Source organism: Mus caroli, chromosome 13, assembly GCF_900094665.2.
Source record: "Mus caroli chromosome 13, CAROLI_EIJ_v1.1, whole genome shotgun sequence".
NCBI lineage: Eukaryota > Metazoa > Chordata > Mammalia > Rodentia > Muridae > Mus > Mus caroli.
The window spans coordinates 107,823,786-107,895,874 of NC_034582.1; positions in this window are offsets into that span (position 1 = coordinate 107,823,786).

Here is a 72,089-nt window from a genome sequence, read left to right on the forward strand (position 1 = left end):
TACTGGTAATTTCTAGGTAATTAATTTTTTTTAAGTTTATGTTGTTTAGAATTTGTATATGAGCATTATATTTATATCATTTTTTGCCCTCTCCCTTTTCCAACTTCTCCCATAACCCTCATATGACCCCATAAATTCCTTTCAAACTTGTGACTCTCTTTTCCATTAATTACTATTGTTATATATGCATATTCACATATATGTATACATAAATACAACATGCTGAGTTCATTTAGCATTGCTTGTATGTATATATGTTTAGAGATGATCACTTGGGATTAGATAACCTATCAGGGGGCTTTTTCCTGGAGAAGAGTGAATCTCCCTCTCTTGGGAGCCATAGCTCTTCATCTAGGGAAGAGGCCTTCTGAGATTTCTCCCATCCATGTTGGCATACAAACTGATATTTTCATTGTGCTGGCCTTGTTTAGGTGACCATATTGTTGAGACCGTATTCTATGGCTGAATATTCTCTATCATGTATAGAAGATATTATCTCACTGCAGGCATCCTGGTCCTTTGGCTCTCAGTCCTTATGCCTCTTCTTCAATGTCTCATGAGCCTCAGATTGTATTGTACTGGGGAGAGGGCTGAGCCCATGGACAGTTCTTTTCTGCATTTTGACCAGTTGTAGGCTTCTGTACTTATCATTGTGTTCTGCGAAAAGAAACTTCTTTGATGCTGAGAGTTACATTTACCTGTGGTAATAAGGATAAACATTTAGAATGCAGTTAGAAGTTATATTGGTTTAGAAAAAGGGCAGTAATAGGTTCCCGTTTAGGCTTCATGGTCTCACTAGCCATGGATAGTTGTTGTCTAGGTTTACAATACCAGGCACACATTCCTTCCTATCGAATGGGCTGTTTGTAACTATCAAGGTCCATGTCATATTTGTACCCATGGGATATCTTGACATCCTGTTTATTGCTGTCGTTTATAGGGTTCACATCTGTGTAGGACTATTGATTGTCACGGTGCCTTTCAGAGACTGCGAAAGATAGGCTCAAGGAAGAGGCTTCTAGGTCATTGGCAGCTTTCTCTCCCCAAGTCCTGTGTCTGCAGTATGTGGTGTCTTCAGCAGTAGAGTCTTACTTGCCACCTTCAGATGTCATAACAGTTTTGCATGGTGGTTACCCTTGGAGTTACTCTGGGCATTAATGACCTTGCTAGTGACAGCTCTGCTGGAGTCAGGAGCAAACAGCATTGTATGCTTCACTTCCTTTGAATGCTGAGAATGGTTTTGTCTCTTCAGTGAAAATGTCTAAGGAAAGAGGAAGAACAGTATAACGATAACAGTTGTGTAGCACTGCAGAGCTGATGATAACAACAAAAGAATCAATTTCTGTTCATCATATCATCCAAGAGATGGTTTACCATGGTTCTAAATGGTAAATTCTACCAGATTAAGTAAATCAGTCTGCCAGTGCCCCTTAGGAAAGAAGAGAAGAAAGGAAGACTACGGAACATGTGAAAAATGGTGCTTCTGAATATAACTATCCTCCATGTGTCCTTTCAATGCCAAATCTCTTCCTTGCTTTCCAACTAGGGCAGCCCTCCCTAGACGGCAAATACAGCCGAGATTACAGCTTACAATCTTTCAGTGATCGTGTGATTGTGTGTCTTAGGGTTTCTGCTGCTGTGAAGAGATACTATGACCGTGGGAAATTTGGGAAGACTTACTGCCAGGCAGCCAGGAGGAGAGTTGAATTGCTTAACCTCACAGGGACACTCTTCCTCCAATGAAACCACACATATTCCAACAAGGGCACCCTTCCTAATAGTGCCATTCCCTGGGCCATGCATATTCCAACCACCGCATTCCACTCCCTGGTCCCACTCAAACACATGAGTCTAAGGGGACTATACCTAGGCTTAGAATAATGAAAAATACATTTAGTCCAACTTCTAAAGTCCCATAGTCTATAACAGTCTCAACAATGCTTAAAATTCAATCCAATCAATTAACTGTAATCCCATATGAAATTAAAATAAAAAAAAGCAGATCACATAACTCCAACAACATAGAATATACATTACCATTCCAAAACGTCATAGTAAGAAAATACTGGACAAGACAAAAAACAAGCAGGGCAAACTCCAAATTCTGCATCTCTATGTCTGATGTCAAAGCTATTTTTAGCTTTTTAACTGCTTTCATCTTTGTTGACTGCTGTTGGCAGATCTGGCATTCAGCAGCAACAAACTTTGCTCTCTTCAGCTGGCTCCACTCCCAGGTATCTCATGGCTGTGATCTCTCTAACATCTTGGGGTAACCAAGGCAATGCCACACATGATATTCTGGGCTCTTCAAAAGGATTGGGTCAATTCTCTAGTTTTGCCCTCTGTAGCACTTCAAGGTCTGGTTGACTCTACTCCACTCCACTGCTGCTGCTGTTCCTGGTGGTCATCTCACTCTACTGGCATCTCTAGCATGCTGGGGTTTCTCTCTGCAACTAGGCTTCACCAATTGCTTGTCATAGGCTCCCTTTATGGTGTCAAGCCAAAACTTTGCATGACCCTTTCGCTCCTGGGTCATCAACTGCAACTGAGGTTGCACCTTCACCAATGAGCTTTTCTGAACTCTCACAGTACCAAGTGTTCTCCATGACCCCTTTATGCCTTCAAAACCAGTACCATCTTGGTGATTCTTACATTACCAAGACTAGTTAGAAGTGGCTATATCAGGAATATAGCTTCTTTATGCTCTTGGAAAACACTTCCCAGAAGATTTCCCCTCAGTGATGCTGGTCTCTTCTTAATCACTGATAGTTTCTTAGCTCCAGTTAACCAGCATCAGTTGTCCCAGGAGTCCCTTCTATTTTCCCTAAAACCATAGCCACATGGTCGAAGCTGCTGAGTCCTGCTGCTTACAGGAGCTGGAATATGACCCCCCCCTTTTGTATTACATTATCACCAGTTTTCTGTCTCCAACTCTTTCACTGCCTAAATTTGGCTGTCCTGGAACTTGCTATGTACACTGACCTTGAACTCAGAGATCTGAATGTCTCTGTCTCCTGAGTTCTGGGATTAAAGGTGTTTACCACCCCACCTGTACCTAAGCTTTTCTCTACTTGGAACTTGATCTGTACCAGTGTCTTAGTTAGGGTTTTACTGCTGTGAACAGATACCATGACCAAGGCAACTCTTATAAAGAACAACATTTCCTTGGGCCTGGCTTACAGGTTCAGAGGTTTAGATCATTATCATCATGGTGGGAACATGGCAGCATCTGGGCTGGCATGATGCAGGAGGAGCTGAGAGTTCTACTTCTTCATCTGAAGACTGCTACCAGAATACTCACTTCCAGGCAGCTAGGATGAGAGTCTTAAAGACCACACCCACAGGGAAACACCTACTCCAACAAGGCCACACCTTCTAACAGTTCCCCTCCCTGAGCCAAGCATATACAAACCATGACTTGAACTCAGTCATATGCTTGTCTGTCTCCTGGGATTAAAGGTGTATACTATCATGCCTGGGCCTAAGCTTTTCAGTGCCTCTATTCCTCAAGATCCAGATCAAAAGCCCGTGTCTTCAAGCCCCAAGATCTGGATCATAGCTGTGCTCTCAGTTTCTGTATTGTAGTTCATTTCAGAGTAAAAGTCCAAATGAAAACAATGATCAAGTTTCATGTTCAACTGCAAAAGCATGAACAATAAGTTTAGCAGGGTGAGACCTTGCTTCTCTTAATTCGTTTATCTCCTTGAACGAAGGATTCAGTTCCATTTTACTTCCTGGTGCCCTTTTATCCTTTGAATCATACATTTTGTATTTTTCCTTTCTAAGCTTGCTACTCTTCATCAAAATGATCTTCATGAGAGCAAACCAGAGCACAGAGTCTATGTTGGGCTTTTCTGAGACTTCCTTTGTCAGTGTTATTAACTGAAATCTCTTTACCTTAGTCTCATGTGGAATCTTCAGACAAGGGCAAAAAGCAGCCATATTCTTCACCCAAATTATAAGAGCAGACTCTAGGCCACACACTAAAATTCTTCTCCTCTGAAACCTCTTGAGCTTACACAGTTCAAATCACCCTCAGCACCAATATCTTCCATATTCCTACTAGGGTGGCCCATTAAGCCCTACTTAAAGTATCCACTGCTTTCCAAAGTCCCAACATTGACATTACTTCAAAAAAGCATGGTCAGGCTTATCATAGCAATATTTTAGTCCCTGATACTAATCTCTGTCTTTGTTAGGATTTCATTGCTGCGAAGAGACACCAGGACCAAGGTAAAATTACTCTTATAAAGAACAGTATTTTATTAGAGCTGGCTAACAGGTTCAGAGGTTCATTCCATTATCATCATGGTACGAATCATAGCGGCATTCAGGCAGGCATGGTGCTGGAGGAGCTGAGAGTGCTACATTTTGTTCAGAAGGTAAACAGGAGAAGACTGACTTCAGGCAGCTAAGAGGAGGGTCTCATTGCTCACCCTCACAGTGACACACTTCCTCCAACATTGCCACACCTCTGAATAGTGACATTCCCTGGGCCAAGCATATAACCAGCATGGGGATCCTTAGGATAGAAATATATATAAGGGCTATTCAGTTCTATTCCTAACTTATTCTCTTATAATTAGTTCATTTTTTTTTTTTAGATTGAAGAGATAAACACATTTCAGAAGATGCCAGTGTTCAGTGTTTGATAATTCATTTCCTGGATGATAAAGTCGGTTAAGAAGGACCTGGGCTTGTCATCTATATAGCTTGCCTAAATGATGAGAAATATACCACAAAAAACATTTGCCCAGTGGAGCCTGGATACATAGCTATCTAACCAAAGTTATTAATCACCATGGAAAATAAAAATGAAAGACTACTGTTTTGCACAATTCTTGACAAACCATTGAAAAACACAATATGAAATGCTTATTAAACACCTTACTGACACATATTAACACTCTCACTAATATTAATGTTGGCTCCACAAACTCATACCACAAAGAAATATGACATCTGTGGAGCATTTAAGCTCAGTAAGTAGGTCACAAAAGTACTAAACAGAGACCCAAACTCACTTGGAAATGTTTACTTTTATTTAAAAACAGAATTCCCAAGTGCCTCTCTGCTTTCTGAATTCATTCAGGACAAGAACGAAAATACTGAATCATGGCATGACTTCTACCAGAATGAAAGCCAAAAAAAAAAAAAAAATCCAAAACCAAAACCAAACCAAACCAAACCAAAGCAAACCAAAGCAAACCAAAAACACCCAAACAAACCACTGAAAACAGCGTTCAGATTTCTCCTGATTTTCCAGGTCAAAGACTTCCATCGGTGATTCCTAACCCCTGTAACTGCATGGGTACCTGGACATCCATCATTGTTCCTTGTCTCAGTTAGGGTTTTTATTGCTGTGAAGACACAGCACGACCATCACAACTCTTATAAAGAAAAATGTTTAACTGGGGCTGGCTTACAGCTCAAAATTAATGGTTAGTCCATTATCATCATGGTGAGAAGCAGGGCTGCAAGCAGGCATCTGAATCCACTAGCAGGAGGAACAGAGAGTGAGACATTAGGCCCCCTTGATATTCTGAAACCTCAAAGCCTACCCTCCAGCGACACACTTCCTCCAACAAAGCCGTGTCTACTCCAACAAGATTATACCTTTTAATAGTGCCACTCCTTATGGACCTATGGGGACCTTTTCATTCAAACCACCACAATTGTTATCAGCTCCACTGTATACACACTTGGACAAGTAACTCCCCTGCTGATGGTTTATTTGGCACCCTGTCTTGGCTCTGGTGTCACTCTGCTCCCCTTAGTAGGGTGCTGGGAAAAATACTTAATTTTTTTTTTTAAAGAAAAACACAATGACTCCCAAACATTCTCCCCCCCCAAAAAAAAAACCTGAGGAATTTTTCTTCTATATTTTCATATTAGTTTGTTCTCAGAGCACTTATCATTTGTACTTTGAGCTACTGGCTGGGCAAAAAAAAATATGAAAGAAACATTTAGCTACCTTTTCTCCCTAAAGAACAACATTATATTGCTATTAATATAGTCTTTGTTTTGCTTCTCTTTGACACATGGCTTCTGTAAATTTTTTAGTCAGTTTTTTTTCCTTTGGGATTAAGTACTCAATTCCAAGGAATAATGATGGTGATGACGGTGATGGTGGTGATGATGATGATGATGGCGATGATGATGGTGATGATGATGATACACTGAAAGTGTGATTTAAAAGCATTATGTGCTTAGTTGCTTGAGATTATCTCTCATTATTTATGTCATAAGAAGATGCTGTCAATTTTGCCAAATTTTGATGAAATTCATTAGTATTGCTATCTAGTACTATCACAATCACGCTTCCTTTCCTTTTACCCCTTATCTCTTTTTTTTAAGATCAAATATGGCACATGGGGGCTGATAGTCTCATATCAGCTTGACATATCTGATCTTATTAAATATGACAAATAAAGAGCTTAAAAGGGAAACAGATGATCAAATTTGTCAGGGAACAATACTTTGTTCTGTCTAAATTTTGTTTTGAAGCAGAATAAATTAGATCTAAGTTATTATTTATTTATTTCCAGAATTTGGATCTGGTTTTGTTCTGGTTATATCACCACCTTAATTAGCACATCTGGGAGTGTCTTCCATAGTAACTATTGTTTGTTTTGGTCATTCTTCTGTCACCTGTAAACTATCCTTTATCTGAGGCTTACTGCCTCTGCTAACCTAGACCTAGTCCAGTAAGCTTCTAGCTTCTGTACAATTTAATATACAGCCTCTGAGACTTGCTTTTGAATAAGCTCACCCTATCTCGTTCATTCTGATTTCTGGCTGGTTCAACTGAGCTGTTCTGGCTCAAACTCCTCTCCAAGCTAATTATATCTGGTTTTCCTCTTTCTGCCTGTCTTGAATTGCCCTGCTTGGCCTCAAACTGTCAATCTGTTCTAATTTTCTGGTTTCTTCTTATTCCCTGGCTCACTCTGTCTTTACCTGTGTCTAGCTTGTTCTCCCTCTGCAACCTGTCTCCCTAGCACTGTCCTGGTAAAACTGCCTCCTCCCTTCTCTCTTTCTTTGCACTGTTCTTGAAGCAAGTAGCCTCCCTTTTCCCTCTTTTCTTGACAAAGTTGAGTGATCCTATTCTACCAAATCTTTCTCTGATTCGTCACTTTGTCTGCCACTCAATTAGACATAATTTTCAAACACGGTACTTCCATCTACAAGATAACTTTGCCTTCATTGTCTGGGATTAAAAGGTGGGTATGTTCTGGCCAGAGGGATAAAAGGTATGTGCCAAGGCTGAGACAACACCACAACTAGAAATATGTTTTTCCAGTAAACAATACAATCTCGGGGGTCACAGTATGAGCATGTATCCTGCAATAGTCACCTATATTAGGTTCAATCCTACACTTCACCCATTGTCTACTAGGTGAAAACATAGCAAAACAATAGTGAAATCTGGTGACTATCTATGAGAAAGGTAGGATGAAACCAAGAACATCCTGGGGCTTGAGGGGCTATGGGCTCAGCAGAGAGGATGTCTCTATAGCCAATTTGCTAGCAAGTGAACTTAGATTCAGACCATTAATTCTGATATCTGCTTCCTACACTAATGGCATCTGTCAGATGTGCCATTCAGATGGAAGCTCCTGTATGTGTGTCCTTTCATGTTCGACTATGACCTGTATTCCTGATATTTGGTACCCTGCCTACACAGCCTTGTACTGTAGCATAGGAGATGTCAGTGTCTACGATGATTAGGAGTGAGAATCTCAGGAGAAAATGGCTCATCTTGATAGCTGGATCTCAACCACTCGGGGGATTACTCTGATTTGTCTTCTATGCACAGTGTTTGTTCTCCTTGCAGATACTCGACGATTATACTTTTATATATGCAAATCGTTCCCTCTCTGTCAGAAGGGAAGGAGAATGGTACCAAAGAATGCCTTTTTATCTCTTGAGTTGTCAGTTGATTTCATCTAGATGGCCTGGAAGAATCTTCCAGACTGCTTGCTATTTGTTAGTGTGCTGGCTTTTTATGTTCGGGTACAATCTGTTTTAAAGAGATGAAGTCAGCTTACAACACACTGACACTGTATAACCTTGCCTTTTATTTCTGTGTCCTGTGCCTGATGGTTAACTAGGTACATTATACAGTGTGTGGCATGGTGATGGTATCGTTTTGCTTGGCTCCTCACTTCTCTGTGCTCAGAATCCTGCTTTCCTCTTATCACTACAGCAGTCCTGCTTTCCCCCTCTGGCATCTTTTGAAACCAGCTGAGCACAGATGGGTAGGTCCTTTAAGAAAATATTGCCAAGGTCACATTGTTTTTAGCTGTGCCCCCCTTTCAGCCTGGCCCCTGCTCCTTAGCCTCTGTAGTTCTTGAGGTAAGTCTGCCATCCTTACTCTCCCCAGAGCCTTTATGGCTGGACCACCTGTTCTGGTTCCTTTTAGTCTCTGTCACCAGATACTCCCACCCTGTCCTCAGATCCTGAGACCCAAAAGCTTGACAGTTTATTCTTCTGGCTCAGACATCTTGGTCCTCTCTTTCCTCCCAGCTCTGTTTTGTAAGAGCCTGACTGCTTTATGGATTGTAACACTACATCTTTCATGTCTTGTGGGTTCTGTTTGGGTTCAGTAATGGTGAAGATTAAGCAGTAATTAACAACAATATATATTGGACAAAACCACTGAACCACACAGTCCAAATTAAGTAGATATTATAGGAATTATCTAGCAAATTATTACTAATATATAACCAACCAATCCATCCATCCATCCGTCAATCAATTAATAGGCATGAGGTAAGAGTGTGCAGGTAATTTCTTCTCTCTGTTTCTTATTTTGGTTATTTTGTTTTACCTAAGTAGCCCTCCGATTTTAAAAACGTCTCTACTATTTCTTTGTTTATTCATGTATGTGTGTGTTTGTAGGTTGGGGGTACATGTGTACTGGAGTTCATATGTGAAAGTCAGGGAACAACTTGTGGGATTTTCCTTTCTCCTCCTACAGTATGGGTCTTGATTGACCAGAGTCAGGTGGTTAGGTTTGGCAGCAGCTGCTTCTCCTTGTTCAGTGGTCTCTCCAGCCTTAGGTAGACCTTCTCTTAATGTTCTCGTTTTCATTGTTAACAAGAGCCTCTCCTTGGGTTTTAGAGCTGAGTTTGCTTTATATCAATGTGATAAAACACTGACCAAAAGCAACCTGGGGGGAGAAAGGGATTACACGGTTTACATGTCCTGTTACAGTCCATTGTCTGTTGAAGTTAGGACAGGAACTCAAGGCAGGAACCTGGAGACAGGAACTGAAGCCAGGGCCATGCATTCCTGACTCACTTTCCACAGCTATAGCTGTTAAGGCTTCATCACAGGAAAGCTTGTTTTAGTTGGATGGGAAGTTGAAGGTACAACCGAACCATTTCCAGCAATGTTACAGAATTGAGGCAGGGTGAGTATGTATGAGAGTGTGCTTGTACGTTGGTGTGCGTGTGCACACACATGTATGTGTTGGGAATTAAATATAGTGAGCCTAGGGCTTTGTGCATGAGAAGCAGAAATCTGAGCACTGAGCTCATCCCAATTTGGGGCTCTGTACTTTTTACACTGACCAGGAAGAAGTGTTCATCACATCTGCCTGGCCAAGAGGAATGACAAATGATTTGGCGTTTTTCTGTAGGAGCTGCAAAGTCTATGGTGACGACAGAAGTGGAGACCCGTCGAGCGCCTGGTCATCCTGATGTGCATTCACTTTTTAAGGAGTGATCAGGCAATGATATCAAATTCGAACCAGTTCAGACCAGTATGTTGGCCATTGAAGCATTGCCTCAGCTGGTTGAGCTACAGCCTAACACATCTCTGTACCCTTAAATCTTTTCAGATTACAAGAAATTTGGGGTATCATGACTATAAGCAGACACTGATATGTATTGGACAAAACCACTGAACCACACAGCCAAAATGAAGTAGATACTATAGGAATTACCTAGCAAGTTATTTTGTGCCAACAGTCTAATGGGATTATTTTGGACTTGATTTTTTTTCTCTTTTGGATTATGCAGTCAGTCTGAATTGCCTAGGAAATGTGCAAGTTAGGGGAAGATTGTGGGCTTTGACACAATGACTAACATTAGCAGAATAAAATAGAGCCATGTCCATGGAAATAGTGAAATCCCTTGTGTTTCATCTGGGCTTTGAAAGGAATGGGAACAAGGAATATAAATGTAACTTATTTTTGGCACCAAGAGGTTAAAAGGGAGATAAAATCCAGCATTCCAAACTGAAGTTTCTTAGTGTGACATGTGAGGTTCTAGAGAAAAACTAACAAGGAATCGTCACCTCTGACTGATGGCAGTTGGAATGGCTGACAGCCTAGGCCCAACTTCCCAGATTTCTGCTCTGTTTTGGGCAAAGGAAGTTTCAGGCAGATCCTGTCTTTCCCTGAATTGGATCCACAGCCTCTGTGTTTCTTCAGTTAAGAGCCGCACAACCCACACTCGTGGTGAACAGAGCTATTATTTGATGGAATCTTTCCACTGTGAAAAAGTTATTTTAATTGGCCTAAAATAATACTAAATGTGAAGAGCCAAGTACATGGCCTCTGGCCTGACTGGTGTTTCAGATATCATAACCCTCATAGTTTCTGGTGAGAGTCTCAGGCCCGCCTCTGAAGAGCATCCAGATGGAAATCAATTCATAGTGTTTAGATCAGGGCTTTGCCAATGTATATTATAGCTCATATAAGCCCTGACTCTATAACTTCCTTCCTTGGGTTTTACAGAGTTCTTGTTTGTTGACATTCGGGGTGTGTCGAGAAAGTGTATTTTTGATTTATGCTACTCACCTAGGCAGAGTGCCCTGGACCTTAGAGGATCAGGTTTATACTCCGTGGGTTTTTTTTTTTTGTGGTTGTGTGTTTCTTATGTTTTGCTCATATGCCTTAAAACTTCTTAGGAAAAGCTTGATAGCTCATTTTTATAAATCAATAAATAAGTAAGTAATACATCATGGATCAAAGACCACGGAACAGCACCACAGAGAGAATTATATTGTCTTGGGCACTTATGGACTTATAATGATGATATCCTTGGACTTGAGGCCGAAGACATTTTTCATTAGAACTATTAGATTCCATATAAGATCAACAGTTACAAACACTCTAGTCAGTATGATTAAAATTTAACAGGCTTCTTTTACAAGCTTCATAGTTTAGTACTCTTATGTCCTCTTCCTTGGCCTGGCTTCTTCCTGTAGCTCAGAATCCTCTTGTTTGACTTCCAAAAGCTACTCTGTTGATACCTCTTAAACCCAGAGGCAGAATTGAAGAAGAATAAAACTTGGAATTCCTGAGTCTTTAATGAGCCTCCAAGGAGCCAGGTCTAGTTTAGGAATTCTATCCAGCCGCAAGGCCGCCTGAAAGTCTCCATGTAGCAGGTCAGACTTCAGAACACAGAGGGGCTTCTTCAGAATTATCACCCAGCATGTACACTGTGCATCCGTGTTGGCCACTCTCTCCCATCCCCCAACATGTCCCTGGCACAGAAGCTTTGAACATCATTTGCCAGATTCACAAACGACCATGTTTAAATTTTAAAAGCAGACAGAAGAACAAAACAAAACAAGATTTGAATGGATGGTGTCTGATTTCTAATATCTCCTTATCACCTACATTTCAAAGGAAAAACAAAGAGGATTTTATGAATAGAGGAAGATACAATGCAGAGAAAAGGAGGGATGCGATGCAAAGAAGACAAGAGATTATATTTGTTCTAACAGCTTGACTCTTTTCCTGATAATACGCTTGGGTTTTTTTTTTTTTAATCTATTACAGTCATTTTCTTCTTGCTCTGTAATGGAGGCAGAGGGCATGTCCAAGGAAAATTATAGTCGTTGAAATTTGTTCTAAAATCATCAGCACAGCCTTCTCTTTAATTATTTTATTACCTAATAGTAAGATCAACAGCAGTAAAGTAGCTCCTATGTTTTGAAGCCTTGTTCTTTGCCAGGTATGAGCTAAGGGTGCTAAATGCGTAAGTACATAGAATCCCATGTCAGCCTTGTAAAGCAGACACCTTGATCTCCTTCATTCTGCAGATGAGATCCGGAGGGTTACTGAAGATAAATTCTTGCTCAGGATCACAGTGTTTTTTCGTGGCAGATTTGAACTCAGGCTGTCTTGTCTCACACCTCCCCTAGGGTGCCTGGTGTCCTCCCAGAATCTTCTTGGAGCCAGTAACCCCAACTTCAACCCTCTTTCAGGCTCTGAAGCCTTACGAGTTTTGCATTCTATCCAGACATGTGTTGTATACTGCAGAATTGTGTGTGTGCCGTAGACTTGTATGATGATACTTTATTATCAATATTAACGGTATTCTGAGGTGGGACTCGGGAGGCGATTGGGTTATGAGGTATAGCTCCCATACGTGATGAATCAGAGAGCTTTTTGAGCCTTCTACTGTATGGGGACACAGAGAAAGACTACGGACAAGAGGCAGGCCCTTGCCAAACATTGAATGCAACGGCACAAGCATCTTGGCTCTTGAAGCCATCAAAATTGGGAGAAATAAGTTTCTGATGTTTATAAGCCACTCTCTGCACTGTACAGTTCCAGCAGCCCAAATGGACAAAGTTAATGGGCTTTTCTAACCTCACACCCTTCCAAACTTGTTTATGTCCTTGAGGGTCTTGCTCTGAAGCACCAATCCTTGACATTAGGTTAAGAGCTGATAATGAATGAAATTGTGACCGTTCCAAGGGAGTTCGTTTATATATTTAACAGAAGCTCTCTGAAGACTGTGTTTTGCCCAAGGGAGGGATTGCACTATTGTGAAGTTCAAACCATTGGCAGATATTTGAAAAGGGGGCCCTAATTTGGTCCAGGCTGACTTCTCAGAGCCTTTTGCAGCCCACTGAAGGAGCAGATGCCTTTTTGGCTCGAGTTCTGGGAAGATGTGGTAGGGGAGAGAGTAGTGTGTATTCTTTTATTATTGAGAACTCATCCTAGTCAACCTCATTTGTATGTATAGTCTCATTTCCCCCTATGGCTATGATAGCACCTAGGAAAGTGTTGGCCTATATCCCTTGGGCAGGGGTGTGGGGGACTGGGGAGTGGTGTTCTTGGGAAAGAGGATGGTATGGAGCAAGAAGAGACTGCCTGATCTTTTTCATTGGCATTCGAAAGCAAACGTGCTTTTCTGTGGGGTGGCTGTGTTCTGAATCAATGTCAGAATTTTTCCTGTAGTGTTGTAGTTTGTGGCCCATGTGTGTGGATGGAGAAGGAAGAAGGTATGTATTGGGGTATGAGGAGGGTTTAATGGAAGGAGGAGAGGGAGAAGAAGAGGGAGAGAGAAAGAATTAAAACACATCAGATTAATTGATTGGGAAGTGAGTTTTCACATCTATACTTTTAAGTGAGACAGTAAACATTAAAAAAAAATTGATCTTGTATTAACTGATTTCAACTCTAACTGTATATTTAGGCTAATAACCATGATTCAAAGCTCAGAAAGAAGCATTAGTGGTGGGAAGAACAGCGCTGCTGATCCAAGCCAGAAGGCTTTGATGATCCATTCACCTTTTGGGGTGGTGGCTGTGTAATCCTCAACTCCGTACCTCACCTCTGAGGCTACGAGATCCTCTCTTCAAGGATATCCCATTACTCAACGATAACGACTCAAATATTTGTCCTTTTATTTCAAGGATTCTGCCAGCTGTCTTAGGTTGTCCAGTTGTGGTCCTCCCCCAGAAGCAAGTGTTTTTGTAAAGGACATGCAATGGGGAAGAGGTCGAGCAAATGGGAAACGAAGCAAAAGCTTGGAAGTCAAGCGAACTGTGTTTCAGGGAAGTCCTGGCAAGCCTAGCACCAGCCTTACTCACTTGGAGGTCTGGAACGGAATTTTCATGCCTTCGGGCAAGGGAGCTGGGATCCAACCTCCGCACTCACTTGCTAGACACGACTTTGTCTACGCCGCTTTTCCCTCATTTCCCCTCGGGGTTGATTTTTCCGGCAGCGTGTTTACAGAGGGGTCCAAGGGCTCTTCTCCGCAGAAGACTAGCTGCTGGCTATTGGAAGTGCAAGCCATGCCAAGGAGAACGACACACAACGTGAAGGAGATATTTGAGGAGGCCCAGGTGGGGTACCATTCTGTTCCATTCCACCACACGCTGGGAGAAGACTCTCTTGCGTTGTTAAGCTGCCAAGCCACAGTCAACGTGGAATATACACGGACAGACAGATGGTAAACAGCCACTTGAGGCTAAATATCATTGTGAGATGAAACTAATTCTTACCCTTTGGTCCGACTGCTTTGAAAGTTCCAGGACACATGGAGACAAGGTCTGCTCTGATTCCCTTGAAGAACATTGTAACAGGTTTTCACATCATTTAACGGCAGAGACAGTATTAGGGTGACAGTTGTCTGTTCTTTTGGGTGGCGTTCAGACTCTTATAAAGGAAACTCATCTAAAAGGCAATCATCAGAACGATAAAAACAAACAAAAGGGTAGCTGGAGAGAGGGACCCTTGCATATTCAAATATTCCGAACAGGCAATGCATTTACACTCAGTTTTCAGGCAAGCATCTTATTCCCTCTGCAGATACTCTTATTTTTTTAAATGAGCCACTTTATTTTCTTTGAAAACACCTACATATTTAAACTGTTTTCCTTATGAATCAATTTTTTTTTATTTGACAGAAGTTAAGATACTTGTGCCCATAAAAAAGAAAAAAGCCATGTGTTTTTCAAGTGTTAGAAAAAACAGGTCTCTGGCACTAAACAAAGCTAAGGCAGGAACACAGGGGAGAGGCTGCAGGGTGAGAGAAAAAATGGAAGATAATGAGGCATGTGAGAGAATGTATAATTTAATGTGGGGCCTCGAAGCAAGTGGGAGGAAGAGGGCCGTAAATGAGAAAACAGTTAAAAATAGCGACTAAATTGACTTTAAATCCAATAACACAGAAGATGAATCAATTAGTGCTTAAATGTTGGAGGAGGCATGGTGTTGTGAAAGAATCTGGAAAAGGCGGACAGATTTCTAGTCTATGAATTTAAATTCATAGGACCAACAATCTCTCTGCCTCGAGAAATTTATACGCTGGTGTTCCTCCTCGCAGTAGCTGACAAAATGACTTCCTTCCCACTTTCTGAGACGTGGCCCAATCTGTTAGAAAAGCCTCAGTTTGCAGTTTTCTGAAAACATTGCCCAAGATGTATGGCAAAAATGTGTTCACGTTTTAGAAAATTCTCGTAATTCTCCTAAACTGTGGCTCTCTCTGCATATGGATATTAGAGGGGATTCTCAAGGGGTGAGCTGGGTTGGCTATTTGTGGCAGGGCTGGCAGGGGTCTGGGAAGTGATGGCAAATAGCCTGTGGTCCTTCCTGATGCCGCCTTCTTCTTTTCTTTTTCTTCTTTTCTTCTCTTCTTCTTCTTCTTCTTCTTCTTCTTCTTCTTCTTCTTCTTCTTCTTCTTCTTCTTCTTCTTCTTCTTCTTCTTCTTCTCCTTCCTCCTCCTCCTCCTTCTCCTTCCTCCTCCTCCTCCTTCTTCTTCTCCTCCTCCTCCTTCTTCCTTCTTCCTTCTTCCTTCTTCCTTCTCTTCCTTCTTCCTTCTTCCTTCTCTTCTTCTTCTTCTTCTTCTTCTTCTTCTTCTTCTTCTTCTTTCTCCTTCCCCTTCTCCTCCTCCTCCCCCTCTCCCTCTCCTTCTCCTTTTCTCCTTCCTTCTCCTTTCCTTCTTCTCCTTCTTCTCCTTCTCCTTCTTTCTCCTTGTCCTTTTCCTTTTCTCCTTCCTTCTCCTTTCCTTATTCTCCTTCTCCTTTTCTCCTTCCTTCTCCTTCTTCTCCTTTCCTTCTTCTCCGTCTCCTCCTCCTTCTTCTTTAAAGCTTCTTCCTGGCTTTTAATTATATTATGCCTGTTGCTGGGTATTAGATCCTGTAACAATAACACCGGGAACTTTCCGGAGAGCGCTTCCTCCATGGGAAGTTACAGAAAGCCTTTAAGAGCCCGAAGGTATTTGAAGAGCAGCTTGGGGCTAGCAGTCTGCTTGGGATGGCTTACCTGAAGCTTGCCTTTGTGGAAGTAGATTTCTGGACAACGTTAGTGATCTTTACATGTGGAGGAAAATACAAATGCCCCTCAATTTGCAATAAAGTTATGTCCCAGTAAGCTAAACCCCCCTCCCCCAAGTCAAACTCTACTGGGTACACCAAGCCTACCGTACATTCTGGCTCAGCCCCCAGTGCATTGGTGATGAACTGATCTGGTGATCTTAGGGCTCCTACACTTCAGCACTGTCATAGCCATGTGTCACCTGCTCAAAAAATATCAAAATTTAGAATTTCTACTACTTTTCTCCTTCATATGTGTGCGTGTGTGTATGTGTGTGTATGTGTGTGTTGTATATGTTCATGTGTATGCATGCTTAAATGTGTATGGGCCCATGTTGTGTGTGTGGATACATATGTATAAGTAGGAGCCAGAGGTTATAGTTCAATATCTTCCTTGATTGTTCTCCACTTTCTATTTTGGGGCAGGGTCCCTTTATGAAGAGGAAGTTGACCGGTTCAGCTAGTCTACCTAGCTGGCTAGTCATCTTGCTCCCAGAATTCTCTGTCTTTGCCTGCTGCCCTGGGATTAGGCTCAGCTGGCCTTTATGTGATAACTCCAGTCTTCACACTTGTGTGGTGAACACTTTATCAAATGTGGACCCAGCTCCCCAGCCTGCTGCACTGTGTTCTCTACTGACAGCGTATCATTTCATCCTGGAAAGCCGCAAGCCCCACCAAGTGAGCCATGTCTCCGTGCTCTCCGCAATAAATATCTACTCATTACTCATGACTGAGCACATGAAAGGGTTTAAAACAAAAAACAAAACAAAACAAAAAACTATGAAAACTAGATTTGTGGAGTCTATCTCCAAAAGAATTTTTTTTTTCAAAATGACATTCTCATTTAGAGTTTTGGAACACTAAGAAGTCTTTTATTTTTAGCTAAATGTCCAATCTCACCAACACCTTCCCTACTCGCCCAGGTACACATCAATCAAACCAACTTCAAATAACTGTGCCTTTCAGATGGTTCCAGCGTTGCAGTTTTTCTCCGAACCAATGATATAAAAGTACTGAAGGAGCATCCTGGGTATTATTCATTTCATGAGGTTAGAAGCTGTGCTCAATGACGTTCATTGGGAAAATATATTTTATGAGGAAATCTATATCAGACTGTGATGACCGCCTGTGGTCTCCAAGTAAGCCAGCTCATTTATATTTAGATAGTGTTTCTAAACGGTGAGCCTTCCTTCCATCTCAGAACCATCTCACCATCCTTGTTAAAATTCAGATCCCCCAAACGAAACGGCTTAGGCACCGAAATCAAACCCACATCTTCTCCATCCCACCCTTGCAAGGCGATTCCTGTGAGCATGTAATGTTGGAAGTGCTGTGAAGCTGGCCCATTGGCCTCATCTGCTGTGATCTAGCTCTGTCGCCGCACGTGGCCCTGTTTGCACCCCTGACTTTGTGGTTCATCCCTTCAAATGTAATGAATTCACTCTGAAGTACTGAGGACTTGATTTGCTACCCTTCCTCCGCTGTCTTCAGAATGGCTGAAGACAGAAAGGCGAACCTAGATGATTAGCCTTCTCCTGGTGGACTCGTGGCCATGGCGGTGGAGCAGTTCCTAGCTACAGAGAAAGTGCCTCAGTGACCATCACATGGCCAATGGAACTTGACACCCACACTCACCTCCTCACCAGTTGGCTCTTCTGAAGCACTAAGTGTTAGGTCCCTGGAAACCAGAGTCGGGATAGGGGTCGGGCAAAACCAGCATAAATCTTCTGTCTCTCGTGGTTTCTCTAAAAGTTTTTAATTAGGGAAAATTCTTCCCTTGCCCCAGATGAAAACTTGTATAGTTCCATGACCTTTTTGGTCTTAAAAAAAATGCAGTCTCCCTGGAATCATTTATGGTGTCTAATTTCATGTCATAATCAAAACTTAGAACTTGAATTAAAATAGAAACCCGCCCCCCCCCAACAGAATAAAATAGAATCTCCCTTTTCCCCAGTGAGGCTTGCTCTGGGCTGTCTACTTGCTTTGGCCTTGATTCCCTTCCCTGTTGTTAGCCTTAGCTATTTATCCTTATCCCACAAGGATGAAGTTAAGGGGGCATGGGAGACCCGAGAATTAGTGGTCTTTACCCTTTGTCCATGTGGTCCTTGGAGGCTCAGACACTCTTAACACTGGAGGCTCCAGCCTGCGCTTTCATATGTGTCTTGTGACACAAGTGATGTCTACCTCTTCAGCTCATGGTTTTCTCCTACTTTCCCCCCACATTCCTTCTTCTCTCTGCTTTCTTTTCCAATCTCTTCCTTTGTTGGAACAGTGAACACTTGCTTACCACAAGATAACCCTCTGTATCAGTCGGTTTTCCCCCTAGGGAACAGAGCTCAGTAGAATGATATACAATGTGTGTGGTGGATGTTCTCTGTGTGTGTATTAATAAAAAGGAATGACTAGGTTGGCTTCCATGATGTGGGCTAGGCAAAGACTCTGAGGGCCTGATAAGTACTCTAGCTCTACAAAGCTGGATGCCACAGCAGTTCTAGGTTGGTGCTGAAGACCTAGAACATTCCCAGGGAGCTACTGGTCTTCAGTGCACATTAGAAGGCTGGAGTCTGGTGTTAGTGAGCAACGGTGGCAGCAGCAGCCATGGGGACAGACACAGTCACCAACAAGGAGCCAAGTCAGGCAGACAAGCAACACTCCTTTTTCCTTGGACATCATTCTATCTGGGTCTCCCAGTAGAAGGTGGCCCCATTGTGAGGGAGGGTCTTCCCCTTCAGTAAGTTCTTTCTGGAAATGTCCTCAGAGATCCACCCAGATGAGTAGTGGTTTAGATTGTTCCAGATCCTATGAGGCTTAGAACTCAGATTAACTATCAAGTCGTCCTGAGCACCATTTTCAAGTGGCTTTACAGGTGTGGCCACACTCATGCCTTTCCACAAAGACAGCCCTATGGGCCTTCCCTGCTGGCTTTAGATCAGAAGCTGGCTGTTTCAGGGTATCTATTGCTGTGTACCAAGTGACTCAGTGGCTTAAAGTATAAATGATTTCTTATATCCTGTGGCTCAGGTTTGCTGAGTGTTGCCATGCCAGGTTTATCTGATACTACTCAGACACTGATAACATTGCTTCCTGCTAGAGGCTTAGATGGCCGGAGGACCCAAGATAGCCTATTTTATAAATGTGATGGTAATGCTGGCTGTTGCTGGGGACAAGAAGGGTGGAGTCACTGGGAAAGCTTGGTGGGTCTCTTCTGTTGTTATAGGGGCATGGTGGCATGTGGCAGCCTAGATGCAATGTTCCAAGAAAAACAGACAGAATCAAGACATGGCAAATGATCAATGGGATTTGTAGTCAGTTTTATTTTTTCCTCCACATTCTATTTTTTAAAGATTTGTTTATTTATTTATTTATTTAATGTATGTGAGTACACTCACAGATGGTTGTGAGCCTTCATGTGGTTGTTGGGAACTGAATTTTTAGGACTCTCTGCTCTCTCCAGTCAACCCTGCTCGCTCAGTCCCTGCTTGCTCTGGCCCAAAGATTTATTTATTATTATACATAAGTACACTGTAGCTAACTTCAGATGCACCAGAAGAGGGCATCAGATCTCATTATGGGTGGGTGGTTGTGAGCCACCATGTGATTGCTGGGATTTGAACTCAGGACCTTTGGAAGAGCAGTCAGTGCTCTTATCCGCTGAGCCATCTTGCCAGCTCTTTTCTCCACATTCTAATATGTGCACATGGAGGTGGGATGGAGGATGATACTTGATTTGGTCCTCATCTTCCACCTTGTTTGAGGCAGAGTCTCTTGCTTGTTTTCTGCTTTGTACTGCAGGCTAGTTACCAAAAGAATTCCCATGGATTCTGTCTTCGTTTTCCATCTCTGTGTAAGGGAGGCTCAGGGATTACAGAGTATTGTGGTGCAGGCACACACTTTCTTCCTTTTTTGTTAATTGGATATTTTTTATATTTACATTTCAAATGTTATCCCCTTTCCATGTCTCCTCTCTGGAAACCCCCATCCTATTGCCCCACCCACCCCTGCTTCTATGAGGGTGCTCTCCCCAGACTCCCGCCTTTTTGTCCTGGCATTCCCTTACACCAGGGCATCAAACCCACACAGGCCCAAGGGTCTGATGTCCAACAAAGTCACCCTCTGCCACACACTGGCTGGAGTCATGGGTTCTTCCATGTGTACTCTTTGGTTGGTGGTCCAGTCACCGGCAGCTACGGGGTGGGAGATGGACTGGCCGGATGACACTGTTGCTCCCTGCACGGGGTTGCAAACCCCCTCAGCTCCTTCAGTCCCTTCTCTAACTCCTCCATCTGGGACCCTGCGCTCAGTCCAATGGTTGGCTGCGAGCAGCCGCCTCTGTATTTGTCAGGCTCTTTGAGGATTCAAACTCAGACTCTTATGCTCATTTGTCAAACACTGAAGAGTTATCTCACAGATATGTGGTCAGACATTTTTTTTTTAAAAAGACATTTTGGTTTTTAGATTTATGCCAAACTCCAATTTACCATGTCCCTGTAACAGCAGGAGAGACCCCCCGAGCTTTCCCAACCACTCCACTAAAGAAATCCCCTCGCACTGGATTTGACATCAGGCAAGCTGAAGACTAGATGGACACATAAAACTGTTTATTCTAAAGAAACCCTCTATAAACATTCTGAAACCCTGTGTGCCAACAACATGAGCTGGTTATTGAAAGTCATGTGTGTATTATTCCATTGCAAATTCTTTTTCTGCATGGCTTCATTTCTCCTTTAAAATGCAGTGTTTATTGTATTGAGTGACTTAGCCAAAAATCCCATTTTAATATTTTACTATATTTACTTGACAAAGATGTCCAAAGGGAGACTGACTTCTGAGCAAGTGGTAACTCCAGTTGCAGCCATGGAGACCTGCGGGCCAGGCTGCTCAGATCTGCCACCTGCTTTTGTCAAAGCCTTACAGGGTGATTTCAGCAGTGGGCCACAGTCTACTACTGAGAGGACTCTGCCCATTCCATTTTGCCTGCAATTTGTCCGTAGTTGCTAACTTCCTGTAAGATGAGGTCAGCCTGGGGCCTCTCAATGAGTGTTAGAGAAAGAAACAAAAAAGAATACTCTCTCTTCTTGCCTTTCTTCTTTGTCTAGTTTTAGTTGTTGCCAAGTAAGTATATGTATGATACTGTAGCTCGGGTTGCTTTGCAAGACCAAAAGGCAACAGGCCGGAACACAAAATAATTTTTATTTTATTTGTTTACACACACACACACAAAAAAAACAGTCCAAAAAAATTCTGGAAGATCCTGGACTGAATTGGAAATACCACTTTCAAAACGCTTTACTATAAAGGGAGCAAAATGTTACTTGTATTTTGTTACTGATGGCTGAGTGTTTTTTTTATTTTTATTTTCTTTATTGTAGCCTACAACATCCTAAGTTAATATAGTGGTTATTGTTGCAGACAGGGGAAAGTTAGTATTTGAGCTTGTCATGTAAATTTAAACAAATATATAAAATAGTTGAGAAAATTAGTGTGCTGGCTAAGACATGTCACGCAGCACTAGCAAACAGGAACCTAAAGACAAGGGACTTGCATCCACACACCTACTAAACGCAAGTCCCCAGAAAGCGCATCAGGTATGGCCTGTGTTCCTGAAGTCTGCCCTCTCCTCTTTGTCCTTTTCCTAGCAAGTTGCTTATGTAAGTTTTTAAAATTCTTTATAGTTAAACCCTTGTATTGCACAAATATACCTGAAGTCACATTTAAAAACTAAAAGTTGGGGCTATATGCTTTTGGCAATAGTTTCTTGTCTTGCTGTGACAAAAATATGGGAGAGGGGAGTTAGAGGGGGACCTGGGAGGAATGGAGGGAGAGAATACTGTGGTCAGAATGTATTGTATGAAGGAATCATCAGCATCAATCATTGTCGTCATCATCACCACCACCACCATCATCATCATCATCATCCTATCCCAGGCAGGGCAGTTTAAGAAAAGAAGGGTTTATTTGCGGTCACAGCTTGAGGTGAGGCAGCCACTTTTACTGAGCTGTGGTGGCAGGTGAGGAAGCAGAGAAAGAATGCAGGTACTCAGCTCTCTTCCCCCTTTATATTAAGTTAGGGACCCCACCCCATGGGATGCTGCTGCCCATGTCAGTTAACCTATGTAGAAACACCATCACAGACATGCCCAGTCGCTTGTCTTTTTGTTGATTCTAGACCTGAGAAGTTGCTAACCAGTACTGACCATTACAGTAATCATGGAGAACTTGTTTGAATTTTCTGCACCTTAGTTCCTTCAGATTCTCAAATATTAATCATAATAATTTTGTCAGATAATCAAATAATAACCATAATAATTAATTAGGTCAGATTATCAAATAATAATCATATTATGAATTATGATATAAATAATCTTCTTTTCGTTCTCATTATGATTATGATGGTCAGAAACAATATTGGCATTTACCACAGTGGCTGAGATGGGGTAAGTTGTCAGTGGACAGGAGCAGGTAATATGGAAAAGATGAAACATGCTCTTCTGAGACAGTTCAAACAGGGATGATTGGTGTTAACCTCAGTGCTATGTATTTCCATCACTGTTTTTATGTTAGAATCAATCTCAAAAGGACTTTTTTCTCCTTAATTTAGAAGACTCTTGTAATGTTTCTTCCTGTCATCTGTCCTGGAAAAGGATGCTTATGGAGGCAGAAAGCGATCCACTGGAGAATGGTAATCTAACGGTGACCCAGATGGATTAAAGGACGGCGAGGACGGGATGGATCTAAACGTACCCACTTATTTCTAGAGGATTTCAGGAGGAAAAGCCACATGTCAGGTGATGACTTAGAGTTAACGGGAAAACCCAAGACTTTTCAGTTACTGAGGGATGGGACTGAGATGATGTCTATTTAGTTATTCACAGGGGAAGGTTGAGTCTCCACCTTTACCGTGAGGGGCAGCCATGAACATATCCTTTCACATGAGAGGCACAGATATGGAACCCTTGGGGTTCACATACCAGGAATGATTTTTGTAGTCAACTATGGCTGAGGGCTACCTGGAGGGTGAGTAGGGTATCTAAGGATGAAGGTTGAAACAGCAAGAAACACCAAGAAGGGGTAAGCAGCCCAAGTAGTCATCTTCAAGAAAGGCCAGTGACTGAAGACTCTGTGAGACAGTGATGATTTGTGATCCCCCTAGGAGGACAGACACAATGTCTCTTTGCAGTAATTTCTACTCATTTGTCCTGAAACTGGCACATTTGAGAATCCAAGTGGCACACCATGGATACCTAAGAAAACCTCAATACAGTGCTGATGAGGGTCTGGTCTACTTGAAAGTAATTGTAGGAATTATCTAAAACTGGACCACACGCTGAGACAGACAATCCCAGTCAGATAGCCACAGAAAGACTAGTTCAGGGTTAGGTGAGATCCCGTGGGACAGGTGGAACATTGCAGTCACTTACAATGTCTTCCAGGTAGAAGGTGGAGGAAGGAGGGCATTTTTGCAAATCCTAATGGACAATGAGGAACGTTGCTAAGGCAAGGGCAATGGAGGGTTTTTTTTCATTTTTCTTGGACTGAATCCACTTAATTAATTAATTTACACTCCATATTTTATACCTCTCCCCTTCCCTGTCCACCCTCCAACTGTTGCACATCTCATACCTCCACCCCACTTCCCTGTCTCCACGAGGATGTCCCCAACCCCCACCCCACCTGACCTTTAAACTCCCTGGGGCCTCCAGTCTCTTGAGGGTTAGGTGCATCATCTCTGAATGAACACAGACCTGGCAGGCTAAGATCAAAACCACAAGTGACAACACATGTTGCAGAGGCTGTGGAGAAAGAGGAACACTACTCCATTGCTGGTGGGATTACAAACTGGTACAACCACTCTGGAAATCAATCTGGAGGTTCCTCAGAAAATTGGAAATCGATCTACCTGAAGACCCAGCTAGACTACTGTGGAGAATATATCCAAAAGGTGCCCCACTATGCTACAAGGGCACATGTTCCACTATGTTCATAGAAACTTTATTTGTGATAGCCAGAAGCTGCGAACAACCCAGATATCCCACGACAGAAGAATGGATACAGAAAATGTGGTTCATTTACACAATGGAATACTACTCAGCAATTAAGAACGAGGACATACATTTGCAGGCAAATGTATGGAACTAGAAAATATCATCCTGAGTGCGGTAACTCAGACTCAAAAGGATATCCATTTAATTTATTATATTTCCCGTTTACAATTGCTTCAGTTAGCTCACTGAAAAATTCATATAATATAGAGATCACATTTACTTTCATATTTCACTCCTTCCAGATCTGCCCCTATCTCCTTGCCCATCTCTTCTGAACTTCCTTTATTTCTTGTCAAAATGTAATACCCCACGGACTCCAATTTGTGCTAGCCATGTACTTTTGGGTATGAGGCCACCCACTGGAGTGTGGTCTCCTTACTAGGAGCCACACCCTTAAGGAAACTTGGCTCTCTCTCCCCAAGAAAGCCACCTATTGTCCATGGCTTCTCAGAGTAGAGGCTCAGGACCTTCTTTCCACTCCACACTAGAATGTCACCTGGCTTGATCTTGTGCAGGCAACCACAGGGGCTATGAGTTCATGGGTCCAGTAGTCCTGTCATGGCCAAAAGAGACTGTGTTGCTCTGATCCTCCCCGTCTTAAGCTCTTAACACTCTTTCCACCCCTTCTTTCATGTTGGAGCACCTTGAGGATGACTTGTCTTTATAGATGTCCTATTTGTGAGTGGGTATACTCCACAGACACTCACTCACTTGGTGGAAGATGTTTCTGTGGTCAAAGAAACAGGCTCCAAGTGAAAAATATTAATATCAGAACCCAAGTCTGTTGGAGGTAGCCAAACCATAAAGCAACAACTGGGAAAGCCTTCTGTTTTAGTTCACGATTTTATTTCATTTCAGATTTCCTATCCAGTCTAGCATGTCTTACAGTTACCATGCAAGGTGGCCCTTCCGGCTTTTGATCTCCAGCTGCTGGTGCTGTCTTGGGAGACTGTGGAATCCTTGAACACAGGGCTTCCCTGTTGCAGTTAGGGCCAAAGGAGTGTAATTTGGGGGTCATAGCCCAACCCTGTTTCTTGTCTAGGTCTTTGATTTCCAGACAGACATGATACAGCCAGTCACCTCCTGCTTATGCTGCTACAGTTGTGGGCTGCTCCAGCTACTATATCTTCCTTGCCAGGATAACTGTACCCTTTCAAACTATGAGCCAAAATAAATAAATCATTCTTTTCTTAAAATTTACCTTTCAGAGGTATCTCTTAAGTACCGTTAGCTCTATTAGCTTTCCCCTGGCTTGTCTTCACTGTGTTGGTATGGTTCTCAGTTGGACTGCAAGAAGTCCCTTTGATGAAATTCTCCTTCAGGCAGTTCTGTTGAGCAATGATCTCAAGTTGGCTTGCATACCTTTCTCATCTCTGCTTTGAAATCAGTAGGCATCCCTACCCCTGCTGTGTGTGGGCTAAACAAGATAATCAAATGCAAAGGATGCAGGCATGAGATTCACAGATAAGTACTTTATGTCATGTTGGCCCCAAATGTTCTGGGGGCATGTCTCCTTTCTCTTCTGAACCATGTTCTCCTTCTATCAACTGAAGTCACGCTGACCAAGGAACCTTGTGACAAAGATGAGAAGATACTCCCTATGGATCTCGCTTTAAGGTCATGTCCCAACTAGCCTGCTGTAAGATGTCAGCTAAGCCACTCAATAGGGGATACGTGTCCTAAAGGTGGGTAGAGGAAGACTGAATTGCACTGAAAGGCAATTTGGAGTCTTTGGAGCAAGAAGACAAGCCAAACCAAGCTTGTCTGGGAAAGTCTTTATCCTTTGCAGATTCAGGGCCAGAGGCTGGCTTCTGCTGGAATTGAGAGCAGAGTGGGGTTAGGGCCAGAGATGGGTGATAGGTAATTAGTATGGAGAAGGTTCCAGAAGGATGGTAGCAACCATCCTCAGGGCACCCACAACCTGGCTCCTGCATTGGGTCCTGAATGTATGGGTGTGTCTGCCTGATGTGGAAGGCCAGAGGCAAAGCAGATGTAGACTTTACCAAGTGAGCCAAGGGTTCTTCAAACATATACGCTCAACAAGCTTTCTTCTGGAGTTGACCCAAATATCAAAAATGTATATAATTTTTGAATCTTCTCCATTTTGTAATGGGGAAGAAGCTACATCTCTTGTGGGAAGAAAGGAAGAAACAGGGCTACAAATTGAAAGTGTGTTCTTGCAAGAAAGGGGGCTGCAGCAGGCTCCGAGGTAGAACAGAGTCAGTTCTTGATGGATAGGGAAGTGTGTTAATGTGCAACTTAACTCAGAGGCTTTGAGCCAGAAATGGGATGGCAACGATGAACACAAATCAATATAAGACCAGGCTCCCTGAGAGCTGATTCTGAGAAAGACATGCTCTCAGCAATGCTGTTTGTCAAGAAGCAATGGAAACAGAATCGGGACTATGGGGAGACAGGTGTCAGTGGGGTGGCATCAAAGGCCCCAGCTAATCTCATCAGAGATTGGTGATGGGACGAGTCTTGAGACCCCATTTTCAGCAAGCATTTGAGGCAGAAGATCCGTGGACGAGGTTTATCCTTGGATAAGGGTGATTCTCATGGAGAATCACAGTTCTGAGCCAGGGACAAAATTATGGCTAATGTGTCCTATAGCTAAAAGTGAAAAGAGCAAGCTGACCTGCATGGCGCATTTCATGGACCATTATCTACCCTAACTGTCATTGCCCACTCTAGTCAGAGTGACTCAAGTCAAGGACTGGTAGCATTCAGCATAAGTCTACCTTAAGTTATGCAAATTGCTGTGCAACTGTTGCTTTAAAAAGGCTGCTAAACCTTCTTAGAATTGGGAACAAAACACCCAGGGAAGGAGTTACAGAGACAAAGTTCGTAGCTGTGATGAAAGGATGGACCATTTAGAGACTGCCGTATACAGGGATCCATCCCATAATCAGCTTCTAAACGCTGACACCATTGCATACACTAGCAAGATTTTGCTGAAAGGACCCAAATATAGCTGTCTCTTGTGAGACGATGCCGGGGCCTAGCAAACACAGGAGTGGATGTTCACAGTCAGCTATTGGATGTATCACAGGGCTCCCAATGGAGAAGCTAGAGAAAGTACCCAAGGAGCTAAAGGGATCTGCAACCCTATTGTTGGAACAACATGATGTACTAACCAGAACCCCGGAGCTCTTGTCTCTAGCTGCATATGTATCGAAAGATGACCTAGTAGGCCATCAATGGAAAGAGAGGCCCATTGGACTTGCAAACTTTATATGCCCCAATATAGGGGAATGCCAGGGCCAAAAGAATGGGAATGGGTGGGTAGGGAAGTGGGGGGCGCTATGGGGGACTTTTGGGATAGCATTGGAAATGTAATTGAGGAAAATATGTAATAAAAATATTAAAAATTAAAAAAAAGGCTGCTAATATTTTTGTGTGCCTGTTCCTGAGAACTTGATCAGTCTGTTAGCAATTGGTATCTTCTATTTTAGAATGAGATTCTGCACAAATAACCTATCTATCCCTTAGTGAATATTCATCCAAAGGGAAAAGCACAATAACTCCATGATACCAGTAGTACATCCAACGTTTTTCCTCCCCTTATAGCTCTCATCTAGAGACATGTCCATACATGTCACTTACATAGACAGGAGACATTCAACATGCCCTACCTTTAATTAGGGGAAGGTCATCACTACCTTTTGGTGGAACTCACTCCTTATGACAGTAAGTGTTTGTAGATGTTCTGCAGTCACATTTGCAAGGTGCCCCAAATTAGATTTGCATTGTCTTAAAAGGATATTTATTCAAAGTCTCAGCTCCAGAGTTTCCCTGGCCCTGTCTTGGCAGCAATTAATAAATGAAGCATGCAGCACAGTTGGTCTAGCAGGGTGTTAAGAGTAATTGTGTTTTGGGAACCAAGAAAAACATTATGTGCGTGGTACATGGATGCTACATTAACTGTTTGTAGCTCTATCAGATAGATAGAGTGACACCCTAATTTAACACACAGTGATGCTGAGAGTAAATATGAGATGGTTTGCTCAAGCACATGCAGGCGGTAGGTGGCTGAGCTATGGTTCAAAGGCTGGTAATTTTCTTCAAAGCTTGAGAAGTTACCTTAAGACATCCTTACTTCTCCCCTACAGTCTCATTCTGACTACCAGCCTTTGAACTATGGTTCAATATTCTACGACTAAATGCTTTGAGATTCAGAAAATAGAGTGCTCTTAAATGTAAAGAAATTTAAAAAATGAAATAAGCATTTTTTTTCAATAAAGCATGTAGAATTAATCTTTAAAGCCCCTTTATACCCCACCTGCTTTTCATTTCAAGTCTAGTTTGATATCAGGGTGACTCTCGGTGCAGACCCTCCATCTGAGGGAAGAACCTTTAAGTGGAGAAGTTAAAATATTCTAACATACCCCAAAGCCAGGAAAGTTCACAGTTCGCCATTAACGTGTTAGAAAAAGATCACATTGCAGCAGCTGCTTATGCGGATTACCCAGTCTAGCCATTCTGCTAAGGCTTAAAAAAAAAACCCGTCTGAGTTGTGGAAAGGAAAAAAAGAAAACAAGCCTTGGAAATATCAAGTTGGTGCTTGTTGATGGAGCTATGATTTCCCGTTGGTTGCTCCAGAGGACTCAGGTGAATCTGAAACAATGTTAAGATGTTTCCCAGACTCCAGGCAGTGCAAGGGTCACAACGCCTTGAGTTTGCTTCTCCCAGAGCCCTATGCTGTCTCTAGAACCATAGCTTCCTCTGATTTCCTCCTTTCCTCTGTTCTTCCTTCCCTCCCTTCCTTCCCTATTTCTTCATTCCTGGAACATTTTACAGCTCATCCAAACCACACTAGAAAAGATCAATCCCTTCTACACAACTTCTTCAATTTTAATACTTTGCGTGTGTGCGATTAAATATATTTATATATGCTACCTTTAATTAATTTTTCAGGAATGTCAGTGATACTTTGGGTGTGCACACATGTGTGTGTATGTAAGTCTGTGACCTTTTAGGACTTAATGCATGTTCTATAGCATTAATTAAAATTTTAATCTTCAAAATATTACTACTGAACTTAGTTTTATCTCGTGTTGGGATGGAGCCCAGATCTTCAAGCATTCTGGGCAAGTATTCTATAAATGCTCAGCCCCTCCATTGTGATAATTGTACAGTTGGATTCTTCCCTTTCCTCATTTCGTGCTTATTGTTGGGACTAATACGAGTAAGGAAAACTAAAGAAATCTGGTCCTCAGCAGACTATTTCTTTGTACAGATGATGGTAAAGACCTATCTCTGATGCCATGGATACAGTTCCTATCTAGTCACCTAGATTCCGAGATGGGAACAATATATTTTCCTGGTTTAGAGAGCATTAGAGAGTAAGAGTTCTGACATAGGGTATAGTGTTTTGCCACAAGGAGCAAAACTGTCAACTTAGTTTGAGGATGCTTATAAAAGACCATGAGTTACCTGCCTAGGATTCATGAGCTGAATGCAGGACGTCGTGTCTCTTGTTCTTCTTGTTTACAATGCCAGTGTTATAGGCTACTGTGGTGAATTGCTTTCTCAACTGGAAATCTTGGATTCCTCATGCATGGAAAGAGGTGGCATGAAAGGACACACAACTGATGTCACCTTCAGAAGGCCAGCGAGCTCATGGTGCCGCTCTTGGAAGATAAACAAAGACGAAGACATCCCTGTGGCAGACCCCTTGCTTTATAGTTTGCATAGTATATGGGCAAAGGCTTTGCCTTGCTCCTGTAGCCTACACCTGGACTACAGTGGATAAACAAACTAGGGGAGACCCTTCCAACTTCACAGGGCCCACAGAGAAAGAATCTAATGTCACTTTCCAAGGATGTCCCTAAAGATCCAGAGTCCTCCTCTTTTCTTGGCCTGTCATATGAAAATAAGGTTTTTGTTCTCATTGTCTTAAGTTCCATGTTATGCATCAAATCCAGACTTCAGGGTCAGGACAAAAAAGGGAAAAGGAACACATTTTTAACTTATATTTTCTCGCTTGTAAGCAGCAGTATTTAAAAATATCCTTTCCAGAATCCCACATAATAGAGGTTCTTCTATATATCATTGGCAAGAACTGTTTGTTTTACTTTGGTACAAGTGAGTTTGGGGGGGGGGGATGTTTTCAGAAGCCACCTTGGTTTTTTTTTTTTTTTTGGATAAGGCACGAATAGAGGGTAATTTTTGGATGGAAAGCCAAGATTTAGAAGGATGGTTAATGCCAGTGGCCAAGAAAGAATGCACCCTTTATTTCTTCTTTTTATTTAGTGTTTTAAAGATTTACTTATTTGATTTTACCTGTACCAGTGCAAATATGTGCACCAGAGTGAATATCGGGTGTCTGTGGAGGTCAGAAGAGGGCACAGGAACGTCTGCAACTGGAGTTAGGGATGGTTGTGGGTGGTGATTCGGATGCTAAGATTGCAACCAGGGTTCTTTGTAAGTGCAAGGACTCTTAATGGCTGAGCTGTCTCTCCAACCCCCTTTTTCTTTCTTTAAAGGTGTTATTCATGGTATATTTTGTGAGGTGAAATGTGCCACCTTCTGTAAAGTTTCTATCCCTCTTGCTCTGTGTCTTTGTGCACATTGTCAGTCATTTTATCAGGTTCTCCTTCGTGGTTTCTGTTTTCTGGGCCTGAGTTTTTCTCAGACAAGATCACTCTCAGAATCTTTTATCTGACAAAAGGAGAAAGTCGAAGGGCTATTTAGAAAAAAAAAGGGCCAAAGTAATTTGTCGTGGGTCATTATGTCTAAGAAATGAGCTCTGAGACCCTGGCATCAATCTACACGCCTCTTGCATAGATTTTTTTTTTTTTTTTTTTTTTTTTTTTTTTTTTTGCATCTGGCTTTCTATTCTCTCTCCTAAGTTTCAAATTTTAGAACTCCCTTCCACCATCTCCCACAACCCAAAGTCCTGCCTTAGCCCCCACTTTTTATCTCCATCAAAAGGAGAGCATTCATCATCAAAGGCTGACAATCTGCCAGTTGGGGAGATTATTCCTCACCTGAATAGGGTGATAGCAAGGCAGGGACTGTGCCCAGTCCATTACTGAGTCAATTCATCTATAAATAAACCTTATTATCCCCACCCTCTTGGAGATGTGGTCAATAGAGATCCCTATCTACCTGGTGGAGGAGCCCAAAGGTTTGAGTCAAAGGTATGCCACACTTGGGGATCAAAGTGTAAGCACAGGCACACAGCGACTGTTGTAGATGACATGGCTTACTGTTATTCATACATCTGTCTACTTATATTTTCCAACCCTGGTCATGCCTAATTTCTAAGGTTCCATTTCTGTCTTATGATTTTTGCTCGATATTTTTTTCCTGTAAAAGTCTATTCTGTGGGCCAAATTTGATCTGCTATTGTAACACAGCCAAGCCCATTCAATTAACCTTGACGACTGCTTTCTTCTTCCTTGTCCCTCCCCTATGGCAGAGTTTAGCAATTATGATAGTTGCTTCCCTGGACAGGAGCGTGTTAGTTGGCCTTTTATGAAGCAAATTGTCTGATGAAGGGAAATCTGTAATTCCAAGATTTTTTTTTCCAAAAATAACATGTTTTCTGGGTTCTGCTTGCTCCAGCTCAGGAGCATAACTAGACACACCTTTGAGACCCAGGATTCAGCCATGTGTAGAACTGTTCTGGGGTTCAGTAGGCCAACATTTCTTCCTTAGCCCTTTTCTGTCCTTTGCCTGTAGAGAAGATGGGAATCTTTTTAAATACCAAGAAACCTTTTACTTGTATTTCACTTATGTTGGCCATTAAACCTTCAGCTCCAGTGTCTTACTCTAGTATACCACAGCCCTAGAGACAAACACAGTCCATATAACTATTCTTCCTCATAAATTTCAAAGTCCAAGCTATTTTTACCTATCATTGCCTTTCAATGCCCCATTGTTCCAACCTACTTTACAACTCAAGGCTGGTTTCCAGGGTTCTTAACAAGTAGGGTTGTACAGGGCCATGTCTTTCAGGGATCCCATGCTCGGTTTCGTACTATACTGTCATCATCTTGATATGCTTGGCACTTTTCTCTTTGAACTGTGTTTCATATGTGAAGTTCTGTGAGGCAGTAGAGAGATACAAGCATTTAGATCATAGCCCAATGTCTTGGGAGTTTGTGAAATAATATTATATTGGCATTTAAGACATAGTGAGCAAAGATAAACTTAAACTTTAAGACTTGTGCTAATAATTAGTGATTTTTATTGATAATAGCAAAAGGAAGTAAGAACTCCATGAGAGTGAGGACTGACTGGAAGACTAGAGACTTTGGCAGAATGGTTTTGTTGTTATCTGCTTATTTTTTTCTCTCTTTTTGCATTTTAATTTGGGACTTTTGAAAATTCTGTGCTTGGTCCTTCACCTTTTTGTAGTCATAACTATATCACATGGTACGATCCATCAGTGAACAGTCTACCTGCTGTTTGTTGTCCGTGGGTTAGTGAGACCTGTTTTACAATCTCCATAAATGTAGATGGGCTCCCAGAAGAAACCCTAATAATGGGATTTGTTTTAAGGTCTACTTGGGCCTGATTGCTGGGTCATCTGTGAGGAGTTAGAGAGGCCCTAGGACAGTGACAAGTCACACCACACAGTGTGAGTGTGACAAGACCTCAGAATGATCTTACAGAGACCTGGAAAACTGATATGCCTCTTCAGACTCCCAACTAAGGCGTGGTACCTGGGTTTTCTGCCTCCCCCGAACAGTCACGGCCAAGCTGCACTCAGAGACTCAGAGAGGAGGCTACCCATGCTGGTCAGGTGCTATCTTTCAGATGAGGGCAAGTCCTGGATAAGGACTGACTTGTAAGGCATGACAGGTGCTGGATGAATCCTTGAAGCAGCTGAGAATGGGCACCTCCGTCCAAGATGGGGTCTGAATGGTCCATCCTCCACTGAAGGATGTCCAGGCAGGAGCTTGCACCAGGAAGGCATGAATAGATGGCAAAAGAAGAAGCTAAAGGTTTCCTCACACACAAACTTCCAGGTTATGAACATTTAGATAATGCAGGCTGCTGTCAGATATACTATGTAATTTCTTCAATGGTTCAACTGTAACTGTTGACATATTGAAAAACCACCAGGTGAGGCCGATTTTAGTACCAGAGAGCCAGTACTTTTTTTTTTTGAAAAAAATAATTTCTCCCATACTTTTTTGGTTCCAGATATTCAGTCTCAAAACATATTTAAGACAACATCTTCTCTTCTAAAGAAAGGTAGACGCTTGATTGCTCTGCTTCAGACAGGTTCGTCGTGAGGTTTTATTACAGCGGGGAAGGTTTTAATTGTATGACAGTAAAGTCCGGGACAGTCAGCCTAGAGTTACAAAGTAGCCTACCGTGCAGAAAGTGGTTTTGGAATAAAGAGTTCAACCTTCCTTTATGATTGATGAGATTACAAATGGGAGAGGCAGAGATGGCGTGTGAATATGTTTGAATGTGGGTATGCTGGTTGGTGGTAGAGTGAGGTGGTGGGGGAGGGGGACACCTTACAAGTTTGAACTGAGCAAGCCCAAAGGAATCATGTTTGGCCTAGGTCCCATAGTACAAGTTTGTACTGGGCCATGAAAGATGATGCTTGGTTCTGTGTGTGACACCTGGTGCCTAAGCTGAAAGGAAGGCATGCCTTGTCAAGGCTTTTCCCAGATGCTTTCTGGATTTCTCCATCATTGTCAGCAGCTCTCTTCAGACAAACAAAGGATGTGGACCATGCATTGCCAAGATGCCATTCTGGGAGCAGCCTGCTAGTTATTCATTCTTATTGGAATGATTTTTAGTGGAGGGGTAGATCAGCAATAAATAGGTTCCTTACCCCATCTAATCAACTCTGTATTCACTGGTTTAAAAGAAAGAATCACCTTGCTTGGGCATTGGATGGAGAATCTGAGGAAATGTCCAAGCTCTATCTTTCCCTGTTCAGTCTAGGATAGGAGGGTCATAAGTAGAGGTCAAACAGCGTCGTGTGGAGAAACTCAAAGCTCCAGCCTCCAAAAGCACAGAGATGCTGAAGTCATGACCTTTTATTTATTCTAATTTAGAATGGTGTATGAGTGTGTGTGTGAATATGTGTATGTACGTGTGTGTGTGTGTGTGTGTGTGTGTATGTAAAACAAATAGAGTAAAGAGGTTATCAATTTGGGACAGGGGAGTATGGGAAGGGTTGGAGGGAGAAAAGGAAGGGAGACAATGATGTAATTCTATTTCAATTAAAAACATTAAAAAAGATTTAGTGCTTGATTTGTGAGTCTCACTCATGCTCCTCTGGGCTCTAAAGTGTTCCATTTCTCCCCTCTGCCATTTGCAGCCCAGACAAATTGTTTCCTAGGCTCAGGCTAGCTCCACTCTATGGCAATTGCTACCCTTGGTTTTCCCATGATACTGGTATTTCCCAACTAGGGTCTCCATTGCAACTGGGATGCACGTTCACCAACAGCTTCTCTTGGCTTTCTTTAGGGACTCTGACCCTGTCAATGGTGCCGAACCTCAGCCTCTCTCCATAACTTCTTCAATCCTGAGGTCTTTTACTGTTAAAAGAAACTTCACCTTCAGCATGGCTTTTCCTGCCCTTTAAGTGACAAACCTCAGCTGTTCTCCATGACCCGTTCACACCTTCAAAATCAGAAACACCTGGGAAGCTCTTATGCATGACTAAATTTGGCTGCTAGCACAAAGCACAGCCGTGGCCCCACTAAAATACAACTTCTGTGTACGGACCCCTAAGAAACACTTCTCAGATGATTTTCTTCCATAATTCTGATTCGTAGCGATTATCCCAGCAAAGCAATGGTTTCAACTTTGTCCTTCTTAATTCAACATGTTTAATGACTACCATAGTCCTTAAGCTGCTCTCTGAAACGTCAGAAGCCAGGCCTCAATCTCATGCAATGCCCAAAGCCTTACATTCTAAATTCCCACAATAGCTCACCAAACTCTGAACACGCAACAGTTTTTCCAGCCCAAAGTTCAAATGTCAACTCAGTCTTCCCCCAAACACACGGTCAAGTCTGTCATAGCAAAACTCTACTCTTGTTACCAATTTCTGTCTTTGTTAGGGTTTCTATTGCTATGTTAAATTACAATATTTGGAGGAAAGGGTCTATTTCAGTTTACAACTCTTAGGTCACACTACATCATGAAAGTCAGGGCAGAAATTCAAGGCAGGAAGCTGGAGGGAGGAGCTGAAGCAGAGATCATGGCACAGTGTTGCTTACCGATGTACTACCATAGCTTGTATGCCTTTTTATAGCACATAGGACTATAAGCCCAGGTGTGGCACTGCCCACATGAGCTTCTGTATCAGTAACCAATCAAGAAAATGCACCATAGGCTTGTCCATAGGCCAATATGGTGGAGGCATTTTCTCAACTGAAGTTCCCTCTTCAAAAATGATTCTAGCTTTTGTAAAGTTGACACAAGGTTATCCATCAGATCCCAACCCCTCCCTTTGTGTGTGTGTGTGTTTGCACTTGTGTGCACTCAAAGGCATTCACCTGGAAGCCAGAGCGATTAGATTCATCTAGAACTAGAGTCACTCAGCATGGAACCAGGGACTGAACTGTTCCTCTGAAAGAGCAGTACATTCTTTGAGAAGGTAATATATATTATATATGTGTGTACAATAAAATAAAACACATCTGCCCTTAATTTCCTCCTTCCAATAGCATCTCCTGAAATAAATCTCCTTGACAAGCCCCCTCTTAACTCCACTCTTCCTCTTTCTCTTCTTTTTCTTCCTCCTCCGCTTCTTCCCCACTCACTGGTCTATTAGTGCTGCTCATATGTGTTGGGATGTAGGTTCATTTACTAGAATCTGGGCAACTTACCAGTGGCCATACCCTTAAAGAAGAATGAGTCTCCCTCTGTACGTAGTTACAATCTTAGTGAAAGAGCAGTGTGTCTCACCCATCATTTGGAGACTTCATTTGACCTTGAAGTTGGTTGGTTCCGTTAATTAAGTAGAGTACAAATTGGCACTGGATGAGCTCAGCGTAGAGGAAGCATTCTTTCTGAGGTAGGGAGAAAGGTTTGCACATCATTACTATAATGTAGTAAAACAAACTTGGGCTAAATTCTCTTCTTTGCAAACCAACAGCTTGTCCATTGGTTTCCCCAGGAAGACTGCATCTCAGAAACTCTACCTTCACCCAATTTCTCAATGCCTACCCTGCTACATAGCAGAAAACCAGACTCAACAGAATACATATTCATGTAAATGCTTTATCCATGAGGCATTTGACTATTGCACTTTCCCTCGTTACCCACCCTCCCCTGCCACTTTCTAGTTTTCTCAACACCTAGGAAACATAAAAATGTCACAGCATTCATGAAACCTTCTCTTCTCATAAAACAATAATCGCATTGTAAACCCCAAGAGTTCTGCAATAGGTGTCTCTCTGCTCCTTTATTAATGCCACTGGTATTTGTCTAGCCTTAAAAAAAAAGTTTTGGCTCTATATCCCATTCATATTTTGGGGCTATAGCTTGCTAGAATTGTTGGGACAAGTAAAACATTTCCCTTTCAGCATTCATTATGACAAGGGGAAAAAAGAAAACCCTATTGTATGTCTTTTTAAAGTGACTCGTGACTCATCTCCTTTTTTGGGATGGGTATAGCTTGAGATTTGGCCAGTGGCATGCTTTTCAGTTGTGAAAGGAAGTACAAGCTCTGAGAGGATGAGAGGTGCTGAATGTGAGGTATTTTATTCAACATCTGCCACCAGGTCAGGATTCTGGTGACATGGGACGTAAACACTTTAATGACTAAATGTTACGGTGTCTTAGCAGATTCCCCATGTTTAAGGCACAACAGCTAGTTCTAGGTGAAATGAACACGGAGAGAGAGAATAGTCCCATTTGCACAGGATTTCTTTTAACTGACTTTTATATTTTTGATATTTGAAAAAATAAAAACAGCTTCTTTTGTGATCACTAAGTAAATGCTTATATTTTAAAGTTTTAAAAATCATTACCTTCATAAGAAAGAACACATACTTGTTCACACTGTCATAAATCTTTCAGATGAGACAGTGACAGCTAAGGAAGAAAGCAGATTATTTATGGTGATTATTACCACCTATCAACAATGTGCATTAAGGGATGGCGTATATTTTGACTATTTTCTATGTGTAAATACACATGGCTTTATTTATTTTGCCAACACAGGGTTTTAACATAATTTTGGCTTATGATTTACTTTTATTCATTACAATCTTATTTCTACATTTCCTATTTAAATATAATTTAAATATTTTAAATTATATTTGTGTGTATGCATATGTATGTGTGTGTGTGTGTGTGTGTGCATCTATACCTGTGTGTGAGCGAACACATGTGTGTGCTTCTATGTATGTGCGTGTGTGAGCATGTGTGCTTTCCCTGGGCCACCGTGTTTGAGTAGAAGACAATCGTGGGAGTAAATTATTTCTTTCTGTTACATGGATCCTGATGAGGTTTGGAGACAAGCATCCTTACCTACTGAGCCATCCTGCTGCACCTCCTTTCTTTAACGGAAAATACCTCATGGGAACATTTACATAGCAAATGGCTTATATATCATTTTGCCAGCAGCTTGATAGAAAACTGAATAAGTAAGAAGGAACAACTTAAGATATTTTGTTGAAAGCTTCTTGCTCAATTATAATAAAGGGGACCAAGGATGATAGTGCCAAATGATTGAAAGTTATCATGAGCCTTCCTGAGACCTTACGCTGGGGCTGCCTATGGACCTGCCCAGTGTTCTCAGGAAGTAAAGGGCTAAGTGTTGTCCTGGGCCTCTTGCTAGAAGACTGTACAATGTGCTGGTGAAGATTTTGTTTGTTTGGTTGTTTTTGAGTTAGAGTCTCACTATGTAGCCCTGGGTGGCCCGGATGGGACCTGTGGACCAGGGTGGCCTTGCTCACAGCATCCTGGCACTGGAGATACTTTAAATTAATTAATAAATTGATTAACATTTTCAGTGCTGAGGATTGAAGTTAGGACCTCACCCAGGCTAGGCAGGGTCTCTGCAGTAAGCTATGGTCCCCGATAAAGGCAAAAAACCAAACCAAAACTTTCCTTTCTCATAATAGTACAACTACAACTCAAAAGAATTATTTCTTTTCAGATTATCTTCAGTTACATTTTTCTTTCTAATTTTGTACAGATCCCCAAATGAATTCAGGTCAAGAATGAGTGTGTGGAGGTTAAGTTTGTTTAAATGAAGTCTTTTTTTTCTTTTTAAGCCAAATATAAACTTGCTTTTTTCAAAAGTTTTTATTGAATCACACATTTGTGTGTGTGTGTGTGTGTGTGTGTGCAAATAAATGGAAAGTACCTGATGCTATTTGAATGCCGCAGAAATTTACCTGTTGGGGTTGTGTGAAAGAAATGGGAGGTACCCAAAGTACCCTGCATTTTTAAGTGCTCTCTAAGGGTAGGAAATCTTAACTGGTTTAATTCTAACTCTTTCTTGGATCCTGAACTTTTCTTCTTTTACTTAGTTGGAGTCATAGCACGAATGCTAGATGGAGCTACCCCCACGTGAAATCGGCCTCCTCACTGTTCATCCTAAAGGGAGGTTTTGTCTTTAATGCACTTACTTTGTGCGTTTCTGTGAGGAAGCTTACAATGCAGAGAGAGGGAAGCTCCTGGAAAGACAGTCTAAAAACTTTGAAGTCACAGTTGTCTTGGCTTAAGCAACTACGTGAATCACAGGATTCTGAAAGCCTGTGACTGAATCATGGGCCTAGGAACAACAGAATTCTGTAGTTCACTGAGTTGTTTAAGGCACAGGCAAAAATATATCCCTGCTTGTCTTGCTTCTGGTTCAAATCCTGTATGTTTAAACCAGAAAACATTTACATTTTTTAGCCATTATTATATTTACTTTTGCTTAGTCATAGTAACTGTGGCAGAACCCAAAACCGAACACTGAGTGATGAAGTTTCCTATAGGGTTAATTTGTAACACTGAAAAGATTAAATCATTAAAGTTGTCTAATTGTATAACAAATTCAAGTACGCACTTGTGTATTTGTCAGATTGACAATCGCATGTTGTCCCAGATGTACTTTTCAAAACTAGTTTCCTTACAATTAAGCTAAGAGCATCATTCTTAGAAAATATGTTTGAAAATATCTTGGAAAATGTTTATGAAATTTTTTCCTATATTCAGCAGTAAAATATTTAACCTTCTACATTTTTATTCCCATTTGCCAAAACAACACTAGAGGAAGTAACGCAATTCATCCTGATTGAGGCTTCTCTAAGTTGAATTCATACTGTTAAAAAAATAGTTATATTTTTCTTTTGTTTCTGCATCCACAGTTTTTGATCATTTGAAATGAATTTAGACCAAGATAAAGTCATATGCAGACACGGCTCATAAGATTATAATTACATCTGTCAGTTAAGTCACAGACATGTAAGGAGCCAAATAGAAAGTTAGAGGTTTCGTCTGTTGCAGATAGGCCATAATTAATCACTGGATAGGGGATAAAGACAATGCCTTGAAGGCTAGGTTACAGAACATCGATCTTAGCATTTCTGTTGTATGAGAGTCAGAGTAGGGAAACATCAAGACTGCTCTCAGCATCCGGTTGACTGCTATGACTGCTATGTGTTCATTCACACTCAGTGTGATTTGGCATGACTGAATTCACAGAAGTTGCGTATCTTAGTTCTGAAGATAAATGTATAGGTTTTTTTTTTTTTTTTTTTTTCCACTTGGTTGATTTCTGCCCTAAGTTTGATTATTTCCTGCCGTTTACTCCTCTGGGGTGAATTTGCTTCCTTTCGTTCTAGAGCTTCTAGGTGTGCTGTCAGACTGCTAGTGTATGCTCTCTCTAGTTTATTTTTTGGAGCCACTCAGGGCTATGAGTTTTCCTCTTAGGANTGCTTTCATTGTGTCCCATAAGTTTGGGTATGTTGTGGCTTCATTTTCATTAAACTCTAAAAAGTCTTTAATTTCTTTCTTTATTTCTTCCTTGACCAAGGTATCATTGAGTAGAGTGTTGTTCAGTTTCCACATGAATGTTGGCTTTCTATTATTTATGTTGTTATTGAAGATCAGCCTTAATCTGTGGTGGTCTGATAGGATGCATGGGATAATTTCAATATTTTTGTATCTGTTGAGGCCTGTTTTGTGACCAATTATATGGTCAATTTTGGAGGAGGTACCATGAGGTGCTGAGAAGAAGGTATATCCTTTTGTTTTAGGATAAAATATTCTGTAGATATCTGTTAAATCCACTTGTTTCATAACTTCTGTTAGTGTCCATGTGTCTCTGTTTAGTTTCTGTTTCCAGGGTCTGTCCATTGGTGAGAGTGGTGTGTTGAACTCTCCCACTATTATTGTGTGAGGTGCATTGTGTGGTTGAAGGATTTCTCCTATAGTTTCTTCATTATCACAGTCTCTATGGGAGGGAGAGACATGGTGATGATGTTGTAATACAGAGTATGCCCCAATGCTGTGCATCTCCCTACAGCTAACTGTAGCCAATGCAAACAGTAAGCACGGCTTTCCCGTTGTCCCCATGATAGACACCTGGGCCACACCTGGTCTCTTGACTTGCTACTTGCTCTGATCTTGCGTTTTTGATTTTTATAACATTTGTGATTAAGTTCCTAAATTGAAGTTGATGTCAGTTTTAGCTTCCTAAGGCCTGGCCCTCGGCAGCCTTACGGGCCTTTGTTTTTCTTGTGGCTGTGGACCATTCTTTGTTGCTGTCACGTCTCACCTGGCCTCACCTTCAGTGAAGCAGTAATTTTGTTTTTCCTAAAGGGTGAACTAACATCCCATAAGTAAAATAGCATTTTGAACCCATTTGATGGGATGTACAGAGGTAAAATACCATGAGAAAGTTGTCATAACCATTATTCTGTGATGATATATTCAGTTATCAAATGATCTTCAGAGGGTTTATTTTGCTCTATGTGCAATTTTCTGAATTGAGTTTTGGTATAACCCATGGAGAGAGCCATGGCTGTGGTAATGTTTAGCACCATTGTCTGCCCGTAGAAATACTGTCTTAGCGCCACAAATCCACTTTCATCACCACTGGCATATGGAATACGATGATCCACTTCAAGTTCGTCAAAAAGAAAAAAGAATTTCAGGCTCTCTTGTGCGGATTCATCTCTATCCATCAAGCTAACTAGCAACTTTAGGACCAAGGTAAACCTTCCTTGTGGATATGATCTGACTCCCAAGACCACTAACATCGCATCTGGAAGGTATTCTTTTAGCACAAAATGTCTTCTAGTATCTGATGCCTACTGAGAAACCCATTTGCCCATGTAGCTTCACAGAAAGATTGTGGAGATTGAACCCATACCTGGTGTTGAGAAAATACTACTTCTTGAAGTAATTATGCATTCCACCCTGACTGTTATGACTAGTTGTGCAGTTAGCCTCAAATACCTAATACTATTTAGTGAAACTTCAACAGATCTTTTGATCCACTTATCTCAAGACAAGTTGAAGGCCACAGTCAGAATTCAAACATACCAAGGAGGAGAAACTTCAAATTTCAGAGCAAAAATGTGATTGAGAGCATTGTGATTGTTGTAAGACTGAAGAAGAGAAACAAAGGACTAGGCTAGATGTATCTCCAAATATTGGAGAGTTGAAGAAGAAACTAGACCCATCCCCTGCACTCTCAATGGAAAGAATTAAAACTAACACAAGGGACAAAAGTAGACATTTCAGTTCAGCACGAGTAAGGGATGGGTCTGTCACTCTAACTATGGTGAAGATAAGTGGTGGCCATGGAGGTGATGCTATCTGTTGCCTGATGTGAGTTGTTGGGAATAAAAAATGCATAAGTCATAGTTTCTGTCTTCAAGTGACTTTCAATGTAGTGAGGGAAAGGCATAAAGGTTGAGACAGCCATACACAGAAGAAAACAGCATGTGTCATCTGACTTGCTCACTGGGATCTAAGCTTCTTGGGGACAAATCTGTTTGAATCCCTGATACCTCATCTATTCTTGGTGCACAGAAAAGATTCCATGTATTCATGTTGGCTGATTTTTACTGACAGTTACAAGTTTACTCTGGTTGTGATTTCTGTATTGGAATACTAAAGAGAAGGCAATTGCAGCAATGCAGGAATGATACAGGGGTTGTGTAACTGGCAAAAGCAGCCAAGACAAAACGATGGAGGTGCATTTGAGAGGTATTTCAGGTATGAAATTTATGCGATTTCTGCGACTGATGTGATGTGGGTGGGGGGTGGAACTGGCAAACTTGTTACGGTGAGAAGCTGGTGAGTCATGGCAACCCAGCAGGATTTGGAAATAGAGGGAGTGGAGAATTTGGACGCTTCAGCAGAGAGAGCCTTGTATAGGGCATTTGACACTGAATAATGGTTTGTGTATAGACCACAATTATATGTCATCAGTGAGTACTAGGGTGAAGTTAGTGTGGATGAAGTCAGCGCAGGCAAGTGGGCAAAGTAAAGTAAGAAGAGGAGTGAGGTTAAGCTCTGGGAATGCACGTGTTGAGGAGGTTGAAGATGAACACTAAAGAGGAAGTGATCCCAAGGAAAGGTCCAGTTGTGAAGGAGTATACTTACAGAACTCTGCACTGAAACATGAAGCAGGGTTCCTTCACAAAGAGATGGCCAGTATTCATTGGCAATACCATTGTTAGCGGTTCCAATGACAAGACATAACTGGGGGAATGATGAGTATTGAGAGGACAGATGGCAATACATCTGAAAAACCTTTCATAGGAACTCTCAGAGAGGGGTAGTCTTTAGTCTTTCCATGTTTAAAACATACAAATAATCTCCTCCAGATCACTGGCAATGAGATGTTCAGAAAAAAGTTTAGATGGCTATGTTGAACCATTTTATGCTATTGCTTTTTTAAAATGTGACATGTCAACATGAATGCACATATTTGTATATTTTCTTTTTTAAGTTATTATTTCTATAGATGGCTCTGAGGTTTTAAAATTTATGTATTTCTTCTCCCTCTTCTAGGTTGTACTAAATGGAAATAGAAATTCATTGTTGAAGGCTGCTTCATTCAATCAGTTTGCACAGGAAAAGATATGGTCAACCTGGCATTCAATGCTCATCTGACATCTTATAATGATAGGATGTCTCACTGTAAGGCTTCATGAGTTCTTAAACTCTTAGTTTACTGTGTGTTTTGTGTACTGAACCAAACATAGACATAAACAAATATATGGAAATACATTCATTTCTTTTTCTCTAATATATGTGCAAGTCTTTTGGTTCTTCATTGTCAGCTAGCTGCTCTCCTGGGACATGTTTCTGGGCAGAAGCCAAACACAAGTTTAGTGCCTGGGGAAGAGGAACATTGTGAAATCAGTAAGAGAGCAACCTTGCCGATCCAACAGAGCAAGACGCTTTTATAGTTGGAGAGTGAGCCAAAGAAAAATACTTGAAAAGACCAGAGAGTTCTATCTCTCCCTTGACTCTGATTTGCTTAAATTTCATTTCTATGGAATCTTGGGCAATAAGTGTATCACCAAATGCAGTCATCAGTTTGAGTGGAACCATGGCTAACTATGGGGAAGCTCACGCATTTCCTTGATACTATACTTTGTCTTGTTTTTTCCATGAACATCAAGTGACCCTGAAGAGTCCCCCCCCCAACATTGTAGCAACAAGGGACTTGAAAAAAAATTGAAATTCATGAGACAGCTATCTTTCTTGGCTCCTGAAAACGCTGCCTCTTAATTGTCCCAAGAAAGATGAAATGATGTTACTGACCCCATTTCTCAGGAACGATAAATGGGTTGCTTCAGCAATAAATGCAAGAATAGATACTGGCGAGGAACACTTTTACAGCCTTATTTTTCCCTTATATGTTTATTATGAATTCAATCAATTAAAAGCTGAACCAAGTTAGGGATGAACACATCAGTTGCTTTCTGAGGGTTGCAAAGATTTCAAATGTAATACATTGCACAAAAGGCCTCCAATACATTTTTGAATCTTTCTCTCCCATCTCTAAGTTCCATGTAAACAAAGTATGTTCCTTGCATTGTACCACTAGCTATGCCAGATTATCAGTTTTCTCTTGAACAATGTTTGGATGCTTTCCTTACAATTTCCCTGTAATATAATTATGATATTTTGAAGGAAATAAAAAGTCATTAGGAAATATTTTTTTAAATTATTGGCAAAAATATCTGCTTAATTCTGGAAGGAATCAAGGCTTTGAGCTCAAGAGACAAAAATGGAAAGCTACTCTTCATATTTGATCATCTGCAGAAGGCTCTCTTGCTTCCTGTGTAAGCAAACACAAAACTTTCCATGGCTAAAAATCATCAATTAAAACTTCATCATTGAAGATGACAGTGATAGGAAGTATTGGAAGCTTTTAATTGTTTTATACATTGATTTATATTCTACACTAAGCTTTAAGACAATCAAAAGATAAGCTGGATAGATCAAAAAAGTTTTCTTTTTCAGAAAAAAATCCATCAAACAATATCTTGTTTAGAAATTCTGAAGTGGATATGAAGTTTAAAAAGAATAATTTGAACGTCAATTCACATATCTGTCTATATTCTATCTATCTATTAATCAATCAATCAGTCTTCTTATTCTTCATCATCTATCCTTTTTAATAATTTATCTATCATATATGTTTATCATCTATCTATATCTATCAGCTATCTCTCTCTTTCTCTCTCTCTCTATCTCTCTCTCTCTCTCTCTCTCTCTCTCTATCTATCTTCTTAGTGTTTAGCATAGTGCTTGACATATAGGAGATAGTGAAGAAATCTGTGATGTAGAATAGTAGACATCTTTACCAGTATCTTTTTTGGGAGGATTCATCTTTTGGTATAATTTGAACTTAACTGGTTTCCCTGTTCTTTATTTCTTTATTATTTTCAAAATGGTGTACACATTCCTCCTTCCTGTTCACCATATTTTAACATCTTCATGTTATCTGGATAAATAGCATGAGTTTGAAGGGAAAATTACCTACTCAGAAGGATACTGCCCACTGTCTTTGGATTTTGGTAGGAAGATCTTTCTGCAGTAAATCAGTGCTTGCAGAGCTGGGTGGATAGTCATATACCTAATACTATAACTTGTATTGATGTAATTAATATCTTTTGCTTAGGACTAAAATCTTTCTATAGACCTTATTTAGTAAGAACAATCTATTCAGCTCTCCATAGGTGTGTATGTTGTTTTAGGGATGCCTTACACATGAGTCTCATTGATTGGACCACCACGGTTTTAGTGTCGTTGACTCTTCCACCTGGCTGCTGGGCCTCAGGGTGGCTGAAAAAGGTGTGTCCCAACAAGCAAAGGCATCTTCCTTTCAGACAGGTAATAGTTTGACACTTAGTTTATAACTAGGTGTTACCTTAGCTGGAGGGGTGAGACAGGACTGGGACAGGCCAAGGAAGGAGTGTCTTGGCAAAGAGTATGTGGTCGATGCTGGAGGCTCGTGACAGACTAACCTGAATCTCAGACGGGACGACAGGAAGAATCTGATCCAACAGGTCAGAACTGCCAGTTGGTAGAGAGTGAAACTGACGATTAGTATGCCAGAGAGAATTCTCCAAGGTTGATTGATACAACTGTGGGGAAAACTGAACTTTGACCTAAAAACCAGTCACCAGACCACATCCTGTAGAGAGAAAACTCAGCATCCTCAAAGGTCTACACAGTGTGCTTGGGCGGGATGTAACTTGACATATCACTATGCTGTCTGGGCAAGACTAATTGAAAGTTTTTTGTTTTTTTTTGTTTTTTCTGAGAAGTATTTTGTTTGTTCTTTCTATTGAGATCTAGATCCTAGGAGGAAAACTCCCAAAGTTAATCATTTCATTGCTTTTGGAACAAATAAATGGGAGAATACATCTTAGTGAAGACAAATTTCCATAGACAGCTATCAAGCACGGAAGCTTTTCCTGACCCAGCTTGCATTTCTATGACGTTGGTTACTAACCGATACCAGCTAGAATCTGATAATATTACATAAAATTTCTCTTTGTTTGTAGTCTAATTTTGCATATTCTGAGAAGACAAGTATGAATCACAGGTATTCAGCAAGCGAACAGATTCTGAGTACTTGCCAACTTCTGTAGTAACTTGAAAATTTCCCCATTGGCTTCTAGCCAACAGGCCCTGTAGGCAGCATGAGATGCTGATCTTTGAACTTCAGGGATAGTAAATGCTTTAATGTAGTAAAAAGAGTATGAAGGGCAGCTCCTCTCCTTTCCCCTACAACTCCATCTTTTCCTCAGATGGAAATCTCAGTCAGTAGTCTGCCCGAACTCACTAACCCACTACTGAAGGTTCTATGACGAGTGAAGATGCTCTAGTCATTTTTCATTGGAGAAATATCTGAGAAAACAATGTAAGGGAGGAAGGAGCTTGCTTTAGCTCATTGCTTGAGTCCATGGTTACTGAGGCCACACTAACTTCATGGAGGGTGAGGCAGGATGAAGAAGGGGGCTGTGTGGTGAAGTGACTCACCTCATGGTGGAGAGGAGACAGACAGAGGAAGAGCCTGAGGAGAAGAGACACCATTGAAAGGCATGACCCCAGCCACCCACTTCCTTCAATATGATCCACGTTCTAATAGTGTATTCAATTATGAATTCATCAATGGTAAATCCATTAAGTATGTCACCTTTCTCAGGATCCAGTCTCTTCGCCGAACCATTAGCATATAACCGAGCACGTGGGCCTTTTGATGAGATGATTTATGCCCAAATCACAAAAGTGATAACTTTGATTTCATGAGGGTTTTTAAATTTTCCTATCAGGACTGAAATTTAGTAATATAACTGACTTCTCAAGAGGGTTTGTCTTGAGTGAAAGAGAAACCTTGTTTTGAATATAGGGTAAAATTAAAGACTGTGTATAGCAAAGAATATTAGCCTAGTAACAATCCCATCAATATTTTTTACTCCAGTGATGTTGAATTCTTTATTTCTCTTCTTCTCGTTGAGACAAGCCTATCAGGGAAACTATTTCTTTATCATCTTCTAGGAACAAGGGCTCTTCTGGATAGATAATTCTATTGTTTGCTGTGATGTTATAGCCAAGTATATGGGATTAGGACATTTTACCATTTTCAATATCTATTTCAATATTGAGAGCTATGGTACCAAGTTTCAACCACTGTCACATACATACAGATGTCAATTAGCTCAAAGGAGCAAAATTTAGTTATAGAGGGCAGAGACCAAGAGGTTTTCCAAGAGTATATTCTGTGTGAATGAAGGCCCAGTTGTCCGTTGTATATGTGACAAAGCAGTATATAGAGAGTTGAGCAGATCAGTGCTGGGGACACTGTAACTCAGTATTTATAATATTAGTCTATAAGCGCCAAATGCTTTCTTGTACATTATTTAGCTGGTGCAGTCCTGCTGCCTCTCTGTAGGTGTGTGCAGTATCTTCAGTTTGCTTTGCGTGTGTCTTCTCAAGTATGCGATGGAAGGGATTTCTGCTTTCCAGACTATTTAGAGAAGAATTTCTAGGTTCATCTCAGTGGAGTGAAGCAGTGTTTTAAAGTAGTGGTTAGTAGGCAGTGGTTACCCTAAGAATTGCCATAGACCTCTTTCAAAGCTTTCTAAATGATTATGGGTTTTAGATCTACCGTGGCTTACTCTAAATTATGAAATCACATTTCTAAGGAGCTATATGACCTGAAAATATAAACATTATTTAAAAGAATCAAGCTGAGGAATCACTATAGAGGCATGTGCTCTGACTCAAAGTGTATATGTCCTAGGACCTCCGGAACGGAACTTAATTTTCAAGAACTTGTGGGATAGGTTTAATAGGTTCTATTTTCCTCTAACCAACCCACAAGATTATCAACTGGTGTCACAGTATTTGCTCTGATAGCTGTCTGTTGCTAGGTCCCTGTTCTAGCCTCCTTGAATTTCATGGCTCTTATCTGTAAATGAAGAGATTTGACTACTTGCCACTTTATATTCTCGGCCATGTTTGAAATTCTGTGATTTGGTGTACTAGTTGGTTTCTTGGGTGAAAAAAAAATCCCTACAAATCACCCTGCATCATTGATTTCATTCTATTGTCATGATATTCAGTGCATATCCTTATTCTTAATATTTCTTTGTTCATTTTTTTTTGTTTCCTAGAACTTCATGATATAAATTTACTAGCTATTGGAAAGAGTCTGGGAAACATATTTTGATCCATCAGCTTTTTTCTTTAAGGGCAAAGAGTATGTCTCCAAAGAGTTCATCAAGAAACACAGACTGTACTTGGCAATGGACCTGTTTAACATGCGTACATAGAGTTGAAGAACGCGTGGGCAGCAGGAAGCTGCTTTAATTTTATTCAAGGCGGAACATTTTATGTCTCAATATTTTTGTCTTCTCCTAATCATGCCTTTCTTCCCGTGTCCTTTGCTTTCAGGCCAGATAAGCTGACATGTTGTCTTACATAGAGAGGGTGTTGATGGTGTCTGAACGGAAGACACTCTGATTTGGGGTGGGGGGAAATTGTTTTTCGTGGGTCAGCACTTTTGTCACTATAACAGACCATGACTGATTAAGACGAATGGTTGTTGGATCACTGCAAGGAGGAAGGTTTTGTTCAGTGAGAATCTGTAGAGGGGAAGGGCCCTGGACTTTGAGAGCTGTCAAGCTTTTACAGCCGTGGAACATATACTCTTGCTGTGAATAGCCAGGCTTGGCAAAGTCAGGTCTTCTTCCACTTGACTATACTAGGTTCTTGGATAGAGCTGAGCAGGGTGGGTGATACTGTAATTAAAGGCAAATTTAATAAGGCAACAGTGCTGTCTTCTTTGCTGACCAGAATACTCGGTCTTGCCTTGAAATTTAGAGGAGAAATAAATGCCTAAAAAGATATCCTTGGCACAAGTGTTACCACAGGACTGTAGACTGTTAGAAAATAGAAAATAGATCTGAAGACGAAAAATGAACTTTATTAATGTTGAATTTTTGACTTTAATAGTCATACTGTGAGTATGTAAAATAATGCCTTCACTCGAAGGAATTCAACAAGGAGCAAGTCAAAGGAAAGGGTCTGATTTATGCAGGTGAATAAATATATACATATACATAAAATACATTATACACACACACACACATATATAGAAAGAGAGAGAGAGAGAGGGAGGGAGAGAGAGGTAACAATGAATAAAACAATCTTACTTGCAACTGTTTTATAGTATATTATTTTTTTTTAAGAAATGAGAAAGAGGATAGGGGCTTCCTTTTGCAGCATTGGGAAGGAATGCTAGCATGCTAACTAGTAACCAGGCCACCACTTGCCTGTAGCCAGGACCAGAAAGCTGGTGAGCTTCTAAATGTGAAATGCAAGGGTTTAGCTGAAAGTCACAGTCCTAAGCTTAGGAAACCATAAGCCCTTGCCTGTCTTTGCTGTGCATCACAGCCTTTCCCGTTGTCTTGTTATCCTTTGTCTGCAACAGCCTGGGAAGAGCTTGACTTAATGAGTTCCACTCTTTCAGAAAGTCCTCCTAATACCTTGATCTAAGCCAGAAGAAATATGTGTAAAATCTCCCCAGGAACTAGGGAAACCCTCAGTATTTTTCAAGCCAGAGGCTCCCTTTCTTGTTGAAAGCCAAGGGCTATAGATTATATTTCACCTTTCTCCCACCCTGGCTCAGTCTGGTCTCTTTTCTCACTGTTATGGGGAAACCCCTATATTTTGGTTTTTTTATTTAAAGCCATATTTATAGGCAAGGGTATGCAAGCTCAGTTTGCTGAACTACCAAGAACAATTCTGTCCAGTCAATAGTGCAGAACAAGTTTTTTTTTTCTTTCTTGAGTATTAAATTAAAATAGACACATAATCCTATTTTCTCTGAGTTTCTTGCAAGAGTCATACGAGGGGCCAAGGGAAGAAGGATATGAGAGAGAGAGAGAGAGAGAGAGAGAGAGAGAGAGAGAGAGAGAGAGAGAGAGAGAGAGAGAGAGAGAGAGAGAGAGAGGTAAGGTTCTTTTGTTTTAATGGAGCGTTTGTTTTTCCACGTGGGGCTTCATGCTCCTGGAGCATTAAGGGCATAACACGAAGGATGCTCGTCTCATATTTTCAATTCCCACCCAAAGAGCTACCTTTGATCTCATCTGGAGTTCATATTCTGGGAGTCTCGGGGAATAAAGAGCTTTTCTTGCTCCTTCATAGCTGTAAAAGCATGTCTGATTCGGGAGCTTCATGTAAACGGCCCGTGAAGTTGAGGCTGCTTTGAAGGAATCTGCTCAGCTGTAACATTCCTTCAGTAGAAGGAGGATGGTTTGGAAAATGTAGGGTTTTTTTTTTCTTTCTTGGAAACAAAGATCCTCACCAGACATGCCAGGCTGAAGGAGGTTAGAAGGATACTTTTGCCTTCGGGGTGTCCCATCTCAGCCGCTGGGTGCTAGTCCAGGCAGGTAACGCTTTAGTTGACACCTTCAGGATGAACAGACAGGGAGAAACTTGTAGTCATTTTTCTTGGCAGAAGCCACAACCCAGCCCAGGTTAATTATGTCTGAGAAGAAGAATAGCGTCTGGGCACCTGCAATTTTCAATTTGGTACCTTGTTTTCCTGTGCCAAGTGTTCTATCAAGCCATTCACATGTATCCTCACACAGTCCTTTCCTGGTCTCATGCTAGACAATGGGAACACTGAGTTTATAAACGTCTGTGTAATTGTCTCTGTTTACTGAGAACTTTATATGTGCCAGGTCTGATTAAGAGCTGTGCGTGCATCCTGTCATTTAATCTTCATGACAACACTGTGAGGGACATAAATTTATTGCTCACACTTAGCAGTGGAGAGAATGGGGGGCTTACACAATGTCTTGCTCTAATTCATATGACTAAATAATGTGGAACCAGAGCTTGAAATTAAACCTACCAGCCTGAAGGACTCAAAGGTTTTTATAAAGTTCTGTCAGCACTGCACAAACACACACACACACACACACATGGAGAGAGAGAGAGAGTGAGAGAGAGAGAGAGAGAGAGAGAGAGAGAGAGAGAGAGAGAGAGAGAAACACATCCCTTTGAATTAGAGGGTGGCCAATATTGGTTTTGATGTTATAAACAGGTTTAATTTAGGAATACTTTTTGAGAAATACAGTTTGTTAATGCCAAATTCAGAACATCTCTTTCCTGTTTAACTTTCTACATTTAATGGTAAAAATGACTAATGTTGGATCTTAGACCATGATGCCCCAAAGTATGTATGGTTCTGTGGCATACTGAGTACTTTGAGCTGAGGAAACTGTAAGGAACTTAGAAGCACAAAGTTCACTCTGAACTTCTGTCCTTCTGTCCCCTTCCCTCAGTTCCTCCATGAGGCAGATGCTTAGACCTGGAGTACCTTCAATGGCCCATGTGTTAAAAGCTTCATAGTGATATTGGCAGGTGGTGACATCTTAAACAAATGGAACCCAGTGGAGACTTTAATCCATGAAGAGTGATTCCTCAAAGAGCACTGTGGGATCCTAATCTCTCTTTGTCTTCTCAGGCACCAGGAGGTGGGTAGCTTCCTCTACCATACACTTCTGCTGGTATTTGCACTTCTATACAAAAGAAATGTGGCAGCAACCATGGAAAGACTAAGAGACAATATAAACCTTTCTTCTTATTAAGTTGATTGCCCTGGGTATTATGGCAACAGAAAGCAGCCAGCACAGCTGGTAACAAAAACTAGAACCTTCTTCCCCAGTGCAGATGTTAGGATCAACAACTTCTTTTTCCTAAAGCCACAAAACCTGACCATATAACTCTCCGAACTCACATCTCTCCTGCAAACCCTCAGTTGGAGATATTTCCCACCCCACAGCAAACTGGAAGGAGGGGTAGTTCACAGAAACACTGAGAGGAATTTGACTAAATGGACTGTGCTAGAATTCACTCTTCTCACTTTACTATGTTTGTATCGTCTTCCTTTGTCCAAACACATTTCTCCAAGACTGTCTATTTTAAATCAAATCCAAGCACACACAGTATATTTTTCTTTGGTTCTTGGAGATTCTATTCCCATGTTAGGCAAAATTATCATTAAATATTTTTTTTATATTTCTGTTGTTACTCTGGTTCTTGTAAATTGTGGGGAATAATACATCATACCCTTTACCATCAGACCCTACTCTGCTCATGTGTTATCCAGTACTGTGGCCTCTCCCAGCTCTCATCTTATTGATCTTCTTTATCCGTCACTCTTAGACAAAAGTCATTTCCAGCGTTTGTCATTGTCTTACCTCATTCTTATTGTGTAACTGCTTTACAAATGGTGCATCCTCATTGTACACGGTATGGACTTACATGAGGGCATCTCCACACAAGCATACATTGTCCTTAGAGTGTGTTCCCCCAAAAGTCCTCACCTTCGCCATTCTCACCCTCCTCTGTCTCCTAAATGTCTTTGCTTCTGTTTTTACACCATATGTATACACATGGTTTTATGTCTCTCTATAGAATCTGGGATCACAGAGCAGAGAGAGCATGTGATATTTACCTTTCTGACACTGGCTTAATTTATTATGACACACTTTAATAACAAGAGTTTTCAATGGACACAATTCCATTTTTCTTTATGGTTGAATAAAATTCCTTTGTGTATGGACCACAGTTTTGAATTCTGATGGAGTGTCAAATGTGTCCTAAATGAGGCCAAGGTGGCCAGGCCTCTTACTCTCTGAGTAATGAGACTTTCTCTCCTTTGAGCACTTTTGTTAAAATTTTATGTTTTGCTGAACAAAAGCTCAGTAAATACTCTGCTGTGAGCTGTGTATGGCTCACTCTGGTTTGAGACAGTCCAGTCTCTGAGAACTACCATTTGCCCAAGGAAAGAGCCACTCAGATGTTCCATAGTTGAACAATGGAGTGGCATATGATGACAGAAACTCTATAAGCACAAACCTGGGGGCAGCCTTTATCTTACAATCACACCCGCTACTGTCACATCCTGATCCACTTCCCCCGAAACACACTTATTTGGCAAGTGCACACTTCTAAGTTATATATCTCATTTATTCTTAATTTTCACATAGATTTGTTTTTGTCTGCCCACTTAGACTAATTATTAACTGAAGATGTATTGAATCATCTGTCTACATCTGTGGCTCTCATGCTTTTCAGTTAGTTTTTATTTCCTAGGTTTTCCATATAGGTATTAAGCACATGCACATTTGTGTCTTCTTTGACTCCTTTGTCACTATGAAATGCAAGATTTCTTGCTTTGCTTCCACAGTGTCTTTCTTATGCTTAATATCCATATGCATTTCTCTATCCATTCATTGGTCTGAGTTTTTGTATTTGAAGCAAGCTTCTTGAAGACACCATACAGCTGGGTTTTACCTCCTCATCAAAGTGGATAGATCTGCCATTTACATTGAGTATTTGTAGCAATAATAATGGATCTGACTGCTCCTACCATTCTGTTTCAATCTACCTTCTTTACATTTGTTTTCTATTAAGCTTGTATAATTGTGTTTCTAGTTTTGATTCTAGTTTGATTGTTTTGATTCTAGTAGACCATGTGATTAAGCTTCTACTACTAACTTAGGGCTTGCAATTCTTTGGTTATATTTTAACCATTGCAGCTAGATTTATAGTATATGTACAACTTATCACCATTTACCTTCAAATCACAGTATCCTGTTCATACTTAAAAATAAGGCCCTTATAACAGGATTTGTCTATTTTTGGTCCCATCCCTTGGGATATTTTATGTGATATCCAAAACACATGACTAGTTCTCTTAGGGTAAATATTGCTGTGATAAAACACCATGACCAAAGCAACTTAGGAAAGGAGGAAAGGTTTTATTTGGCTTGCACTTCCAGAACACTGTTCATTACCAAAGGAAGTCAAGACAGGAACTCAATCAGGCTAGGAACCTAAAGGCAAGAGCTGATGCAGAAGCCAAGGAGGCGTGCTGCCTATTGGCTTGATCCACATGGCTTGCTCAGCCTGCTTTCTTATAGAACCCAGAACCACAAGCCCAGGAGTGGCCTTACCCATAGTGGGCTGAGACTTCCTACATCAATCATTAATTAAGAAACTGACTTACTGTCAGACCTCATAGGACGTTTTCTCAATTAAGGCTCCCTTCTTTCAGATAAGTCAAGCTTGTATCAAGTTGACATAAAACTATACAGCACAATTGGTATTTTGGCCTTAAATGTTTAGCTATCTTTTAGAGATATAAAAATGTTTTGGAATGTATTCACATATATGTCACCTCTCTTATTCCTTTGTATAAATCTACATTTTTAAAAAATCTGCCCAAATTTCCCTCTGTCTAAACAATGGCCTGCAGTGCAGGCCTATTGAAAAATAAGATATTTGGATTTTTTTTGTTCCAATAATATTTATTTTGCATTCACTTTGAAAAATATTTCCACTAGATGTAGAATTCTCAGTTGACACTTATTTTCTTTCATCATTTAAAAAATAAAATATCAGGGAAAAAGCAAGCCTTGGGGTCTTACATTACACATCCCGCATTTCTGTAATAAGTAATTACTGTAATAATTCCACGTTCCAGTTCATCCATAGTTCAGGGGCCTCTCAAGTGTGTAATAAAGATATGCACACTTCCTCTACTCATCTATAATTACATCAGCTTTCTAATTACAAAATAGGATAGAATGCACACACACACACACACACACACACACACACACACACACACACACACTTCTTCAGCTCCTCAGATCCTCAGCTGTGTCTGGTTCTCTATGAAAGCAAAGAGCACTTTTCCTCCAGTCAATATCATCTATCCATAGCACCTTATATCATCCTACACAACATCGTCCCATCCTCTTTTTCTGTGTTGGATCCCATAATGTAAACTTAAGTTATTCATTATTAGTTAGGTTACTAGAGTGACTAGAGAATAAGTTGTCTGCTAACTTTCTTGTTTGTTAATTATAAGAACTGGGGATTTAAAAACCCAAGCTAACAAGGTCTCACCCTTTCCCCACTCAGAAGAGATGAAGCTAGGCGTTTGCTTGATCTCCACTTTCAGCTCCATTTGTGTAGTGTTTTCTTCCTTAGATGGTATTCTCTCTGATGATCTTGCTGTTCTCTGAAGAGCAGCTATAATGCCTAAGGAACTCCACTGTAACCTTTTACTTGCACATCAAATTTTACTCTTATCTTATCTATAGAAAAACATGTACAATATCTGTTCATGGCCCAATCCATCTGATATATACATATTCTCAAGAGTGTTTGTTGCATGAGTGAATGAAGGAACAAAATATGAAGCGGTTACTGGACTGCTATTGCCTCTATTCGAAGCTACTCAGGAATATGTGACGGTCAGTCTTGTCCAGAGTTTTGATTGTAGAAGTAGCAACAAACTTTCAAAACACATAATCTATTTCCTGAAGTCACTGTGAAGACTATATCAAGCAATCTGTTTGGAGGGGGAAAAGAAGATAGCGAGATCTTTGTGAAATCTGCGGGGAAATCTTCCAATGTCATAAAAATGTTGGAGATACCGTTAAGCAGGTAACTTCTGTGATATTTGTGATTTTAAAAATATATATGAACAATCCAGTAGAGACAAGATGGGGAAGAGTATTTTTAGAAGTGGTTGAGTTCTTAATGTGTGAGGCCAAACTGTGATGCAAGAGTCCATGATAGGGGCTTGGACACACCGCAGTAGTACAGATCCCTGGAGAATTCAGGCCTATTTATATAGAGACTTCTCCAGAGTGGAGCCGGTAGGGTCAGGAAATTGAGGCAGAGGGTCTCTTCTGTCTCCTCTTTTCCATTGCAGGAGTCCAAGAGGAATGCTTTGGCAGAATTTTCGAGACCGATGACTTGTCCAATCTAAATATAAAGTTACCCTTAGGAATGAACAGTAGTCCACTGACCCTTGATATGATCCACAGAAAATTTTAATTTATTTATTTAGTGAACGGGTAAAATACTCATTAGCAATTTCTACAGTGAACACAACAGAATTCAAGTATACAAAACTATTCATAAAAGAAGGGGAAAAAAGAGAGAGGGGGGAGACAGAATACTGCTGTACCCATGCTCCTCACGGTAGCCTGGGGGATGTTTATTGGAGGTAGGCAGAGATGTTCCAAATTTTGCATAATTTAGTTTGGGAGCTGTTTGTACTGAGAGAACCTTGGCAAGGACTACAGACAATGGATTCAGAATTAAATTTATTTTTTTAAGAGAAAAACATATTACATGATAATGAGACCTCAGGATTAACGCTGTTGTGCCCAATTTTTAGTCACATCTGTGATGCAGATTTGGTTTTTAGTTCTTAGTCCTAGAACTAGAGAAACGTGGCTATCAGTTATTATGCTTGCAAGTATCACTAAAGGAGGTTACACATGTAAGTTCAAATGTACGCATAGATCCCTAATAGATGCTTGTTTACAAATGGGATCACAATTCTCACGTAATCTAGAGCCTATAGGTTATATTTATATGCTTGTGTTTTTTTTTTCTAATAAGTGACTAAACTCCAGAAGTTTTTTAATCAACTAACTCTGGCCAGAAGCAGAAACTCAGACGCTCTTGGGATTGTATGCATTTGAATTTGATGGATTAACTTTGGGTGTGTGTACTTTAGTTTGCGATATATTCCTGCCATACAGGAACATGGCGACAGCATGTCCATCTCAGGGAGTTTCTCAGGTACTGTTTATGGAACAATACAGGCCATCTGCATACGATGCAAGATCTGAGCTTTTCAATTGAGAAGTCTTAGTGATGGTTTGTATGTCTGCTTGGAGCCACACAGCTATACTTATGTTAGGCTGTACTTCCAACCATGAGCCTTCAAGATAGAGCGAGCACACCTCATGACTGAGTGGGATTTATCCCTTAGATTACATTTTAAACCATTTCTTCGAGACAAGGGCTAATACAGCTACTGCTAGCCTCCATTTGGTATGTAGCTGAAGACTGATCTTGATCCTCCTGTCTCTACCTCCTGAGTACATGCATGCAGCACTGGAGGGTGAACTGGGGGTGCTGTGTGTGTTAAGCAAGCATTCCACTAATAGGGCGATGTTCTCAACCCCATTTTAAAACATCCGTAGTCTAGAATTTTAGATTCTCATCTTTATAAATGCCTTTAAGCATCACATTCTTGACCTTTGAATTTTTGCATAATATTTTAAAGAGTTTCTTCTGAAGTTAGGCAACTTGACTTTTTCAGCTTTACATAGGAGGTTTGTCGCAAGGGGCTACCATGGCTACCATCTATTGCATGATGCTATTTTGTGGAGTCTGATGGTGTCTCTGAAGATGCTCAGCATCTGGGAAGTTCTTGATAAACATAAACTGTCCTTATTACAATTAAAACTGTCTGATGGTGTCTCTGAAGATGCTCAGCATCTGGGAAGTTCTTGATAAACATAAACTGTCCTTATTACAATTAAAACTGTTATTGGTGAACTACAATAAAGTCAATCTCCACTAGACGCTTGTTCTAAGAAAGTGGTAGTAACTGCTGAGACACTGATAAATATTCAACTTCATAGAAGACCAAGTAAACAACTGTACTTCTGTGCATTTCATATACAAGGAAAGAAGCCATATGCAGCCATACACTTAAATAGGCCTGTATTTTTAAAGCATCATAATATGTGAAAGCAAAGTTAAATAAAGAACATTATGAATCCAGACCTCATTTAATGTCACATTAGCAATTACATGGGATTATCTTAGAGTGACTTTTTTTTTCAAACGATTTACCTTATCACCTAAACTAATTCATTTTGTACATACATAGCAAGCACTCACTTGTATGTGAACATGTAGTATCCAATTATTGATTTAGGAACAAAGACTCCCTGAAGGAGTTTAAAAAAACATTCTGTCCCAGCATGCCATTCTATATTTTACGTCCCAGTCTGAGTCAGAAGAAATGCATGCGGGAATCCTATAAAGTCTGATAACTCCCTTGCTGGTCCATGAAGTCAGAACCCACACATGGGGGTGGTATGAATTACTTATCCTATCCCAGGTCTGGAACATATCATTACCACTGAATTCATTGCCTGTGCACTCACCAGAGATGACGATAATGCGAGAATAGCTGGGGCATAAAACCACAGCCAATTGACAGAACTGTCTAGCACACAGTGGGTCAGACACAGAGATGTTGCTGGGTGATCTTTACAGAACCGATAACATCTTGTGAGCTGAACAGCAGATCACCAACTGAGGGGCTGAATGATAAAAAATCATATCTTTGTCATTAGCTGTGCTGAAATCCACAACTGCTTACCTGCTTTCTTGTATATGTAAGTGAACATGGACTCAGAAACCTACTATGTCATTGCAAACTGTTTCGGAGCCAAGATTAAGGCAAAAACTACAGTGTTCACTCTTTTGCATGATTCTGCCACTTGAATTTTGGATAAGAGACATTTCAGTGACCACATATGAGCAGTAGCTACATGGTTAGCACATGTCTCCATCTTGAATGCAGTATTGAGGTATGCCTTGTATTTGAAGTACACACACACACACACACACACACACACACACACACACGTGTGTGTGTGTGTTGTGAGAGTTTTATTGAGGACAGAATGCATATATATATATATATATATATATATATATATATATATAATGTCTTATTTTCTTTTCACAATTCACAGTACAGAATAAGCACTCAATTAGTGAGTTGAAAAAATGAGTATAATACCATAGAAACAAATGGATAATGAAAATCTCTGAGAATCTTGATTAACTGTTTTCACTTTTATTTTTTAAATCTGAAACAGATTACTTGACCCTGGTGAAATTCTACTTGTAGTCTTTTTTTTTTTTTAGGTAAATGGATTAATTTATTTTTTTCAATTTTTTATTAGATATTTTCTTCAATTACATTTCAAATGCTATGCCGAAAGTCCCCTCTACCCTCCCCCTGCTCTGCTCCCCTACACACCCACTCCCACTTCTTGGCCCTGGTGTTCCCCTGTACTGAGGCATATAAAGTTTGCAAGACCAAGGGCCTCTCTTCCCAATGATGGCTGACTAGGCCATCTTCTGCTACATATGCAGCTAGAGACACGAACTCTGGGGGTACTGGTTAGTTCATAATGTTGTTCCACCTATAGCGTTGCACATCCCTTTAGCTCCTTGGGTACTTTCTCTAGCTCCTCCATTGGGGGACTTGTGTTCCATTCAATAGGTGACTGTGAGCATCCACTTCTGTATTTGCCAGGCACTGGGCTAGCCTCACAAGAGACAGCTATATCAGGGTCCTTTCAGGAAAATTTTGCTGGTATATGCAACAGTGTCTGCATTTGGTGGCTGATTATGGGATGGATCCCCGGGTGGGGCAGTCTCTTTTACACGATCAAGTACTACTCAGTTATTAATAGCAATGCATTTATGAAATTCTTAAGCAAATGGATGTATCTGGAGGATATCATCCTGAGTGAGGTAACCCAATCACGAAAGAAGTCAATTGATATGCACTCACTGATAAGTGGATATTAGCTCAGAAACTTAGAATACACAAGATACAATTTGCAAAACACAAGAAAATCAAGAAGAAGGAAGACCAACATGTGGATACTTCATTCCTCCTTCGAATAGGGAACAAAATACCCATGGAAGGAGTCACAGAGACAAAGTTTGGAGCTAAGACGAAAGGATGGACCAACTACTTGTAGTCTTATTGACTCTCAGTATTGGCTTTCCACTCCTCCATTCAACCAGACTTTACTAAATATTTGCAGTTGTATAAACAAAGTGTTATGTGACTACAGTAGGTATTGTTCTAGAAGATTACACTTAATAGAGTAACTGACATTGCTAAACAAACAGTCTTTGTCACAGTAGTCTCCTAATTTAGAAAAAAGGCTTACAGTTTTCTAAGCACTGGGTTTGAGAAAGGGCATACACCTCAGCATGCTGGTCAGTCCCCAAGGACGTTGCATGCCTAAAGAGTTAACTGTATTTACCTAGGAATCTATTTTAAGGATGCCAAACAACTTTCATAAAAATGTACTTCCCTAAATGTTATTACTAATAAAGACTGAAGTGAGTCCATATTTTAAATTCATATTACTAACTTGCAGTAAGTTATCCCAAGGGGACTTAAAAATTAATATTATTTTGGGCACAGGAGGAAAAATTAACATTGTATTCTATAAATATATCCAAACACAAATCCAATCCAGTGGTGTGGGAGCATCAGTTCCCCAAGAGAGTTTCCAAATCCCTGTTCTGACCCTGAGTGTTCAATTATGTCTTTGGAGCTTTGGTTTGTAGCAAGCATTTATTTGTCTGGTGCCTTTCTTGAACTGGGAGTTTTTTTGGAGGTCAGGAATAAAATCTATCTATCACCTATCTCTCTATCACTCATATATGTATGTATGCATGTATTATCTATCTATCTATCTATCTATCTATCTATCTATCTATCTATCTATCTATCTATCTATCATCTTTCTACCATCTATCTTAGGTATCTGTTTAACTACCTACCATTTGCCTGTCTGTCTGTCTGTCTGTCTTTCCATCCAGTTGAGTGCATCGCATAATTTCTGGCATGTCTTGGTAGTTCAATGATTGCCTGTTGGAGTTATGCAAGTACAGTTCATGTTGATTTTTGCCTGTGAATAATTTCGTGAATCCTCTGAAATCAATGCTGTCCATTTGCTAAAGAAGAACAATTTGTGAGTGCCGAGGGCCGTGCCTTCCACTGTGCCGCTGTTCCCTGACTAACCTTGTCCACAGGTTGTGGTGCGCTTTCTTATTCTGCTTTTATTTCCTCACACGTTTCCCTCTTCATCTGACTCACATGGTTACAACCCTCGTGTACTAATCACTTTGAAACCACAGTGTTCTGAATCATGGCTGAGTCCTGGGTTACAAGGAAATCCGTCCACTAGGAAATGAGAGCGTTTCTAGGAAACATCTTCTTGCCACGTTTGTATTCTGATAAGGTTCCTGGCTGCCAACCTGGGTCCATGTAAAGCAAAGCCCTGGAAGCAACCTTCCGTTCTCCTGTAGGTAACTCACAAGTGTGTTCTCTTTCGTGCTGACGGTTTCTCATAGCTATTGCGTGTATGGGAAAATCTTGTCATGCAACAGCTCACAATCTTTATGAGCAAAGCATGTAATATGTGATTGAGAAATGAGCTTTTAACACAGAAACTCTATAGTGGTCATTAAACTACTTTCCTTTTTCCGCTCCTGATTCATTTGTACATCATTAGATGATGAACTTCCAGGGTTTGTTTGTAGACATAAAACTTGGTTGTCAAAGCCTCTTAGGATAGAAGCCTTTAATCTTTCTATCTATCCATCTTAACATGGGTTATGTTTGTTTTTATAAACATACTAGTAAAAGATTTGAAACAATTTGGGCTCTGTGAGGGGAAATTGCCGACTGAATAACTGAATGGATTGTTGGAAGGCTCTGTAGTGGGTGTTTTACTGGTTGTGAAATCAAAGGCTGCGTGATCTCAGATGATTTTCCCTGTCACACTAGGCTGCGTCCAGATGAGGGAGGTGACACATTTTAGTCAGAGGAGAAACTTGGAGGCATTTCACATCCTTCAATATCATTGTGCACCATCAATGGCTCCCTACTTTGTTTCCCAGAACAAATAATTGCTTCTTGATTTTTATTTTAAGTTTTAAAAGCATGTGTCAGATGAGCCAATGTTTTTGGAGATACTTATAACTTCCTCTGTGATCACAAAGCTCTGCAGGATTTCAACATCCTCTTGACCCAATTTGGTAAAATAGCATCCGATGCCAGAATACTGAAAAGTGAGACTTGTAGTTTACATTCAAGACAATAGTATGGTGTTGATGCAGTCTATCTAAGTTCATTCCAGAAGTCTGGCCCTAACTAGTCACTAGCTTCATGTTGGCCACACTGTCTCACAGAAAGCGTGTTTTTTTTTTTTTTGTCAAGAGTTGCAAGACATAGCAGCAGTCTGCACTTTTTTTTCTTTTCTTTTCTGATTAAAGCAACTGTTTAAATCAGGCTTCTTGGCCTGAGGTTTGCGGCTCCCAGGAGTAGATCCGAGTAGAGAATCATTCTTGGTTGGTCGTGTGACTGATCATCCCAAATCTGTTTCCATTAAAATTTCTTGCCACAACTGACACACTTGGATGGTTTTGTGGATTGAGTTGCATCCACTCAAATAATATTACGAAGTCATATCACACTGTGAATGAATAATATGAAGTGCTTGTGAATACAACCACTTTTGGAAACGGGGTCTTTGTAAGTAAAATTCTCACGAGATGAGATCACTAGAGTGGACCCCAATCCAACGTGACTGGTATCCTCATAATCAGAAGGTGCAGATATGTACACAGAACAGCACAAATTGGCAGAGGGGAATAGACTAATCCATCTGCAAGCCCCCAAATCCCACTCGGTGCTGAAACAGCACTGCCAAGAAGGTCCTGTCTTGGAATCTTTAGAAAGAGCACAGCCCTTCTGATACCCTAATATTAGACTCCTAGCTGCCAGAAATGTAGTAGAATAAACACTAAAGATTGTGCCATATACTTTATTATAGCAAGGGAACTAGTTAGTTATTAATATTTATGTAGATTGAAGGATATAGCTGCTCCTATGTGTTTTTTTTTAAACCAGTACCAGAATAGACAAGAAGAGACTCAGAGGGTGTGCCAGACTGATACCCTGACTCAAGATGTCTAGCTCCCAGGGGAAAGAGATTTCTGTTGCTCTAAGTATTTGATATGTTACCTGCTGTAGCTGTGGAAGATCACTATAGATGAGATTCTTTCTGAGATGACACAATCATGACTTTTCTTTCTGTATTTTTCCCAGCTGGTTTCTAGACACTGTGCAATTGAATCCGATCATAGTGGGAAAGCAGTAATTTCTCCGCTTTGCCGGTGAAGCTTATCTTCACGAGTGAGTCAGGTATCATCCCGCTGTATGTCCCAGACTATAAGGAAAGGGAGCCAACACTCACATTCCCAATTCAGCCAACCCTTTACAAGCCTTTCCTTGGAGTGAAGCCATGTAGGAGAAAAGGCATGTTGCAAGGTCTGCACCGAGCATGGAGAACCTCACTTGGAGACCAATGCTATTCTCCATTATTGTTTTGGAGCCTCTACCAAAACTGAGACCAAAGCCCTTCCACTTCTAACACTATCACATTTACTGAAATTAAATTGGACACAGAATTTTATGAATTTGTTAAAAATTGTATATTCATTTTTTCCATCTCTGGTCTGTGCAATAAATAAATAAATAAATACATACATACATACATACATACATACATACATACATGTGTGAGTATTACCTCTCTCTGTTTTTTGATTAAATTTCTGACCCTAATCTTGAGCACTTCATCAGGGATTTTTTGGAGCCACTCCCATGTTTTATTGGTAATTCACTACCATCAATATCACTATTTTTTGCTGTAATTTTCTTCTTTCTCTGGTTTACTTTATTGTTGTTTAGCTTCTAGAGTTAGAGGTGTATTTAGTTTTAATAAAATACTTATCATTAATTACTACACATTTTTGTGAATATTGATTTGATTGAACAACAAATGTGCCTGTTCAATGTATATCTTTCTGCTTCTTTTTTTCCTTTCCATTTTCTAAGACCTTAGTAATCTTATCCCACATCTAGATGTATGATTTTCTTTTTCAGCATTTCTGCTTCCACTTGATTTCTTCTTTTATCCAAAGGTTCTGTTCCTCTGGAATCTGTTGTGAGCTTTTGGGTTGCTGACATTTTGATGTGAAATTAGTTGGATTTTATTTTATAGGATTTCAATATAGTTGTATTGGATTCTAACACATTAAATGGTCCAGTCTGTCTTTTGCTCTGAAGCTATTACTATTGTTTTTCTTTAATTTTCTAATGCACGGAGCATTTGTAAATGCCTGTGTGTCTGTAATGTACCTGTATTCTATGTTTAGGGAACAAAATCCTACAGCGCATTATACTTCAACCAATATGAACATTAATATTTTGTATATTTATTAATGTTTTTAAAGATACTTGAGTTCAATTTTCTCACTGGTTGTGGTACTGTCAGATTTTAAGTTTTATAAGATTTTTATTTTAAAGGTAAATTGTGAGGAGTGTGACTATTCATGACCCTAGTAATGTTTTAGTGGGTTTTACATTTCATTAGTGTGAAACATCAACATCCTTCTTTCCTCTTTTAATATTTTTACCATTAATTCTAATTTGTCTTTAATTTTACTATATCTACTATTTATTTTGGTGGCACTTGCTTCAGTGGCCTTTTGTTGTCCTTGATTTTCACCTCCTTTCTTCCTGGTGTTGATTTGTTGTACTTGAGTTTCTGAAGAAACTCTAAGTTCAGTGTTCCTCCCACTGTAAGGATCTTTCTCTTTCAATCCAAACTGATAATCTCTGATCCAAAAACCCAAAATCTTTTATTTATTTATTTTTATTAGATATATTCTTTATATACATTTCAAATGCTATCCCGAAAGTTCCCTATACCCTCCCCCCACCCTGCTCCCCTACCCACCCACTCCCACTTCTTGGCCCTGGCATTCCCCTGTACTGGGGTATATAAAGTTTGCAATACCAAGGGGACTCCCTTCCCAGTGTGGCCGACTAGGCCATCTTCTGCTACATATGCAGCTAGAGACACGAGCTCTGGGGGTACTGGTTAGTTCATATTGTTGTTCCACTTATAGGGTTGCAGACCCCTTCAGCTCCTTGGATGCTTTCTCTAGCTCCTCCACTGGTGGCCCATGTTCCATCTTATAGCTGATTGTGAGCATCCTCTTCTGTATTTGCCAGGCACTGGCAAAGCCTCACAAGAGACAGCTTATACCATGGTCCCTTCATCAAAATATTGCTGGCATATGCAATAATGTCTGGGTTTGGTGGCTGATTATGGGATGGATCCCTGGGTGTGGGGTAGTCTCCGGATAGTCCATCCTTTTGTCTTAGCTCCAAACTTTGTCTCTGTAACTCCTTTCATGGGTATTTTGTTCCCTATTCTAAGGAGGAATGAAGTATCCACCATTGGTCTTCCCTCTTCTTGATTTTCTTGTGCTTTGCAAATTGTATCTTGAAAAACCCCAAATCTTAACTGCTCCAAAGTTTGAAAGATTTCGAATGCTCATACAGGTGAAAAGTATTCTATATTGTCAAATAAACTACTTGAAACAGTGAAATATAATTTGCTATACAAAATATAAAATAGTTTGTCTTATGCATAAGATTACTCATGCCTTTTATAAAAAGGCCTCCTAGAAAACTTTATAAGTGTACATTAAACATAAGTAAACTTTAACTTCAGATTTGGATATCATCCCAATATATCTCATAGTGTATATGCAGATATTCCTTGTGGTGGTTTGAATATGCTTGACCCAGGTATTGGCACTATTTGGAAGTGTGGCCCTGTTGGAGGAAGTTTATCACTGTGGGCTTGGGTTTTAATACCCTTATTCTGACTGCCTGGAAGCCAGTCTTCTTCTAGGGCCTTCAGATGAAGAGGTTGAACTCTGAGATCCTCTTGCACCATGACTGCCTGGGCACTGCGATCCTCCTGCCTTGATGATAATGCACTGAAACTCTGAAGCTGTAAGCCAGCTCCGGTTAAATGGTGTCCTTATGAGAGTTATCCTGGTCATGGTGTCTCTTCACAGCAATGAGACCTTAACTAAGACTTTCCTTATAACTAAAAATATATAAAGCTAGAAATAGTTCAGGTCCTAAGCATTTGGAGTAAGCATGTTTACCAGTGCATGGGTTTAACGCAGAGACAGCATGATAATTACTGATATAGTTGGTTGTGTTTTTGTAATCATATTTTGTAGTTTCTTATTTGTGTGCTTCTTGCTATATCCTTTTCCTTAAGTACATACAAACATACATACACTCATATATAAAGCACATGCATATTATACAATTAAGTTCTTTGAAAAATTTTTTCCCTCAAACTGGTTTAAGAGTAATATAATCTAGTCTGCTATGGTCAGACTTGACTTTTTGTTTGTTTGTTTATTTGGTTTCATTTGTTTGTTCATTTTTTTTACAAGCATGCTATATTGTGTAACAAACTCAAACTCCAGAGCTGACCAGCACCTGACTTTCTTCCCACATGGTTGGATCACCAGCCCTCTGTTGGATCGCCAGCCCTTTATTTATCTTTCTCTTGCCTTTGGCACACTCTGCTGGCTTTTTTCACTTTCCTTTTATGCTTTGTAACCCTCAGCCTCCCACAGAGATTTACCTGAGTCTTCTCTTCATGAAGCTTAGCATTTAGGTTGGGGACAGGTGAAATTACAGGCTTTAATTATTTTGTGTTGATGGTAGAAGTCTGTAAGTGATGAACATACTTCAGACTTAAAACAGGCAAAAGAAAGTCTTTATGATGAAGATAATATGACTCCCATAGTTAGCACATATTAAATTCTAGTGTGCCATTTCTAAAACAATAAACATGATAAATAGACAGGAAATTATAACACCTACTTGCAAAATAATTCAGTTGAAAGTTTCCCCAAAGTCAACTTAATGCCACATTCTACCCAAACCATGAACACAAAGTTCATGAAGAAACTCAAACAATTAAAGATGTGGAGTAAGTGAAGACATAATTTATATAGAAAACTGAAAAACATCCATAAAGAAATGGATACTCTAAAAAATTGTAGTGGAAATTACAATAACAGATGAAAATTATAAAGGAATTCAAAGGCAATAAGAAGCAACACTGTTTGAAGGTGAAAGCTGAAGCTGTTGAGTCAAGGGTGACAGATTATACTGAAAAAGTGAATGGAGCATCACAGACAGTTGGAGCAGTTCCGAGTTCTCACCGTAGAAGTTCCAGGAGACAAGCAGAACAGGTGAAGAAATACTTAATGATTGGCTATGAACTTCCTAAATCTGAAGACTGACATCAGTATAAATGTTCCAGAGCAGAGTCCTCTGACTGCAGATCTCATGTGGATCTCATGCCATCTTTATGTCTTCACCACCATATACTGAACTGTAAGGTAAATCAACCCTTCTCCTGGGAATTGCTTTTGTCGGGCATTCTATCACAGCAACAACCAAAGGAACTTTAACCATTTGATGATTTCTATAATGTATTTTTCACTGACACCTAAAATCTAAACAGTCAGGGTATCACTGCTAAGAACTGACCTTGCAAAAATAACGCACTGGAATATTTAAAGGCGTGCCTCTTTCCTTGAACAAATGCGTTTGATAGCCATTAAGTGCAGATCCATAAATTCAGTGTGTTCAGTTTTTTAGTTTGTAAATATCCACCCTGGTCCATCAAGTGTTTCTATGGTTAGGCAAATCCTACTGTGGACAGATAAAGCAGCCCCATGTATCATAGGCCTTGGTTCAGCCTGTGTATGCTCTTTGGTTGGTGGCACAGTCTCTGAGATCTGCCAGGGGTCCAGGCTAGTTGACTCTGTCTTCCTGTGGAGTTTTTGTTTCCTTCAGGGCCTTCAATTCTTCCCCCAACTCTTCCATAATAGTCCCTGATGTTCATCCCATGTTAGGCTGTGGGTATCTGCATCTGTTTCTGTTAGCTGCTGGGTAGAGCCATGCAGAGGACAGCCATGCTAGACTTCTGTCTGCAAGCATAGCAGACTATCATTAATAGTATCAGGGATTGGTAATTGCCCATGGGATGGATCTCAAGTTGGACTGATCATTGGTTCATCATTCTTTCAGTCTCTGCTCCATCTTTGTCCCTGCATTGCTTTTAGACAGGACAAATTTTGGGCTGAAGATTTTGTGGGTGAGTTGGTGTTCTTATCCTGGGGTTCCTGCCTGTTTCCTGCCTGGTTACAGGAGGGGGCTTCTTGTGGTTTCATGTTCCCACTGTTAGGCATCTCTGCTAAGGTCACCTGCATTGATACCTGGGAGCCTCCCTCCTCCCAGGTCTCTGGTGTTTCTAGAGATTCCCCTGATGCCCTGCCCCAGCGACTGCAGATTTCCATTCATTCTCCCTTCTTTCTGGCCCTCTCTCTTGTCTCTTTCCCACACCTAATGCTGATGCCCCCTCAGTCCCTCCCCAAGACCTCTCCTTTCCATTTCCCTTCCTCCCTCTGCCTCCTATGACTATTTTATTCCCCCTTCTAAGTGAGATTGAAGCATCCTCATTTGGGCCTTCCTTCTTGTTTAACTTCTTTGGTTCTGTGGGATGCAGCATGGGTATCCTGTACTTTATGGCTAATATCTACTTATCAGTGTGTGTATACCATGCATGTCCTTTTAGGTCTGGGTTACCTCACTCAGGATGATGTTTTCTAGTTCCATCCACTTGCTTGCAAAGTACATGATGTCCTTGTTCTTGATAGCTGAGTAGTATTTCACTGTGTAAATGAACCACATTTTCTGTATCCATTCTTTAGTTGAGGGACATCTGGGCTGTTTCCAGTTTTTTGCTATGACCAATAAAGCTGCTATGAACATAGTGGAGCATATATCCTTATGGGATGGTGGAGCATCTTTTGGGTATATGCCCAGGAGAGGTATAGGGTATCTATTTCCAATTTTCTGAGAAACTGCTAGACTGATTTCCAGAGTGGTTTTTCAAGTTTGCAATCCCCCAACAATGGAGGAGTGCTGCTTGTGTTATTGATCTTAGCCACTCTGACTGGTGTATGGTGGAATCTCAGGGTTGTTTTGATTTGCATTTCCCTGATGACTAACTATGTTAAACATATCTTTCAGTTTTTCTTAGCCATTCAAGATTCCTGTATTGGGACTTCTCTGTTTAGTTCTGCATCCCATTTTAAAAATTGGTTTTATTGAATATTTGTATTGTTCTCATTATTTCTATTTGATTAATTTCAGTAATGAGTTTGACTATTTCCTGGCATCTACCCCTCTTGGGCATGTTTGCTTCTTTTCATTCTAGAGCTTCCAGGTATGCTGTTAAGATGCTAGTATGATATCTGCCCAATTTCTTTATCAAGTCATTTAGTGTTATGAATTTTCCTCTTAGCACTGTGTTCATTGTGTCCTATAAGTTTGGATATGTTGTGCTTTCATTTTCATTGAATTCTCAAAAGCCTTGTACATTTATAGCCATCTTGTTCTTTAGGTTAGGGAAGTTTTCTTCTTTGGTTTTGCTGAAGATGTTTTCTGTTCCTTTGAACTGGGAATCTTCACACTCTTCTATTCCTATTATTCTTAGGTTTGCCCTTTTCATAGTGTCTCAGATTTCCTGGATGTTTCGAGTTAGAAACTTTTCACATTTGGTATTTTCTTTGACCAATGTATCAGTTTCTTCTATGCTATCTTCTATGGCTAAGATTCTCTCTTCTTTCTCTTGTAATCTGATGACGCTTGTGTATGTAGTTCTTGCTCTTTTCCTAGGTTTTCCATCTCCAGGGTTGCATTTGTTTGTGTTTTCTTTATTGCTTCTATTTCCATTTTTAGGTCTTGGACTGTTTTATTTCTTTCTTTCATCTGTTTAATTGTAGTTCCTTGTATTTTTTAAGGCATTTATTTATTTATTTATTTCCATCTTAAGGACTTTTATCAATTTGACTGTGTTTTCCTGAGTTTCTTTAAGGAACTTATTTATGTCATCTTTAAAGACCTCTATCATCTTCATGAGATGAGATTTAAGGTCACAATTTTGCTCTTCATGTGTGGTAGGATATCTAGGGGTTTCTGTAGTAGAGAGCTGGGTTCTGATGGTGACACATTGCACTGGCTTCTGTTGATTATGTTCTTGTGCCTGCCTTTTACCATCAAGTTGTCTGTAATGCTGACTGACCTCTGGAGTAGTAATCCTCTGGGACTGGTTGTCCCAGACAGCTGTAGGCCTCCCACAAGGCGGGCAGAGCTGTAGGCAGGGGTGTGGGATGCAGATCCTCAGTTGCAGCTGGAGGTGTGGGCTGAAAGGAAGATGGAGCACCTGGTTGATCAACATGGTTTTTATTAATGATCACCATGGGATACTTGACATTGCTAGTATTTGAAATTTTTTGTAGTTAAAATGACATTAAGTTGTGAATAAAAGCATTATGCCAAACCAAGAGCAATATATTAAAGAAAATGGTTGTGAATGTTATCCTTAATTAAAAAATTTAATTCATAAAAATCTGCATGAAAATGGTGTAGTGCTATAATTAGATATAGGCACACATGAAATAGTCAATTAAAACTTCTATCTCCCTAAATATTGTGATATTTAAATTTTATTTTATTTTATTATTATTATTTTTATTTTTGGTTTTTTCGAGACAGGGTTTCTCTGTATAGCCCTGGCTGTCCTGGAACTCACTTTGTAGACCAGGCTGGTCTCGAACTCAGAAATCTGCCTGCCTCTGCCTCCTGAGTGTTGAGATTAAAGGTGTGCGCCACCATGCCCAGATTTAAAAAATTTTTTTAATTTACTTTTTTTATTTATTCACTTTATATCCCAATCACTGCCTCCTTCTGTCCCTGCTACAATCCTTTTCCCACCCCTCCCCTTCTCCTCTGAGTGGGTTGGGACCCCCTAGTTATCCCTCCCACCCTTCCACATCAATTTTCTATGGGGTTAGGTGCATCCTCTCCCACTGAGGTCATACAAGGAAGCCCAGCTATAGCATAGCCCAAGGACAGGTAACAGCTCTTGGGATAGGCCCCTCTCCAGTTATTCCAGACCTACATGAAGACCAAGCTGCACATCTGCTACATATGTGCAGAGAGGCCTAGGTTCAACCTAAGTATACTCTTTGGTTTGTGGTTCTGTCTCCGAGAGCCCCAATGGTCCAGGTTAGTTGACTCTGTTGGTCTTCTTGTGGAGTTCCTATCCCCATAGGGGGTCCCCAATCACTCCCCTTATTGTTTCATAAGAGCTCCCAAGCTCCATCTACTGTTTCACTGTGAGTGTCTGCATCTGTTTTAGTCAGTTCCTGCGTGGAGCCTCTCAGATGACAGACTAGACTCCTGTCTACAAGCATAATATAGTATGATTAATAATGTCAGCAATTGGTGATTGCCCATGGGATGGGTCTCAAATTGGGCTGGTTATTGGTTGGTCATTCCTTCAGTCTCTGCTCCATCCCTGTCCCTGTATTTCATGTAGACAGAGTAAATTTTGGGCAGAAAGTTTTGTGGGTGGTTTGGTGTCCTTATCACTCCACTGGGGTTCCTGCCTGGCTACAGAAGGTACCTCTTCAGGTTCTGTAACCCTAGTGCTATGAATCACAGCTAAAGTCACCTTCATTGATTCTTAGGCACCTCCCTTATCTTTGTCATGCCCTCCACCTCCTCATGCCCATCAGTTCCAGATTTCCATTCATTCTCAAGGCCATCTGGGTATCTCTCCTATCTCTCTGCACACTTGCTTCTGACACCCCCCATTCCCCTCACTATCCCCTCCCACCCAGCTCCCTCTCTTATGACTATTTTATTCCCCCTTCTAAGTAAGATTCAAGTATCTTCATTAGGCCTTCCTTCTTGTTTAGCTTCTCTGGGTCTTTGGAGTATAGTATGGGTATCCTGTGATGTTATGGCTAATATTCACTTATAAGTGAGGATATACCATGAATGTCCTTTTGAAACTGGGTCACTGCACGCAGGATGATATTCTCAAGTTCCATCTATTTGTCTGCAAAATTCATGGTGGTTTTGTTTTTAATAGCTGAATAGTATTTCATTGAGTAGATGTGTCACATTTTCTTTATCTACTCTTCAGTTTAGGGCTATCTAGGTTGCTTCCAGTTTCTGACTATTACAAATAAAGCTGCTATGAATATAGTTGAGCAAGTGTCCTTGTGGGATGGAAGAGCATCTTTTGGGTACATGCCCAGAAGTGGTATATCTGGATCTTTAGATAGGAGTGTTCTGAGTTCTCTGAAAAACCATCAAATTGGTTTCCAGAGTTGTATAAGTTGGCACTCCCAACAATGGAGGAATGTTCTCCCAGCCCCACATCCTTGCAATCATGTGCTATCACTTGAGTTTTTGAACTCAGCTATTCTGATTTGTGTAATGTAGAATCTCACTGCTATTTTGATTTTCATTTCCCTGATGACTAAGGATCTTTAACATTTCTTTAAGTGTGTCTTGGCCATTTGAGA